Genomic DNA, 72,089 nt, shown 5'->3' on the forward strand with positions numbered 1-72,089 from the left:
GTGATACGGCAACCAGGGGACCCCTAGAAGGACCTGGTCGATACCCTCGGGCATGACGAGGAGGGATATCGCCTCCTGATGAGGAGACACCGAGAGTAACAGTGGAGCAATTTGGTGGGTAATCTGTGAGGGCAGAGTCACGCCGTTCACTACTCTGACGGTGACTGGCTTGGACATCATAACCAGTGGTATTGCGTGCCGTTGAGCGAAGGCAGATGACATAAAATTGCCTTCCGCTATGGAATCCATGCAAACCTCCACCGCCAGAGTGGAAGAACCAAACCCAAGTGTCCCCTTAAAGGACAACTTGGAGGAAAACGCTGTGGATTCTAGCGAGTCGCCTCCTATGGCCACTAGGCGCGAGCGTTTTCCCAGCCGCTGTGGGCATCGGTTGGCAAGGTAACCGGACTGCCGTAAACCATGACAGATCACAGGGGCTCGAGCGGACTGGGGCCTGGATCACTCACGGGAAGCCCACGGACGCCCGATCGGGAGGTTCCAGAGGTTTAACAAAAACTGGGTGCCAGCCTAAAGCTCTGCCTACAATGGGACCGCTCAAACCTTCGCTCGGCAAAGCGAAGGTCTATACGGGTGGAGATGGTGATAAGCTCCTCCAGTGTAGCGGGAATCTCCCTGGTGGCCAGAGCGTCCTTCACATGGTCAGCCAAACCTCTCCAGAATGCCGGAATGAGGACCGTATTTGGCCACGCTAACTCCGAGGCCAGCGTCCAGAACTGGATGGCAAAGTGGCTGACCATGGACAAGCCCTGTGACAATGCCAGCAGCCGGAGCGCGGTGTCATAGGTGACTCGTGGTCCCAGGAAGACCTGCTTCAGAGTGCCCAAGAACTGCGAGGCACTCTGCACCACATGATCACCATGCTCCCACAGCGGTGTGACCCATTCCAAAGCCCTGCCCAACAAGAGGGAAATAATAAATCCCACCTTAGCCCGCTCGGAGGGGAATCGAGCTGCCAGCAGCTCCAGCTCTATAGAGCACTGGCTCACGAAACCCCTACAAGAAGCACTATCGCGCGAGAACTTCTCGGGCAGCGGGAGGCGAGACAAAGTCGGGACAGGGATGTCAGTGGTCACACGGGAGACAGCCTCCGTGGCTGCCTGAACAGCGACCGCAGTAACATCCGCAGCTGAGGCTGAACACTCGAGTGCCGCCAACCTACCCAGCAGCTGCTGGATGTACTGCAGCAGTCGCTGTTCGTCCGCCATTACTAGTCAGACCCTGGCGCTAGTATAATGTTAGGGGCTTGCGGAACACACCGAATAAAAGATGGTATAAGGTGCGTTCGCAGCCCGAGCTCCACCGTGCAGAGATGGTAAACTGCAGCTAGGTAATGGCGGAGCACTAACTGAACACCGGCGGGTTTACCGCTGACCCGGTGTGTACAGGAGCGAACTCTGTTGCTTCACAGAGCCGCTGCAACATAAATGCCGGAGCCTGTTAATGCTCACAGAGCTCGGCAGTATGAGCACTAGTGTATAGTCACAGGACTCTGCCCCTGAGACGCTGGGTTAGAGTCCCTCTAGACACACTAGTGCTCGACACCGCAACTGCAGTGCCAGGGAGAACAACTGAAGTATAAGCTCACAAGGTGCACGCTGCACCGCTCTGGCGGACGCCACTAATCTCCCGGATTAGGGCAAGGAAAGCGCACAGCTTGCGCACGGCGCCGCTACTGGTGATTGCAGCTACTTGTGGCTGTACAAAGGTGCCTTGATCTGGATGGCACAATATGGCGATAAGTAGTGTTATGAGTGGAAGCACTGTGGCACAAAGGCAATGCCAATGATAGGCGCTGACTCTACTACAGTTCCCTAACACATGCGTATCCAAGGGAGGGGATCATAATGAGTCAGTCACCTGTTTCATACATCCATCATCACTCACACATATACCAACAAGAGTCTATACTAGCGCATGGCCGAGTGGCCATGCGGCTCTTTTATAGTGGCGTCCTTCCGGGACCTTCCCATTAGTGGACCAATCCAAGCAAGAACTGTTATGATTGAGTCACCGTAGGAGGCAAAAACAGAAATGCTAGCTAAGTCCAGAAAACCAGAGAAGTTGGCAACTATCAGATTGCAGACCCCTGAACCTATCAACACAACTAGCAGTAGCCGTGGGGGGTTCCTACGATGACCTAGACCCCTCGATCACAGCCGGAGAGATACATAGGCCTAAAGAAGGAAAGGGGAAATCTAACTGCCCCAGAGCAGACCCCAAAGCAATAGGCAGCCCCCCACATATAATGACTGTGAAGCAAGATGAAAACACTTACACAGACAGAAAGACAGGCTGAGCAAAGACGGGGCCCAAAAACTACCTAGATAGGAACGGATAGGAAGGCTGCTGTCTGCAATCTGCCAAAACCCTATCAGAGACAAAAGCCAACAAGCTGATATAAAAATGGCCCTGAAGCAACTAAGCTTCAAAAACTAAATCAGCACTCAGGTACTTTCAGAAGACAGAGCTAACGGAACACTGCACACTCCAGCAGGGAGTGGCAGAATCCAAAAAGCAAGAAAAACAAAAACAAATCTTAAATGCAAAAAGGCAAAAGAGAAAACTTAGCTTTAGGAGAGCAGGAATCAGACTGGTGTCCAAGAGTCCACAGAGAAATCACCCGCAGGGCAGAAAGGGCGTAGGCTGCCTTAAATCCAGTCAGTGACTCCACTCAGCCAATCGACTTCATTAGTCCCAGGTGCCTGATAATCAGGCTCACTACCTTCCTTCACTAGAACAGGGAGTTCACCAGGCCTCAGTGACGGAGGGGAAAATGAACTCACAACAAAGAATGGTACCTGCGCATGTGACCTCCGACCTCCATTGAGAGGTCGTCAAACGGGCATGCTCAGTAGGGGAAAAGCAGGACTTAGTCCTAGGAGCGTCTGCTTGCTGCTGACTCACGCATGATACAATAGCAGAGCCAGGAGAAGCAACCAGACGCCTAGCATCAGGCTGGGCAAGGCGCTGGGACCGATGTCTCTGCTGAGCAGCCTCCTCTCCTGCTGGAGAGGAATGGGAGACGACAGAGGACATGGCTTGAGATTCCCCCTGTGCAGTGGGGGAAACTCGACGCCTAACAGCAACCATGGTGACCGGAAATGGTGTTGCCATACATATACTGCTCTTAGCGGGAATGCACCTCCCGCAGAGCAGTATATGTACGGCGCATGTCGGGAAGGGGTTAAGGACCTTCCACCTCTCTCTAGCTTTGTCAATGGTTCCGATGTGTACCATGACCGCTGTGTTTTCCCCAGCAATCTGTCTATCTGATCCTCAATATGCCGAACCCAAGCACCCGGCAGACAACACACTGTTCGGCATTCACGGTCTTGGCATCAGATGACCGTCTGTCCGGATAATTATAGATTCCCCTACCACCAACATCTCTTTGGCCTTTGCTGCATTCCCATTTCCCTCCTTCTTACAGCAGTCGTTTTCTTGGTTGCTAGGAGCAACGACCTGCTGCAGTGATCCCAATCTTGGGCTTGCATTCCTAATATCAGACAAACAGGCATATTGACTAGGTTGTGCCAGATCAGGACTGAGCTCCCTGGCACTTTTCCCCTACCCCTTCTTGTAACATTTACCCAGTTGCTTACCTCTCTGTCCTGATCTTTCCCACCTCCACCTGCCTCCATATCACTGGCCCAAGCCAGCGCAAGCTCAGTGAACAATGACCTCCTCTCTAGGTTTGCATTGCTCCTGAGTGTTGAAAGCTGCACATTAAGATCCAATACCTGGGCTTCCAAACATGTATCTCGCTGACATCGAGTGCAGACATATTCACATTCCAATGGCTGCTCATGTGAGGTTGTTAAGTCATGTGAGCCCTGCGACCAATCACCGCTGAAATTGATGTCACCACCTTTGAAAAAAATCATACAAAAACAGGAAGTCAGAGAGCAGCCGCAGACTTGGCTTCTTGTTGATTTTCAAACACATCCGAATGTGGGGACAGTGAAACCAGCGCTGATTGGGCGCAGAGTTCGTGTGATGTATAAAGCTCACAAGCCCTGGGAACGCGAGTGCAGATACCTCTGGAATAACGTCGGCACGGAAGGTGAGTCTAAATGTTTTTATTTTAACAAAATAAAACATGAGGAATGACAAGATGTTGTCCTAGCAATGTAAAACCCCTTTAAGAAAATACAATTTTCAGTTAAAAGATTTCAAGCATTCTGAACATGTCCCTTGTGTGACTTCTCTGATATTTTGTAAGAGTTAATTTCCATGTTAAACATTTCCAGCATTAAAAATTGAAAAAGGCTTCTCCCCTGTGTGTTCTCTGGTGCTTAGCAAAATCTGATTTCGGGTTAACCCTAGAATGCATACCTAGGGCCTCGCAGGCCTGCCCTGTTAATTGTTTTCTATTTTCTGCAAGATTACTTTAGTTAGAATTTTGAAACTCTAGGTATTCCTCAGGTATATAGTTGTTTGTCATTTCCAGTTGTTCATTTATTTTTATGTTACAGGCATCTCGGTATAACAACTCTTTTTTGTGAATACCCCATATTCACATACCTGGGGCCTTTTAGGCCCATACTAGGTTTACATGTGATCCTAAGTCTTTTTGTCTTCACTGTTGCTGGGGAAGACTTTGACTCAGTCTTTATGACTCTGCTGTTGCTATGATGAGTGTGAATTCTGCCTGACTACATGGTCATGTGATCTTGAGAAGGAGGCTCCCTCACAACGTCATGCGTCTCTGACATCATCATAGGTCCTGAACACTGTTCATTGTGTGCTACTTGCTGAAGAGACTTTGGAGGAAGGAGTCAACTTTCTTGTTTCTTGAAAAAGAAACTTTCTGAGTTCCAAAAATCCAAAAGCTTCTACTGCACCTAAAAGAAAGTGGTGACCTGCTGAAGGTGAGAGGAGGGGTCTGCACTTTACCCTTAGCACACACGCTAACAAAGAGTGTACAACCCTGATTGTAATCTTTTTTTTTTTTTTTCATTTTAGTTTACTGACTTCTAAGGTTACAATGGCACAGTCTACATCCAGGGGTTTGACTGACCAAGAAATCGAAGCAATCATTTTTGATAGTGATGAAGACAGTGAACTTTCTTTGTCTGATGAAGACTACATGCATTGTCCAGTGATTCTTCAGATGATGAAGAAGTAATGGATCCAGCAGAACGTACAAATAGAACATCCAAAACTACTGTTTTTTGGAACAGTACTGCTGAGGTTCTTGGACGAACCCCATCACATAATATTGCAAGAGTTGCTCAAGGAACTGTAGGAATTCCACAATTCTTGTCCAAAAGAGATATGTTCTGTAAATTTTTTTCAGATGATATTGTAGATTAGGTAGTTTTGTGTACTAACTTAGAAGGAAAACGTATCGCTTCAGGAAGAAAAAAAACATGGAAAAATATAACAAAAGAGGAACTGTATGCTTATATTGGCCTCACTCTTCTGACAGGGAGTACAAAATCATACGATGTTCCTATCAGAGAACTCTTTATGAACCCTTTTTCAGATCCACATTACAAAGCTACAATGTCAGTCAATAGATTTGAGGATATTCGGAGAAGCCTTCGTTTTGATGACAAGAGAACTCGTCCTGTCAGGTTGGAAACAGATAAATTAGCCCCCATTAGCTACATCTGGAATCTTTTTATCAAGAACTGTACTAAGCATTACCATTCTAGTGACAATGTGACAGTGGATGAGCAACTTCTTGCATTTAGGGGACGTTGCACTTTCCTTCAGTATATGCCCAGCAAACCTGCTAAATATGGTATTAAAATTTTCTGGATGTCTGATTCTACAAGCTATTATGGAATGAATGGTCTGATTTACTGTGGCAAAGATGTGACGCTCCAGTCCAGAAAGACCTATGTTCTGACGTAGTAAAAACACTTGCAAAACCAATTTTCTATTCTGGAAAAAATATAACAATGGACAACTACTTGACCAATCTTGAACTGGGCAATTTTTTGCTTCAGAAACAACTTACACTTGTTGGTACAATGAAGCAAAACCGCAGAGAAATTCCTCCAATCATGAAGCACAATCAACATCGACAACTTTATGATAGTGTATTTGGTTTCTGCAATCAAGTGACAATGGTGTCTTATAAAGCTAAGAAAGAAAAATCTGTGATATTACTGAGTACAATGCACCGTGATGGAAGTATAGACACCAATAACAGGAAACAGAAACCCGAAATCATCTTGCATTATAATAAAACCAAAGGAGGAGTGGACAAGATGGACGAAATGATTGGAGAGTATACGTGCAAGAGGCAGACAAAACGTTGGCCTGTAGTTCTTTTTTATAATATGCTAGATGTGTCAGCCCTCAATACCTATATTGTTTAATATTGTTTATAGTGAGACTCATCCAGAATTCCATGCCAACAGAAAGAACAAGAGACGTCTATACTTGACAGAACTTTGCTATGAACTTTTAATGCCTAACATGATGGAGAGAAGCAGAACAAAATGCTTACAAAGGCAAACAACAGAAGCTATGATCCGATGTGGTATACGTTTTCAGGAACATCCAGAGCCAAGAGATAAAAAAAGAAAGCGATGTTATATTTGTCCAGCAAAGAAGGACAGGAAATCCGAGCGTGTCTGTACTACTTGTGGACAAAATGTCTGCAAGGAGCATTCGTCCGAACAGATAACGTGTGAAAGTTGTTGCGGTCATTAGTAAAGTAGAAAAGGAACCTTTGAAAAGAGATATTCCTGCAGCATGTTTACTGCAACTTTTATATAAAAAACTTTTAGACAAAAAAACATTATTATAAAGAGTTATATCGAATGCGTATATTGGGCGTTTTAAGCCCGTTCAGTTAATCTTTTGGTTTTTTTTGCACATAGTAATGTTTTGAATTATTCACATCTTAGGCTGTGTTCCCACTGGCGCTGGGGTCTGCCAGGAGGTGATCCGTAATGGATCTGATCTCTTGGTAACTCCAGTTAAGGCTGCTGGAATGCCGGGATTCCGCCAGCCTTAGCTGGGGTCACCAGGAGGTCAGATCCATTACAGATCTCCTCCTGGCAGACACCAGCGCTAGTGGGAATGCATCCTTATTTTGCAATTTTCAAATAAACTTTGAAAATTATTTTTGTTTGAGTTATTCCATGTTATTTGCACATGGGCCTAAAAGGCCCCAGGTATGTGAAAGTGTACATTTTTATGGTCATGCGTTCTAGGGTTAAAACATTAATCATGTTCTTGAACAGGAAAATGGCTTATTCCCTATGTGAGTTCTCTGGTGTCTAACAAGATCTTATTTCTGGATAAAACACTTCCCACACTTGGAACAAGAAAATCGGCAGTGTAAATTTTTTGATGTTTAAGCAAAGACTTTTCAAGGGGAAACCTGTTTCCATATTCTGAATGTGAAAATGGCTTCTTTGCTTTAGAAGCAGCAAATCAAACAATAAGAGGAATTCAGAGAGCAGCCGCAGCCCAGGCTTCCTGTCAATTTTCAATACATTCGAAGGTGGGGACAGTGAAGCTGGGGCTGATTGGGCAAATGGCTCGTGTGATGTAGCAACCTCTTATGAGCACAGGGAACGAGGGTGCGGACACCGCTGGAACAGCAATGGCGCAGAAGGGGAGTATGCATGTTTTAATTTTTAACAAGGCTAAACATCAGGAATGACAATAGGGCTTTCCTAATAGAGGACAACTCCTTAATGAAAATAGAATTTTCGGATAAAACATTTCCAACATTCCGAACATGAAAAAGGGTTCTCCCCTGTGAGACATCTCTGATGTTTGTTAAGAGATGATTTCCATGTTAAACATTTCCCACATTAAGAACATGAAAAAGGTTTCTCCCCTGAGTGAATTCTTTGGTGACTAAGAAAAGATGATTTCTTCACAAAACATTTTTCACATTCTGAATATTCAAATGGTTTGTCCCCTGTATGAGTTTTTTGATGTCTGATAAAACTTGATTTCACTGTAAAACTTTTTCCACAACTTTTTCTGAACAGGAAAAAGGCTTCTCCTCTGTATGAGTTCTCTGGTGGCTATCAAAAAGTGATTTCCAGTTAAAACATTTCTCACATTCTGAACATGAAAAAGACGTCTCCCCTGTGTGGGTTCCTTCGTGGTTAACAACATCTGATTCCTGTTTAAAACATTTTATCCATTCTGAACAGGAAAAAGGCTTCTCCCCCGTGTGAGTTCTCTGGTGCTTAACAAGATGTGATTTCTGGTTAAAACATTTCCCACATTCTGAACATGAAAAAGGCTTTTCCCCTGTGTGGGTTCTTTGATGTGTAACAAAATTCCATTTCTGGTTAAAACATTTCCCACATTCTGAACATGAAAATGGCTTTTCCCCTGTGTGAGTTGTCTGGTGCTGAATAAAATTTGATTTCTGTGTAAAATATTTCCCACATTCTGAACAGGAAAAAGGCTTCTCCCCTGTGTGAGTTCTCTGGTGCTTAACAAGATGTGATTTCTGGTTAAAACATTTCCCACATTCTGAACAGGAAAAAGGCTTCTCCCCTGTGTGAGTTCTTTGGTGTTCATCCAGATTCGATTTCCGGTTAAAACATTTCCCACATTCTGAACAGGCAAATAGCTTCTCACCTGTGTGAGTTCTCTGGTGCTTAACAAGATTAGATTTCAGATTAAAACATTTCCCACACTTGGAACAAGAAAATATGTTCTGTGCGGTGTGAATATTTTGTTGTTTAAGAAAAGACTTTTCGAGGGGAAAACGATTTCCATATTCTGAACATGAAAATGACTTCTTTGTATTAGGAGCAGTTTGTTTTTTAACGCTGATTTTGTGACTGTGATTTTCCTTAGTAGTCAGTAATGAATCAGAAGATGAGACCTGTTTCATAGGATCGGATGACAGATCTTTGCTGTGAAAGAATGATGGTATATTTGGAGTAATGGCAATTGTATCCCATGGGATCTCAAGATCATCTGCTTTTACAATTGAATATGCCAGCTGTTCCTCTGATCTCCTGGTACAGTCATCTGCCAAAAATAAAAACAATTATTATGTTTGAATAAAATATCCTTGAATTTTATATGTTTGAACATTTCTACTTAAACTGTCTATAGAAGTGGCAAGATATGTAAAAATATTGAATTATTCACCAAGACAATGACAGTTCACAGTCTTATAGAAAACCTCATAAAATGAACCAGTGAGCATGGTGTTCAACTGTTTGGTCATTCTACCTCCCAAATGCGGAATAAAAAGCCGCCAAACAATGTTATGTAGGCAAAAATTATACCAATAAAAACTTCTACTCATCCCGCAAAAAACATGTCCCCACTCAGCTGCATCATCTGTCAATGGAAAAACAGAGGTTTCCACATTATTAGTGGCTCAAAACTTTTGAAAAGCAACATGGATTCTATAAACCCATCCAGTAATATGTGCTCTCCCAAAGTCAAATCTCTATTGCTTCTGAGCCTTGCAGTGTGCCCATTTCACATTTAGCATCCATGTATTTGGCATTACTATAGGAAGAAGAACCCACTTAATTTACAGTTGGTCTCCTGGAGCGCAATTTGGACACTATGTGTTGGGTAATAACATGACATATTTGCAATTTTCACTCTCCAACATGCGTGCTAATTTCAGGAAAGTGCCTGTGGAGTCAAAATAGTAACTACTTCTAAAGATTTATATCCCTCAGTGAATCATTTTCAAAATGCAGTCACTTTATGAAGATTTCTACTGCTTTGGTATGCTGCCATTTTGTCATGTTAGGGCTTATGTGACAACTCTGGTCTAATACGTCCAAGAGTGGACCCTCTGGGTCGTGGATCAGGAGCCCCTGGGCCGAGCGCACCTGGTGAAGACCGACCCCTGTACAGGGATCGTTAGGGGCAGGACCGCAGGGGGCAGAACCGCGACAGCCGGTGCCAGGAGGGACGGCTCGATGGACAGGCAGGCAGAACAAGGATGGCAGGATGGGATAGCGGAAAATACTGGCCAGGAGTCCACAGGAGGAGGATCGGAGAGGGGGAACAGGGCAGAGACAGACAGACGGAAGTGGAGCAGGCCACAGAGCACACAGGGGAAGACAGCAAAAGGATAGGCAGGATTCACTAGAGTAGGTATGGGCCGATGGGTGCAGGAAGTCACACACAATCACCAGGCGCCCTCAGAATAGAGCGGACGCCTGATATATCCAGAACCCGGAAGTACGTCCTACAGACCCGCCCCTCAGCGACGCCCCCTACTAGCAGAAGAGAGCGGGGGAACGCGCGTGCGCGGCCTAAGGCCGGCGCGGTTACCCGCAGCAGAGCGGAGACCAGAGCGGAAGTGCGCGTGGACAGGAGGGCGCAGGTGAGGGGACGCTGCGGCGGGCACCGCCGCAGAAGGGGCATCGGCGGGCACGGCCGCCGATGTCACAGTACCCCCCCCCATATGTCCTCCCCTTCTGAGGTTGGTCAGAAATCTTTTCATGATAAGGGGGGCATCGACATTCTCTCGGGGCTCCCAGGACCTCTCCTCTGGACCAAAACCCTTCCAGTCGATAAGAAAAAGAGTTTTACCCTTGACCCTTTTCATGGCCAAAATGTCCTTTACTTCAAAGACATCGTCCGAACAAATTGGCGAAGGAGGGGACATGTAGGTTGGTTGGAACCGATTCAAAACTACAGGTTTAAGGAGCGAGACATGGAAGGCGTTAGGGACCCGGAGCGATGCCGGCAACCTCAATTTGTAGGCTACTTCGTTAATGCGCCCAAGTATTTCAAAAGGCCCGATGTATCGAGGACTTAACTTGTAAGCAGGGACTTTTAGGCGGATATGTTTGGTAGAAAGCCAGACTTTGTCCCCGGGATGGTATGGGGGTAGATCCCTTCGTCTCTTGTCTGCGTGTTTCTTAATTCGGATGCTGGCTACCTCGAGCGCCTCCCTGGTCTCCCTCCAAATTTGCGAAAATTCCTTGGCGAGAGTATCTGCTGCAGGAACTCCAGACGATGCGGAAAAGGGCAACGGAACCCCAGGATTTAGCCCAGTTACCACAAAGAACGGCGTCTTGGACGTTGATTCGCTGGGATGATTATTATGAGCGAATTCTGCCCAAGGTAGGAGTGAGACCCAATTATCCTGATGGGCGTTAGAAAAGTGGCGTAAGTAGGTAGTCAAAATTTGGTTAATCCGTTCCACTTGGCCATTGGTTTGCGGGTGATACGCTGAGGAGAAGTCGAGAGACGTGCCCAGGAGCCGACAGAGAGCCCTCCAGAATCGGGAGGTAAACTGGACCCCTCGATCGGTCACGATTCGTAGAGGAAGACCATGCAGCCTGAAAACCTGGTGGATAAAGATCTCGGCCAACTTCGGAGCAGATGGCAGTCCGGACAAGGGAATGAAGTGGGCCATCTTGGAGAAGCGGTCTGCGACGACTAAGATGGTAGTACATCCAGCAGAGCGAGGCAGATCAGTCACGAAATCCATGGCGATTTGCTGCCAAGGGGCCTCTGGCACAGGCAATGGATGAAGGAGACCGGAGGGCAGAGTCCTTGGAACCTTGTTCTGAGCACAGGTCCTGCAGGAGGCTACAAAGTCCTTTGCGTCCTGGTGGAGAGAGGGCCACCAGTAATACCGGGAGAGAAGCAAAAGGGTCTTCTTAATCCCAACGTGCCCAGCAACCTTGGAGGAATGCCCCCAGCGCAGCACTTCCAGACGTTTGTTCGAAGGAACGAAGGTCCTGCCAGGCGGAAGAGTAGAGAATCTCACAGGGGCCACGGAGATAACTTTAGCCGGCTCGATAATATATGATGGATCCTCCTCCTTTTCAGGTGGCTGCAAGGACCTGGAAAGCGCATCAGCTTTGATGTTCTTACTGCCGGGCCGGAAGTGGAGCTTAAACTCAAAACGGGAAAAATACAGGGCCCACCTGGCTTGTCTGGAGTTGAGTCTCTGGGCAGATTGCAGGTAGGCCAAGTTCTTGTGGTCCGTGAAGGTAGTAAAGGGATGCACTGCCCCTTCGAGCAGATATCGCCATTCGTCCAGCGCCATCTTAATGGCCAACAATTCCCGGTCCCCAATGGAGTAGTTGCACTCCGCAGGAGAAAAGGATTTGGAGAAGAACCCGCAGGGGACTAGACGTCCGGATGGAGCCTGTTGGGAAAGGACCGCCCCAGCTCCAGTGGAGGAGGCATCAACTTCCAGGATGAAGGGCCTACTGGCCACTGGGCGGTGTAGGATCGGAGCAGAGGCAAAAGAGCGTTTCAGGGCAAGGAAGGCGTCCTCGGCTTCGGAAGACCAGTCGTTAGACTTCGTCCCCTTCCGGGTCAGGACCGTGATGGGCTTGGTGACTGTAGAAAAGTGGGGTACAAACTGTTGGTAATAGTTAGCGAAGCCGAGGAAACGCTGGATGGCCTTTATGCCAACTGGACGAGGCCACTGGAGTACCGCGGACAGCTTCTCCGGATCCATCTTTAGGCCGGAATCCGTGATGATATATCCCAAGAAAGGTAACGCTGTTTGCTCGAAGAGGCACTTCTCAATCTTGGCGTAAAGACGATTTTCTCGAAGGCGCTGCAGGACCATGCGTACACTTCTCCGATGGGAGGAGAGATCGGCCGAGAAAACGAGGATATCATCCAAATACACCACCACGCAGGAATAGAGTAGGTCCCGGAATACCTCATTTACGAATTCCTGAAACACCGCCGGAGCATTGCAGAGACCGAACGGCATGACCAAGTATTCATAATGGCCGTCCCGAGTATTGAAGGCAGTCTTCCACTCGTCCCCCGCTCGGATTCGGATTAAGTTGTAAGCTCCCCGCAGATCCAACTTCGTGAAGATTCTGGCCCCCCTCAGCCGGTCGAAGAGTTCTGGAATCAGCGGGAGCGGGTACCGGTTTTTAACAGTGATGTTGTTCAGGCCCCGGTAATCAATACAGGGTCGCAGGGACCCATCTTTCTTCCGAACGAAGAAGAAACCTGCGCCCGCAGGGGACGAGGATTTCCGGATGAACCCCTTGGCCAGATTCTCCTGTATGTATTCCGTCATAGCCGTGGTCTCTGCTGGGGATAGAGGATAAGTTCTCCCTCTGGGAGGGGTGGCTCCGGGGACCAGGTCGATAGGGCAGTCATAGGAGCGATGAGGTGGTAAGGAGTCCGCCTCCTTTTTGCTGAACACATCAGCATACGTGTGATAGGGTGCGGGAAGACCCGGAAGGTCGGCAGGCTTCGAGCATGGACGGGGACGAGTGAGAGCCCGTAGGCAGTGCTCCTGGCAGGAGTGCCCCCAACGGAGAACTTCCCCAGAGCGCCAGTCAATCACCGGCTCGTGCCGTCTGAGCCAGGGTAGCCCTAGAAGAATAGCATGGGCTAGTTGTGGCAGGACATAAAAGGCTATCCTCTCGAGGTGGAGTGCTCCGATTTGAAGGTCTACTTCGACGGTAACCGTGGTGATGAGTCCGGGTAAAGGTTTACCATCAACGGAGGAAATAGCACGAGGGTTCCTCAATACATTCACCGGCATCCGGAGTTTATCAACCTCCTCCTGGCGGATGAAATTACCAGCAGCACCCGAGTCCACATACGCCTCCACAGATCCACGCTCCCGACCTGCAATTATCAAAGCTGAAAGGGTAAGGGGGAGAGAGGAATTTTGATCACCTAGGGGGTCCTCTCTTACCTGACCTAGGTGGAGGCATTTCCCGACCTCTCTGGCTTCTCCGGACAAGAACGCACAAAATGGTTGGCACCTCCGCAGTACAGGCAGAGTCCCTTGGTCATCCTCTCCCTGCGCCGCTGCTCGGACAGTCTGACACGATCAATCTGCATTGGCTCAGGAGCGGTACTAACAGGAGATGCAGGGAAACGAGGGACAGGAGCCTGGTACAGCCTAAAGGACCTTCTCTCTCCGACCGCCTCTCGAGCGCGCTCCTGAAAGCGTAGATCAATACGAGTGGCCAGCGAAATAAGGTCCTCCAGAGTGGTGGGGGTGTCTCGCCCGGCAAGCTCATCCTTGATCTCACTGGAGAGGCCTCTCCAAAAGGCTCCCACAAGAGCCTCATTGTTCCACCCCAACTCTGAAGAGAGGGTCCGAAAGCGGATGGCGTATTGCCCCACTGTGAGGGAACCCTGGCGGAGGTTAAAAAGGGCCTCCGTGGTGGATGCTAAGCGACCCGGTTCATCGAATACCTTGCGAAAGGTTTCCAAGAAGGTCTGAATGCTCGACACTACGGGGTCATCCCTCTCCCACAAGGGATTCACCCAGGACAGGGCCTCACCCTCGAGATGGGACACAATGAACGCCACCTTGGCGCGGTCAGTAGGATACTGAAGGGGGGCTAGCTCAAAATGTAGCCTGCATTGATTCAGAAAACCACGGCATAACTTAGGGTCTCCGCTGTACCTGGGGGGTTTACCCAGACGGGGAGACGGGGCAGAGACTACGTCTCGGGGGGAAGTTGCTGCGGCTGCAGAGGATTGCAGAGCAAGCAATCGATCATCCACGGATGCCATGTAACTTAAGATGTGGGATTGAGCGTCGCGCTGCTGCGCGAGCTCCTGCTGGAGGCTGACCAGGAGGGGGGCGTGCCCGGGGTCTGAGGTCTGCAGGGCGGATAGCCGGGTGTCCATAGACTTCATAAAGGACATTATCCGGGTCTGATTTTCTCGAAGGAAAAGTAATTCCTTTTGTGTGGCGGCCGCGGCACCGGCGGGATCCATGGCCTGGTGATACTGTGACAACTCTGGTCTAATACGTCCAAGAGTGGACCCTCTGGGTCGTGGATCAGGAGCCCCTGGGCCGAGCGCACCTGGTGAAGACCGACCCCTGTACAGGGATCGTTAGGGGCAGGACCGCAGGGGGCAGAACCGCGACAGCCGGTGCCAGGAGGGACGGCTCGATGGACAGGCAGGCAGGATGGGATAGCGGAAAATACTGGCCAGGAGTCCACAGGAGGAGGATCGGAGAGGGGGAACAGGGCAGAGACAGACAGACGGAAGTGGAGCAGGCCACAGAGCACACAGGGGAAGACAGCAAAAGGATAGGCAGGATTCACTAGAGTAGGTATGGGCCGATGGGTGCAGGAAGTCACACACAATCACCAGGCGCCCTCAGAATAGAGCGGACGCCTGATATATCCAGAACCCGGAAGTACGTCCTACAGACCCGCCCCTCAGCGACGCCCCCTACTAGCAGAAGAGAGCGGGGGAACGCGCGTGCGCGGCCTAAGGCCGGCGCGGTTACCCGCAGCAGAGCGGAGACCAGAGCGGAAGTGCGCGTGGACAGGAGAGCGCAGGTGAGGGGACGCTGCGGCGGGCACCGCCGCAGAAGGGGCATCGGCGGGCACGGCCGCCGATGTCACAGCTTATCTCTGGGATCTGCTCCTGTGACATCTACTTCTGTCACCAGGAGACACCTTATTCATTCTGCACGCAACACTGGTAATGGAGGAGACGTTGGTACCAGAAGCTCTGGGTGGCACAGGCTCTGTCCAGCCACTACCATAGTACCATCCAGTCTGGCATTATGGGTGTGTGTGTTGTCCATATTAAGTAATCTTCTCTCTGCTTCAGCCTATTTGAAAGCACCACACCCTACTAAAGCTGGAAGCATATTGCCGGAAGCTGCCAGATACAGCCTTGTTCTCCACTGGTTCAGCCCTTTGTGCTCAGATCCTGGCTTGTGTATTTGTTTTCGCTTACTGACTACTTTTGCATCTTCTGATGTTGTATTTTCTCTGCTCTCCTTGTCCTGACCCGGCTATCTGACAGTTTTTTTTGCCATCTCGCACCACAGAACAGCAAGTAACACTGCGGCACAAGCCTAGAGGTCTCTGTGTAAGTCCAGATCCATGGAAAGGGGTTAAAGGATGACGAGCAAGACAATCCCTGGGATCTGGAAAATTAAATAGGTAGTGCCAAGCCTGTTTGTGGTCACCTGGCAGCTCAAAAGAAGGCCTCCATGAACACTGCCACCATTGCATTGTGCCTGCAAACTATTCAAGCAAGATCTGCATTCAAATAGGTAAATGGCTCTCCTTCCCTTCTTAATCCTGCCATGGTACCAGACAGGTCCATCTGTTTCCTATTATCTGGGATAATTAATGTATGTGGCTTGGTGGCTCTTGGCCCTTACGCTAGTTGAGATTGTCAATATTTTCTGTCAGATGAGTTTCAAGAAGAAATATTGGACATATAAATTTGTAGATTGTGAGCCCTCGAGGGCATGGTGCGCTCTCCTCCTGTACTAGTCAGTGACTTCTACAGTTTAAGATTACTGTACTCTTATTATATGCACCCCTTTTCACATGTAAAGCGCTGTGGAATAAATTACACTAATAAATAATTCTAATTTAAAGAAAACATTTTATAATATTGCAGAGCTGAAATGTCTTAAATATAGACTCAGAACCTGCTCCAGTCTCCATAGATGTTCGTCGAAGGTGGGGGCAAAGATAATGATGTCATCCAGATAGATCAGGGTAGCTTCAAAGTTCAGGTCCCCTAAACATCTTTCCATGAGACATTGAAACGTTCCTGGGGCATTGGCCAGACCGAATGGCATGCGATTGAACTCATACAATCCCATCGGAAGAATGAAAACCGTCTTGGCTCGGTCTTGCTCGGACATTGGTACCTGCCAATAACCACTGGCCAAGTCAAGTGTAGAAAAGTATCTGGCATTTCTTAACGCAGACAGGGACTCCTCTATTCTCGGCAATGGATACGAATCCTGCACTGTACACGCGTTTAGCCAACGATAGTCCACACAGAAGCGTAAAGTCCCGTCCTTCTTCCGTACCAGGACAATGGGGGCGGCCCACGGACTCTGGCTCACACATATTACACCCTTCTTCAACATTTGTGACAGCATCCCCTTCACCTTCTGGTACATTTGTGGGGGTATCTGATGGTATCTTTCCCTGATAGGCGCCGCATCCCTGATGGGTATCCTGTGTGTTATTGCAGTGGTGTGCCCAAAATCGTCTTCATGTTTTGCAAACACATCCTGGTACTTTCCTAGCAGAGACTCCACCCGGGGAACCTGTTGGTCAGTTTCAAGAGTTCTGCCCGCATGTGTTCCAGTATCCATCGCCCCTTCTTCAGCAATGGGGGTTCGGGGTCATTTCAGCATCTACAGTCACCAACCATGGATCTTCCGGCTTCACAGTCAGCTGTACTGCTTCAAATGGAACTAATTCATCAGGCATGCCTAGGATGTGGGCCACTTCACGCCATCCTCTCCCAAATTTACACAGCGCACAAGGACAGTCCCATTCTGCACCGTAGCCAGTGTCCGTGCGACTAATATTCCCGATGGTAGCTGGTCAGCATTGCTGGGTTCAACTTGTACTTCAACCCCCACCAGAGGGATACCAGCCCGGACAGGCAAGGGAAGCACAGTCTGTTCAGGGGGCAACACTCGGTTGACAGAAGCGGGCACGATTATTTTGCCAAGTAACTTCCCATCACTGTAGGTTTCCTGGGCCTGAGCTGTCCTTATCAGTTGCTGGAAGACCCTCCTTTGAGGGGTATGGATGCTCCATTGCTGCAGGAACTGGTTTGGGGACTCGCTGATGAGAAGGCTCCTGAGATCTTTAAGCACATTCATGCCCAAGGTTACGGTATGGTCTTTGGCCACTTCTCCATCCACCAGCACTACTCCTTTTCTCCCTACATCCTTACCGCAGACCACTATGGGCATCCATACCACCCCTGTGACCGGGATGGGTAAGTGGTTAGCCGCTGTGAGCTTAATCACCAGGCCCCATTCTGGCAGCAGCACCTCCGTGAAGTGTCGGTGGAAATATCCTTCAGGCATGGTCGTTACCTGAGAGCCAGTGTCTACTAGGTAACGTACTACTCGTCCATTCATCTCGGCCCAGACCAAGGGACACGTGGAAACGAGGCTGGTGGGATTTCGATACTCACATTTTCAGGCTCTGGGCAGCGTCCCCCGTGCTCGGAGCCATCTAGTTTAATGGATGACGCTGGGAAGGTCGGCTCCGCCGAGTGCACCACCGAGCAATATGACCGGGTTCTCCGCAGTTGTAACATGTGGGTGGTCCTCTTTGCCGAGTGACACTAGTCTCACGGTGGGGGGCGGTCTCTCTGTCTCGCACAGGTGGACTGGACTCTACAAGCAGGGCTTCTCTTGGATTCAGCCATTTCTTCATGAATCTGCTTAATTTCCTTCAAGTCTTCCACCCATTGGGGGTCAGTGGACATGGTGGCAGCTACCTCCCCGCTCCATACCTTCCCCACCGGCACTATCACTCCCTGCTCCTACTCGTGCGTGCCTCACTCACAACCACGGAGAAAGTCATGCCTGGCTTTACCCGCATGCGCTCTCGCAGGGCCTGCTTCATTATCATGCCACTCAAACCTGTCACCAGCTGGTCTCTGAGCACAACATCAATCGGCCCTACGCCTATGCCACCCTTCCGAACAATGGCAGTATGGAGTTCCTGCAGGGCATTCATAAACTGCGTCATGGTCTCCTCCTCTCTTTGAACCCTGTGAAACAGTCGTATGTGCAGCTCCCCTGTGGGGTCCCCATGCGTCTCCTCAAGTATATGTAGAACTTTATCCAGGGTATCTCTCGTCTGGGGGGGTCTAAGCATAACAGAGTCCCATGCCTCCCCCTCTAGGGCCATCACTGCTATCTCTACCTCCAGGGCCGGTGTCATGGGGTGCATCCACATCATCCCTCGAATGTGCTCCGTCCAACTCCACAACATAAAATTGTTCCCAGAGAATTTTGGCAAATTATTTAACATGGCTCCCAGGGAGATGCTAGACCTGGGGCCTCCCCCAACTGCTTGGTCTGCGCCGATGTGTGACATCCTGACGACTACATCACTTGTAATAAACTGCAGGTACTGAGGATGTCGCCACGTATCTGAGACAGACCAAGAGTTAAAGGATTATTTACAGGGATTTTTCTCTCCATGCAGGGAGGAGCAGTAGGGGGTTAAATGTGACAGTGTAAAACAGTAAAGCAGCACAATGAAACTGGAGCATGCAATAAAACAATTATGCAGCGTTGAAACGGTTAAACTCAGATAATTATAACTTATCAGTCCGGGGAAAGCTTGATTGAAGAGTCTACTTCTCCCACGTTGGCACCAACAGCGGCGCCTGCAGTTTCTAAAGTCTCTACTCTGAATGAAGTTGGGACCTCTAGGGGTTAAAGCAAGGAGCAGGGAGACGATGCGAACCTGAGTCTCCCCTGCTCTGAGTCTCTGTATGATACCCCGTCTGTCTCTCCACAGGAACAATGCTGCGCACACTATGAAATCTCTTTACCACACTCAGGGGCTCCGGCTTGTCATTGCGGTCCTCGGGACTGCGTGCTTGTGTCAGTCTCTGCACTGTCAGGGGGAAGTCTCCTCTAGTCACGGAGGCTACCGAGTCCACGTAGTCACATACGGCACTCTCAACGCCTTGTCCTTCAGTCTCAGTCCTTTGACGGGGAGTTCTCTCTCTCTGTGTGCGCAGTGCTGCAGCCTGCTCTTTGTCCCGCGCGCTCTGCTCTGTCTCTCGCGTGCTCTGCTTTCACGCCCTCACCCTGCACAGCTTCCTGTCCAACACCCCTTTCCTTTGGTCACTGCCCCCCACTGTCACATGGTTCAGTTTCCCCCGGCAACCCTGCTGTCTGGCTAGGTGGTTCCGGACACAGAGCAGGAGAGGTAACCCCTTTTAGGTTCTTTTTCCTCTTCACCCCCTTACAGTATCATATTGATTGAACCTGTAAAAATACATTAAAAAAATTAAACAACATGTTCCACCTCCAACAACAATGTATGTTTGAGGGGAGAGCTCCAACTGGAGCTGAGCTCATTTATGGTGGTCCATTGGAGCTAATATGAGTCCTGACCAGAAGAGTAGAGAAAGTATTAGTGACCCCATTTCAGGAGAGATTGTGCAGTAATCCGAATCCTTTAGAACTGAAAACATTATGTCATTTCTGACGTGGAGTGAATATATGAAATCAGAGCTCGAGCCATGCCAACACATCTCCTGCAGGTGTGACTAAATGTATATTACAGCCAACAGCCATGCACAATACTGCACCCACACACACAAATGATACACCATTTGAGAGGTAAACTTGCCCCCTTCAGTAAGAAAACAGCCAAACAAACCAAATATCCACGATTTGATCACAAAATACAGTTTAAACTTAATTTTCATAAACCTGCAGTAAGGAAAAATGACCTGCAGGTGGCACCACAGTACCCCAAAGCACCTACCAACACATTTGTATACATGCACTGCACACACATGATACACACATGTATATTACAGCCAACAGCCTCGCACACAAATGATACACCACTTGAAAGGTAAACTTGCCCCCTTCAGCAAGAAAACAGCCAAACAAACCACACATCCACGATTTTATCACTAAATACAGTTTAAACATTGATTTTCATAAACCTGCAGAAAGACACAATGACCTGCAGGTGGCACCTCAACCGGAAAACATTTTTTGGCCTCTACAAAACAATTTATTGTATTACCAGTCTACACATATAAATACCTGTCTGTGTTCATCAGCTCATGAAATACATTTACATTTGACCAGCTTGCTTTTTCTGAAATTGCCTGCGCCCCCGACGACCAAAGTGTGAAAATTTCGCACAGGCCAAGCTAGTAAATGTATATTACAACCAGCAGCCACGCACAACTTAGAGATCTATCATGGCACAGGTGAAATGTTTTATATGTAGTTTATCACAATCCTGTATGAAGTTAGTTGGTTTTAAAAGAAACTGAAAAGTCAGGATAAAGGGAAACTCTGTTGTTATTGTACAGAAATTCACACTTGGCCTCACTGCTCATTTAATGTTGTCAATCATGAAAGTGAAGTTTGACCACAAAGCCTGGACCTAGTCTTGTAGGGACCATATGAGGACATTCAGCAGCACAGAAGGGAGAGAAGGGAGATTCATCCAATAAGATATCAGGGCTCTAGGAAGCCAACAGCATCATTACCCTCCACTTTCTCTTAAAGGACCATCATATTTTTTTTCAAATGATTTTCTAACTTGTCAGCACATTCTATGTACACTGTCATTTGGCTTTGTAGTTTACAGATCTGGGTAGGTAAGGGTCAGCGTCTTCTACTCCCAGGGGCTAGGTGGATCTTCCATTTTGTAAATTTTACAGAAAAAAAGCTATCAATGCACAAACAATTTTGAACAATTTTTGGTGGAGAATGTTGTGGTCTAGAGGCAAAATGATAATCACATGATTGTGATATGCGCAGACTACACCTCCAATAAAGTAACCATAGTAAGTGAGAATAATCTGTGACTTCTCTGTTCTTAGTGTTTACTACTCACCTAGGTAGTCATATGTAGGAATCTCCTCTTTACACCGCTCATTGCCCCTCACATATGGCACTGTAGTATTAATATGGGTCAGATCTTCACCCTGAAAGAAATATTGTAAAAGTCACAGACAGATGGAGAAGTCACATCTATGATCAGATCTAATCCTGCCATCTCCACCGTTCTCATTACACAAGTATAAAACATATAATACTGGTGGATAAAACAAGACTGAGCACAAGACCTTCACAGCCGTCTACACATCATAGGGGAGATCTCCTGACACCTTCTCTCCAACTACCTGATGATACTGAGGAACATTGGGATCTTCTTGTTTACAGTCCTGTGGAAGAAGAGGACGGGGACATCTCTCTGGTGTTGTCCTCTTACTGGATAGATCTGGAGGAAACACATACAGGGACTGAATTCATTCTTTACATACAGATATTAGGCTGTTTGTATTTAGTCCTGTCTATTACCTGGTGATGTGAGGGGCTGGGGAAACTCCATCATGACGTCCTTGTACAGATCTTTGTGTCCTTCTAAATACTCCCACTCCTCCATGGAGAAATAGACGGCGACATCCTGACACCTTATAGGAACCTGACACATACAATGATACCGTCATCCCCCCGATCCCTTCATAGCATTACTGTATAATATCCCAGCATTCCCTGCAGTGTCACCTCTCCAGTTAGCAGCTCAATCATCTTGTAGGTGAGTTCTAGGATCTTCTGGTCATTGATGTCCTCATGCATCAGGGGGTGAGGTGTAGGCCCCGTGATTTGGCTCAGGGGTCTTCCCCATCCCTCAGACACAGGGTCCTGACAGCGCTCACTAGTGGTCTTCTTCACTACTGTGTATTCCTGGATATTGAGAGACACATTAATAAATCTTACTACAGAGATTTCCAGAGTCCTCACCTCTCCAGTTCTGTCCTTCTGTTAGTTCCATTGATGAGAATGATGTAATGTGATGTCATCAGAATCTCTCACCTCTCCAGTAAGCCGGAAGAGGATCTCTAGGGTGAGGTGTAATATCTTTTCCACCATCTTGTCTCTGTCCATATCCATCTTTGATGGGTAAATCAGGAAAATTCTCTTCTATAGAAGATCTTCACTGAGAGGATCCGATATTGTAGAGACCTGAATGAGAAGATGAGCCGAGGGAACATCATAAAAATCCTGTGTAATAATACAATTACTGGAGATAATAAAGGAAACATATGTGGAGATTTATTATTTTACAGTATTTAGTTTCCGTCTTTACATCTACTAATAAAACCTATATATTTAGGCCACAGACAACAAGCAGTTTCTCCCCCGGAGTCGGCAGCTGAATACGTTCCTCATAGACTCATCTTCCATAATGCTAATTCTCGTCTCATTTCCCAACACTGAAATCGGCATTAACAATACTGCAGGAGATATTCATTACACGTGACAGGAGAAATAACTACTTCATGATGAGGACGACATCTTCATCTTCTCCTACGGCTCTAGAAACATATTTGGCCAGAGTCCGTCACTGACTCCATCACCACCGGCCGTCTATATGAAGGTCTCCCGTCTTCCCCGCACTGTAATCTTCTATCACGTTAGATCTCAGGTCTGAGTCACACACAGAAGTTTGAGGCTTTTATAAAAGATTTTTTGTTTGCACAAACACCGGAGACAGAAATTATGTGATCCCAAAGTCTCAATGTATAGTGTTTTATGGGGTTTATTTCTGGCCTTAGACTTTCCTATATTACAGGAAAAACTCCAGAAAAAAAGCAGATATTAAAATGCCCTCTGCCCCCAAGTACTCGATGTAAGCATGCCTAATAACGATGTCTGGGCCTGCAATGTATGAAGGTCTATTAGGCCGGGCCAGAGGCAGCGTCCAATAAGATACCTTTTAACGCCCCCATACGCATTAGACTAAAGGTACATGAAAGCATGATTTCGGGGGGTTTGGTCGACTATATAATGTATTTGGGGGCCTCCCGACAAATGATGTCAGGGCAGAGAAGGATCTGGCATCCTGAATTTCAGAGGCTAAACCGTTTGTTCTTCCTGTAGATAATCCTCCTCTGGAGGCGACTCTCTCATACAGACCACAGAAAAGCTGGAATATTTGTGTGTATGGGGGAGTTGGGAGAGATAGCCGTCTGCCAAATAATAATACAGGGTGGGCCATTTATAAAGTTGCAATTCAAAATGGCGGCCATGGTCACCACCCATTTTGAAACTTTTCCCCCTCCTATATACTAATGTGCCACAAACAGGAAGTTGATATCACCAACCATTCCCATTAAATTTAGGTTTATCCATATAAATGGCCCACCCAGATGTATCCATATAAATGGCCCACCCTGTACAAAAAGAGAAACTCACATATTACATATAGTCATTACAAACAGAGTGATCTATTTCAAGTGTTTATTTCTGTTAATGTCGATGATTATGGCTTACAGCCAACGAAAACCCAAAAGTCATTATCTCAGTAAATTAGAATTCTTTATAACACCAGCTTGAAAAATTATTTTAAAATCAAAATTGTTGGCCTACTGAAATGTATGTACTTGGCTGGGGCTCCTTTTGCATCATTTACTGCATCAATGTAGTGTGGCATCAGCCTGTGGCACTGCTGAGGTGTTATGAAAGCCCAGGTTGCTTTGATAGCAGCCTTCAGCTCGTCTGCATTGTTGGGTCTGGTGTCTCTCCTCTTCCTCTTGACAATACCCCATAGATTCTCTATGGGGATAAGGTCAGGCGGGTTTGCTGGCGAATCAAGCACAGTGATACGGTTGTTTTTAAACCAGGTATTGGTACTTTTGGCAATGTTGACAGGGGCCAAGTCCTGCTGGACAATGAAATTTTCATCTCTAAAAAGCTTTTCGGCAGAGGGAAGCATGAAGTGTTCTAAAATTTCCTGGTAGATGGCTGCGCTGACTTTGGTCTTGATAAAACACAGTGGACCTATACCAGCAGAAGACATGGCTCCCCAAACCATCACTGATTGTGGAAACTTCAGACTAGACCTCAAGCAGCTTGGATTGTGGCCTCTCTGCTCTTCCTCCAGACTCTGGGATCTTGATTTCATCTGAAAAAAAGACCTTGAACCAATGAGCAACAGTCCAGTTCTTTTTCTCCTCGGCCCTGGTAAGACGCTTCTGGCGTAGTCTATTGGTCGTGACTGGCTTGAAACAAGGAATGCGACACTTGTAGCCCATGTCCCGGATACGTCTGTGTGTGGTGGCTCTTGAAGCAATGACTCCAGCAGCAGTCCACTCCTTGTGAATCTCCCCCAAATTTTTGAATGGCCTTTTCTTAACAATCCTTTCAAGGCTGTGGTTATCCCGGTTGCTTGTGCACCTTTTTCTACCACACTTTTTCCTTCCACTCAACTTTCCATTAATATGCTTGGATTCAGCACTCTGTGAACAGCCAGCTTCTTTAGCAATGACCTTTTGTGGCTTACCCTCCTTGTGGAGTGTGACAGTGACTGCCTTCAGGACATCTGTCAAGTCAGCAGTCTTCCCCATGATTGTGGAGCCTACTAAAACAGTCTAAGGGACCTTTTTAAATGCTTAGGAAGCCTTTGCAGGTGTTTTTTTTGTTAATTATTCGAATTTACTGAGATAATGACTTTTTGGTTTTCATAGGCTATAAGCCATAATCATCAACATTAACAGAAATAAACACTTGAAATAGATCACTCTGTTTGTAATGACTCAATATAATATATGAGTTTCACTTTTTGTATTGCAGAACTGCAACTTTTAATTTTGTTAGAAGCACCTGTACATTAGATAGAAGGAACAACACTTGATGAGTGCTTCTTCTGCATTATGCAGAGCCAGGAACTTTCCAGTTACATGTGATGGTATATATATATATTTTGTTAAAAGGTTCAACAGTCAGAAAACCATTATGAAAAGGCCCATCATCTCCTGTGGGGACCATACGGGTTGAGATGTGTCGCTTCGGCCCTTCAGAGCTACTCTCAGCTCCCATTTGATTTTTGAGGACCTCATTGGCTGAGGTGCATCGGTACGACTGCTCACTAGTACTCTCAAAGTCCATGCTATGAGGGCCACACACTCCTTGCTGTCGCACTGCATATTTAGCTCTCTGTAGAACTCCTTTCCCAGTTTGGTGACACTGTGGTCTCCTCTCTGGTATAGACAATTGTTTGCTTAAATCCTGTTTGTCTAAGATATGGAATTCTACCTTAACTTAATCACCTTTAATTAAGCCTTCTGCCCCCTTTCCCCAAGGAAAAGAGAGCGAGAGAGAGAATATTCCGCCAGAACGGTATTTGGGGTTAAATTTCTTTCAATGAAATCCTTCCGGGCATGCTCAGTGTAAAAATCCTTCTGGGCATGGTCATTGTAAAAAAAAAAAAAAAGCGGATCCATTAACGGATCCGCCGCCCATAGGCGACCATTATAAAGAATGGCGGATAGCGGCGGATCCGTTGCTTTCCGCTGTTTTTACGCAGCCAAAAAACGTTTCATTGTCCGTCCACTGGACACAGCGGACGCCAGAAATTATGGCGGATCCGTCAAAAAACGGATCCAACGGATGACCATCCGTCAAAATCCACCGCTAATGCAAGTCAATGGGAAAAAAAAGGATCCGTCAAAAAAAATGGCGGATCCGTTTTTTTTGCAAAACGGCGAATTTTGACTGATGGCAACAAACGGAAATGTGAAACAGGCCTTAAAGACACCATCCTGCTGCTCTCAGTGAAGTTTTATCCTTTTAACCCCTTCTCGACATGAAAAGACCACAAAAACGGCGCAGAGTATGCTCCAATAGGGGAATCCGAAAGGACACAATTTACCATTGTGAAACCTGCCCTGAGAAACCTGGTGTTTGAAGTAAGGATTGCTTCAAAGCGTACCACATGTCCACAAATTAATAAAATTAGGTTTTACCCGTTTGACACAACACACTTTTATAATCTGATCTACTCCACATATCTTACGCATAACACCACATTATAAATTCATACACCAGTAAAACCAAAAGCATTATAATCCTTACTATAAAACTATGCCTCTAGATAAATTCCTTGAGGGGTGTAGTTCCCAAAATGGGTCACTTGTGGGGAATTTCCACTGTACACAACATGACTCCCGCAGACCATTCCATCAAAGTCTGAATTGCAAAACATCACACCTTCCCTTCCGAGCCCCAACGTGCACCCAAACAATGGTACTCACCCCAGGCCTCGCTTACACTGTGTTCCAAATTATTATGCAAAAAATATTTCCTCACATTTTCTCTAAATTACCTATATGAATTGCAGTCATTGTTATTTTCCAGTCATCTAATATTCTAGTATAATTGCAATGTTTTGGAACAAACTGCCTATGAAAACAGTATATTTTTAAAAATAAGAAACACTCAAAATGCATGTTCCAAATTATTATGCACAGCAGAGTTTTCAACCTTTTTTATTTTTATTTTGAACAAAAAAATGGTCAATTGTGAAGTTATAAGCATTATCAGCTTATTACAAAATGAAATCAAACAGTTTTCAAGTCAAAACTTTATTCTAGGTGATGTTACATTTGCACATAGGACCCCTTGTTGGAAAGAAGCTTCTGAACTCTCTCGTCCATTTAATTTGTCAGTTTTGGATGGTTTGTGCTTCAATTGTTTTGCATGTGGACAGAATACCCTCCCAGAGCTGTTGCTTAGATGTGAACTGCCTCCCACCATCATAGACACTCCTTTTGATGATGCGCCAGAGATTCTCAATGGGGTTGAGGTCAGGGGAAGATGGTGGCCACACCATAAGTTTGTCCTCCCATAGCAGCCAGAGATGCAGATGTGTTATTTGCAGCATGAGGCGGTGCATTATCATGCATGAAAATGATCTTGCTGCGGAAAGCACGGTTCTTCCTCTTGAACCATGGCAGGAAGTGCTGTTTTAGAAACTCCACATAGATTATGGAGTTCATCTTTACCCCTTCAGGGATCCTAAAGGGGCCGACAATCTCTCTCCCCATGATTCCAGCCCAAAACATTACTCCACCTCCTCCTTGTTGGCGCCTTAGCCGTGTTTTCATGGGGTGTCCATCAACCAGCCATCCTCCACTCCATCCATCTGCACCATTGAGCGTTGCACGGCACTCATCGGTGAACAAAACAGTTTGGAAGTCAGTCTTCATGTATCGTTTGGCCCACTGGAGCGGTTTCTGCTTGTGTGCAGTGGATAGAGGTGGTCGACAGGATGGCTTACGCACAGCTGCAACCCTCTGAAGGACCCTGCATCTTGTTGTTCGGGGGACGTTGGAGGAACCAGCAGCTTCAAAAACTTGTCTGCTGCTATGACAAGGCATTTTTGCAGCTGCTCTTTTAACCTGACGCAATTGCCTGTTGGAAAGAGTCCTCAATTTTTCCTTATCAGCACGCACACGTGTGTGCTGGGAATCAGCGACATACTTCTTGATTGTGCGATGATCACGATGAAGTGTCTTGGCAATGCTGATTGTAGTCATGCCTTGACCTAAATTCTCCACAATTTGTTGCTTCTCAGCAGCCGACACATCCTTTTTCTTTCCCATTTTGGCAAAAAATGCAGGCTGCATAATAATGTGGAACAGCCTTCTAAGGCTGTGTGCACACGCTGCGGATTAGGTGCGGATTCATCCGCGCGGATTTTGTAAAATTGGCAGGTGAAACCGCAGGTCAAAATACCTGCGGTTTTACCTGCGGATTGCTCTGCGGTTTTTCATCTCCTCAATGGAGGAGATGGCAAACCGAGGGGAATCCGCAGAAAGAATTGACATGTCAATTCTTTCTGTGGATTGAAAACCGCAGATAATCCGCGCGGAAAATTCTGCACCGTCTGCATTGCGGTTTTTGATTCCCATAGGGAATCATGGTACTGTACACCGCAGCAAAAACTGCTGCGGGTCCGCAGCGGCCAAAACCACTGCGGAACCGCAGCAAAATCCGCAGCATGTGCACACAGCCTTAAGTAGTCTTGCCTTTATTTGGACACACCTGCCAAACTAATTTGCACAGGTATCTGCAATTGCTTTCAGTGATATAAAGAGCCCTGACACACATCACCATCAATGAATTTAAATGACAAACAAAAAAATGATAACCATATCACTCCTAAACTCTTTTTGCATAATAATTTGGAACACAGTTTAAAGGGATCTCCGGTATGGAAGTTAGGGCAAATCCCTCAGTGCTCTGATTCTGATCCCAGGCTTCTATTAAAGGGATCATTGGTATGGAAGTCAGGGCAAATCCCTCAGTGCTCTGATTCTGACCCAGGCTTCTATTAAAGCATAGCTCTCAACCGTCCGATTCTTGTGGGACAGTCCCATTTTTGACACCCCCCAACCCCGTCCCGCCCGGGACCCTATTTTTCCCGCATTGCCCCCCCATGCACCGACCCCATCCTCGCCCTCCCAGAGACCCACCGCAGCCTGCAATGATGTGGCTAAGCAGTTCTGTGGCTGTGCAGTGTGCGCACAGGATCTATGATGAGGTCACAGAAGGGGAGGAGTCAGGGGTCACATGATCAGGGGCATCCGTGTCTGCAGGACTCTGCTGTGCTGGTTGTCATGGTGCTGGATGGGGTAAGTTTCTGTGTGGGGTCAGGAGGGGTTTACAGTGTGGATGTAGCAGAGCTGTGTGCGTTTGAGGTGTACGGAGCGGAGCCAAGCGTGTACGAGGTGGATGGAGCGGAGCTGTGTGTGTAAGAGGTGTACTGAGCAGATCCGCGTGTGTACGGAGCCGCATGTGTACGAGGTGTACGGAGCCACGTGTGTACAAGGCGAAGCCACGTGTGTACGGGGCGTACGGAGCGGAGTCGCATGTGTACTGAGCAGAGCCACGCGTGTAAGAGGTGTACGGAGCGGAGCCACGCGTGTACGAGGTGTATGGAGCGGAGCCGCGCGTGTACGGAGCCACGTGTGTATGAGGTGTACGAAGTGGAGCTGCGTGTGTACGGAGCGGAGCCGCATGTGACGTGGTGTACTGAGCGGAGCCGCGTGTGTACGAGGTGTACGGAGCCACGTGTGTATGACGTGTACGGGGCGTATCGAGCGGAGCCACGTGTGTACAGGGCGTACGGCGCGGAGTCGCGTGTGTACAGAGTGGAGCCGCGCGTGTACGAGGTGTACGGAGCCACGTGTGGACGGGGCATACGGAGCGGAGCCGTGCGTGTACGGAGCGGAGCCGCACGTGTACGGAGTGGAGTCACGTGTGTGTGAGGTGTACGAAGCGGAGCCGCGTGTGTACGAGGTGTGCGGAGCCGTGTGTACGAGGTGTGCGGAGCGGAGCCGCGTGTGTACGAGGTGTACAGAGCGGAGTCACGTGTGTACGAGGTGTACGGAGCGGAGCCGCGCGTGTAAGAGGTGTACGGAGCTGCAGGTGTACAGAGCGGAGCCGCGCGTGTATAAGGCGTACAGAGCGGAATCATGTGTGTACCTGGTGTACGGAGCGGAGCCGCGTGTGTATAGGGTATGCGGAGCGGAGCCGTGTGTGTACGGAGTGGAGCCATATGTGTACGGGGTGTACGGAGCGGAGCCAAGTGTGTACAAGGCATACAAAGCGGGCTTTTCCCAAAGACACAAAAGAGTACACGGTGGAGCCCTGAGGAGCACTTTAAAACTCGCACATGACGGTCCACCGGAAGTGACATGCTAGAAGCTGACCGGAAATAAGCCACTTTCATGAGGAGTTTGTGACGGAACCAGGAATGCTTCAGATCCATCACCATGTCCTCCTCAGACAGCGCGGACAGCAGGATCGCCTTGGAATCGGGGATGCCAGCCACGTGAGCGGATCATGATATGTCCTGCACCGGGAGGCTCAGGTGGGCATTACAATGGGAGCCGGGCTGCTATAGTATCTTTATAGAATCTCTTTCTTTCTGTTTCTTTCTTTCTCATTCTCTGTTCTGTCTTTCCCTCTCTTTTTCTTTCTCTCTCTCTGTTCTTTCTTTCCCCTCTTTCTTCCTCTTTCTTTCTATACTTCTTTCTCTCTCTGTTCTATTTTTCTGTCCCCTCTTTCTTTCTCGCTCTGTTCTTCCTTTCCTCTGTTTCTCTCTCTCTGTTCTTTCTTTTTTTCTTTCCTCGCTTTCTTTCTTTCCCCTTTCTTTCTCTGTTCTTTCTTTCCCCTCTTTCTTTCTCTCTGTTCTTTTTTCTGTCCCCTTTCTTTCTTTCTCTCTCTGTTCTCTCTTTCTTTCCCCTCTCTCTCTGTTCTTTCTTTCCCCTCTTTCTTTCGCTCTCCCTCTGTTTTTTTTCTGTCCCCTCTTTCTTTCTCTGTTCTTTCTTTCTCCTCTTTCTTTCGCTCTCCCTCTGTTCTTTTTTCTGTCCCCTCTTTCTTTCTCTCTGTTCTTTCTTTTCCCTCTTTCTTTCATTCCCTTTTTCTCTCTCTCTGTTCTTCCTTTCTCTTTCTCCCTCTGTTCCTTCTTTCTTTCTTTCCTTCTCACTCTCCTTTCTTTCTCTGTTTTCTTTCTTTCTTTTCCTTAGTACCAGCCAGTTTGCCCACAGCACCAGCAAGTGTGCCCACAATACCAGCCACTGTGCCATCAGTACCAGTTCGTGTGATCAGCAATGCTAAATGGGTGTGGTTGGGCGTGGACATGGGTGTGACTAGTTGTGAAATGGGTGTGGTTGGGGCATGGCCTAAATTGTGCAGCGCCGCGCTGCGCGCGTCGCTACCTTTTTCCTTCTTTCTCTTCAAAAGTTGGGAGGTATGATTAAAGGGATCATTGGTATGGAAGTCAGGGCAAAGCCTTCCAGCACTTTGGTTCTGACACCAGGCCTCTCTTAAAGGGATCCCCAGTATGGAAGTTAGGGCAATTTCACTCAGCGTTCTGGTTCTGACCCCAGGCCTCTCTTAAAGGGATCCCCGGTATGGAAGTCAGGGCAATTGCCTTCAAATGCCCTGGTACTGACCCCAGACTCTCTTAAAGGGATCTCCTGTATGGAAGTTAGGGAAAATCCCTCAGCGCTCTGATTCTGACCCCAGGATTCTATTAAAGGGATCATTGGTATGCAAGTCAGGGCAAATCGACTCAGCGCTGTGTTATGAATGAGTCACCGTAGGAGGCAAAAGCAGAAAAACAAGCTAAGTCCAGAAAACCAGAGAAGTTGGCAACTATCAGATTGCAGACCCCTGAACCTATCAACACAACTAGCAGTAGCCGTGGGTGGTTCCTAAGATGCCCTAGACCCCTCGATCACAGCCGGAGAAATACATAGGCCTAAAGAAAGAAAGGGGAAATCTAAACTGCCCCAGAGCAGACCCCAAAGCAATAGGCAGCCCCCAACATATAATGACGGTGAAGCAAGATGAAAATACTAACACAGACAGAAAGATAGACTGAGCAAAGACGGGGCCTCAAAACTACCTAGATAGGAACGGACAGGAAGGCTGCTGTCTGCAATCTGCCAAAACCCTATCAAAGACATAAGCCAACCAGCTGATATAAAGAAGGCCCTGAAGCAGCTAGGCTTCAAAAACTGAATCAGCACTCAGGTATTTTCAGAAGACAGAGCTAAATGAATTCAGCACACCCCAGCAGGGAATGGCAGAAATCCAGAAAAACAAAGCAAAAACAAAGTCAAAGTACAAAAGCAAAAGGCCGAGCAGCAAACTTAGCTTTGGAGGAGCAGGAATTCAGACTGGTCTCCAAGGATCCCACAGAGAAATCACCCGCAGGGCAGAAGGGCGTCGGCAGCATTATATCCAGTCCGTAACTCCACTCAGCCAGTCACAATCATCAGCCTCAGGTGTTTGACAATCAGGCTCACTACCTTTCTTTACCAGAAGAGGGAGTTCCTCGGGCCTCAGTAATGAAGGGGAAAATGAACTCACAACAGTACCTCCCCCTTGAGGATGGGTCACCGAACCCTCAACTATGCCACCAGGGCGATCAGGGTGAGCCCGATGAAAGGCACGCACCAATCTTTTGGCATGAATATCAGAGGCAGAGACCCAGGAACTATCCTCCTGACCATAACCCTTCCACTTAACCAAATACTGGAGTCTCCATCTAGCCAGATGGGAATCCAGTACTTTCTCTACCTCATACTCCATTTTACTTTCAACCAATACAGGGTCTGGAGGTGCCACCCCCGGAACAACAGGTTCAACAAACCTCTTCAACAAAGATTTATGGAACACATTATGGATTTTAAATGTGACCGGAAGAGCCAAACGAAAAGAGACCGGATTAATAATCTCCACAATCTTGTAAGGTCCAATAAATCTAGGCTTAAACTTAGGAGAAGCCACCTTCATAGCAATATTTTTTGATGATAACCACACCATATCACCAACCTTAAACTGGGGACCAATGGTCCTATGTCGGTTGGAAAACCGCTGGGCCTTCTCCTGGGAGAGAGATAACTTATCCAACACTTGGTCCCAGATCTGGTGCACTCTCTCCACCACAGTGTCAACACCTGGGCAGGCAGAGGGCTCCACCTGCCCTGAAGAAAATTGAGGATGAAACCCAAAGTTACAAAAAAAAGGTGACATCAAAGTGGCAGAACTAGCTCTATTATTCAAAGCAAATTAGGCCAAGGGCAAAAATGAAACCCAATCATCCTGATCAGCAGAAACAAAACATCTCAGATATGACTCCAAGGTCTGGTTTGTTCTCTCTGTCTGCCCATTGGTCTGAGGGTGAAAAGCAGAGGAGAAGGACAACTGAATTCCCAGCCTGGAACAGAAAGTTCTCCAAAATCTAGACACAAACTGCACTCCTCTGTCAGATACAATGTTCTCAGGAATCCCGTGCAAACGAACCACCTGTTGTAAAAACAGGGGCACCACCTCAGAGGAAGACGGCAACTTAGGGAGTGGTACAAGATGAACCATCTTAGAGAACCTATCACAAATCACCCAAATAACAGTCATCCTCTGAGAGACAGGCATATCAGAGATGAAATCCATTGAAATATGGGTCCATGGCCTCTTGGGGACAGGCAAAGGCATCAACAACCCACTAGAGCGAGAACACGATTTAGACCGGGAGCACGTCCCACAGGACTGCACAAAATTCCTGACATCACGAGAAAAGGAGGGCCACCAAAAAAAACAACTCACCAGATCTCTAGTACCAAAAATACCTGGATGACCAGCCAAAGCAGAGCAATGAACTTCAGACATCACTCTCTTCTTCCACTGGTCAGGAACATACAACTTTCCACTGGGACAACGCTCAGGTTTGTCCTCCTGGAACTCTTCCAGAGCACGTCTCAAATCGGGCGAGATGGCAGAAAGAACTACCCCTTCGCCTAAGATGGTAGCAGGCTTGGTCACCACAGGAGAATCAGCAAGGAAGCTCCTAGAGAGGGTGTCTGCCTTGACATTCTTTGTTCCAGGAAGAAAAGAAACCACAAAATCAAAACGTGTAAAAAACAAGGCCCACCTAGCCTGTCTAGGGTTCAAGCGCTTAGCCGACTCTAGGTAAATCAAATTCTTGTGGTCAGTGAGGACCACGACTTGATGCTTAGCTCCCTCCAACCAATGTCTCCACTCCTCAAATGCCCATTTCATGGCCAACAGTTCCCTATTCCCCACATCATAGTTACGTTCAGATGGAGAGAACTTTCGGGAAAAGAAAGCACAGGGATTCATTTTAGATGTTACAGGATCCTTTTGGGACAAAACAGCTCCTGCACCAATCTCAGAAGCATCCACCTCTACCTGGAATGGAAGTGAGACATCAGGTTGCCGCAAAACCGGGGCGGAGGTAAATCTTCGCTTCAACTCCTGAAAGGAAGCAACCGCCTACGGAGACCAATTTAACACATCAGCACCCTTTTTAGTCAATTCAGTCAATGGCTTGGCAATACTAGAAAATGTTGCTATAAATGTCCGATAAAAATTAGCAAAACCCAAAAACTTCTGGAGGGCCTTCAAAGAAGTGGGCTGAACCCAATCGTGAATGGCCTGTACCTTGGCCGGGTCCATTTCAATAGTTGACGGGGACAAAATAAATCCCAAAAAAGAAATCCTCTGTACTCCAAAAAGGCATTTAGATCCCTTGACATACAGGGAATTCTCCCTCAAGATCTGGAACACAGTCCGAATATGTTCCACATGAGAATCCCAATCCTTGGAGAAGATCAAAATATCATCCAGATAGATAATCAAAAATTTATCGACAAAATCTCGGAAAATATCGTTCATGAAGCACTGGAAGACAGAAGGGGCATTAGTGAGCCCAAAAGGTATCACCAGGTACTCAAAATGTCCCTCCGGAGTATTAAACGCCGTCTTCCATTCATCCCCATGCTTAATGCGAATAAGATTATACGCCCCCCTGAGGTCAAGCTTGGTAAACCAGCAAGCACCTTTAACTCTGGAGAATAGATCAGAAATCAGGGGTAACGGATACTGATATTTAACAGTAATTTTGTTGAGGGCACGATAATCAATACAAGGTCTTAATGATCCATCCTTTTTGGCTACAAAAAAAAAACCGGCACCCAAGGGTGACGAGGATGGTCTAATATGACCCTTCTCCAACGCCTCCTTAATATAGGATCGCATAGCCTCGTGCTCGAGTACAGATAAATTGAAGAGCCGACCCTTGGGAAATTTACACCCCGGGCTCAGTTCAATTGCACAGTCATAACTCCTATGAGGAGGCAGAGACGCAGACTCATTCTCACTAAATACATCATAAAAGTCCGCCAAATAATCAGGAACATCATGCGACTGAGGAGAGGTGGAAAACACCGGAGCCTCACTAAAGGCACACCGACAACCCCAACTCACCACAGACACAGATTTCCAATCCAAAACTGGATTATGAATCTGTAACCAGGGAAACCACAGAACAACAGTATCATGCAGATTATGTAACACCAGAAATCTGCAATTTTCTTGATGGTCTGGGGCGACCCGCATTACCACCTGGGTCCAAAACTGGGGTTTATTTTTAGCCAAAGGAGTAGCATCAATTCCCCTCAAAGGGATAGGCGTCTGCAGAGGTGTCATCAGAAATCCACAACGTTTAGCAAAATCCAAGTCCATTAGGTTTAGGGCTGCTCCCGAATCCACAAACGCCTTGGCGGAAAATGTGGACAGGGAGCAGATCAGAGTAATAGCCAGAAGAAACTTAGGTTGAACACCCCCAACAGAAAACGTGTGCAAAGCATTTCTCTCGTTTGGGACAGACAGAAATAATATGCGAGGCATCTCCACAGAAAAAACACAACTTATTACGCCTTCTGAACTCCTGACGCTGCTCTCTGGAAAAAACTATTACATTGCATAGGTTCAGACATTTGTTCAACAGGTGGCAACACCTCTCGTGCAGCTTTGCATTCGCGCAAACGTTGATCAACCTGAATGGCTAATGACATAGAATCGTCAAGACCAGAGGGAACAGGAAATCCCACCATAGTATCTTAGCTTCTGACAACCCCTTCCGAAAGAGAGCAGCCAAGGCATTATCATTCCAGGTAGTAAGTACCGCCCACTTTCGGAATTTTTGACAGTACAATTCTGCAGAATCACGACCCTGGCTCAATGCCAGCAGGGTCTTTTCAGCCTGATCAATGGCATTAGGTTCGTCATACAACAACCCCAAAGCATGAAAGAATGCGTTCACATTAGTCAGAATAGGATCATCTGGTTTCAAAGAAAACGACCAATCCTGGGGATCGCCACGCAGCAAAGAGATGACAATTTTAACCTGCTGCGCGGAGCTCCCTGACGAGTTAGGCTTCAAGGCAAAAAATAACTTACAATTATTTTTGAAATTCAAAAATTTAGGCTGGTTTCACATTTGCGTTTTTTTTCGCGGTAATTTAGCGCTAAATAGCGCATGCGTTTTTTTCTCCTATACTTTGCATGGGATGCGCTTATGTGCGCATACACATGCGTTTGTATGCGTTTTACCGCGCATGCGTTTTTTTGCGGTATGCGCTCGGGCGCACAAAATGCAACTTGTTGCATTTTTTGTGCGTCCGATTTGCCTAAAAAAAACGCATGCGCGCGCAATGCGTTTTTTTACAGCAAGACACCCATTATAAGTCTATGGTGAGCATATGTGCGCATTGGCATGCTTATGTATGCGTTTTTTTGCACATGCGTTTTTTTTTTTACCATTAGTTTAGACAATGGAATTTAGGGGTTTGGGTAAAGTTAGGGTTAGTTAAGGGGGTTTAGGGTTAGGGTCAGGGTTAGGGTTAAGTATGGTTTGGTTAAGGGTTAGGGTCAGGGTTAGGGTTAGGGTCAGGGTTAAGTATGGTTTGGTTAAGGGTTAGGGTCAGGGTTAGGGTTAAGTATGGTTTGGTTAAGGGTTAGGGTCAGGGTTAGGGTCAGGGTTAGGGTCAGGGTTAGGGTTAAGTATGGTTTGGTTAAGGGTTAGGGTCAGGGTTAGGGTTAGGGTCAGGGTCAGGGTTAGGGTCAGGGTTAGGGTTAACTATGGTTTGGTTAAGGGTTAGGGTCAGGGTTAGGGTCAGGGTTAGGGTTAAGGTTAAGTATGGTTTGGTTAAGGGTTAGGGTCAGGGTTAGGGTCAGGGTTAAGTATGGTTTGGTTAAGGGTTAAGGTCAGGGTTAGGGTCAGGGTTTGGGTTAGGGTTAAGGTTAGTTAGGGTTTGGGTTAGGGTTAAGTATGGTTTGGTTAAGGGTTAGGGTTAGGGTTAAGTATGGTTTGGGTTAGGGTTAGGGTCAGGGTTAGGGTTAGTAAAGTCATGGTTTGGGTTAGTGTGAGGGGCCACCTAATGTTGGAAAAAAACGCAAACGCGGTAAAAACGCACTAAAAAGTAAAAACGCATACAAACGCATAAAAACGCTGCGTTTTTTTCATGCATGCTCATAAAAATGCTTGAAAAAAACGCAGCAGTTGTATGCTTTTGTATGCGTTTTTCAATGCGTTTTTTTGCGGGAAAAACGCGCTGCAAAAAAAAGCAAGTGTGAAACAGGCCTTAGACCGATCCCCAAAAAATACATCAGGTGTAGGAATCTTTGGTTCAGCAGCATGTGAATGAGCAAGGTAGGCGGAAATTCCCCGTACTTCCGCAGCGAGCTGCTCCACACGATCAGACAATTGCTTTATCTCCATTGAGAGAAAAAAAAATTCCCCCTACGGCCTCAGAGATATAGAGGAAAAAATATACACACCTTTTTTTTTTTTTTTTTTTACAACTCTTTCCTGCTATTGAGTACCTTAGAATCTGCGGTATGGTGGGTGATTCTGTTATGAATGAGTCACCGTAGGAGGCAAAAGCAGAAATACAAGCTAAGTCCAGAAAACCAGAGAAGTTGGCAACTATCAGATTGCAGACCCCTGAACCTATCAACACAACTAGCAGTAGCCGTGGGTGGTTCCTACGATGCCCTAGACCCCTCGATCACAGCCGGAGAAATACATAGGCCGAAAGAAAGAAAGGGGAAATCTAAACTGCCCCAGAGCAGAACCCAAAGCAATAGGCAGCCCCCAACATATAATGACGGTGAAGCAAGATGAAAATACTAACACAGACAGAAAGATAGACTGAGCAAAGACGGGGCCCCAAAACTACCTAGATAGGAAAGGACAGGAAGGCTGCTGTCTGCAATCTGCCAAAACCCTATCAAAGACATAAGCCAACCAGCTGATATAAAAAAGCCCTGAAGCAGCTAGGCTTCAAAAACTGAATTAGCACTCAGGTATTTTCAGAAGACAGAGCTAAATGAATTCAGCACACCCCAGCAGGGAATGGCAGAAATCCAGAAAAACAAAGCAAAAACAAAGTCAAAGCACAAAAGCAAAAGGCCGAGCAGCAAACTTAGCTTTGGAGGAGCAGGGATTCAGACTGGTCTCCAAGGATCCCACAGAGAAATCACCCGCAGGGCAGAAGGGCGTCGGCAGCATTATATCCAGTCCGTAACTCCACTCAGCCAGTCACTGAGGTGTAACTATATTCACAAATACCTGTGTGAGTTGCTGAATTGTAAGTTGCTGAGTGCTTTCTACCTGTTCAATTTTTGCGGGGCTTTGGGGGCTTGTTTAACCTATATTTTCTATCTTCAGGGTTAATCTCTGATTTTACTATCTGTGTTTTTAAGGGTAAACTATATTGCATTTAAATCTTGAGGTGTAACTATATTCACAAGGGGTTAATTAAGGGTGGGAGTTCATACAGTAATTAAGGGTTTATAAGGGGCAGCTGGTTGGGGCTCAACTCCTTTTGGAAGTGCATTGAGCAGCAAGGTGGTGTGCTGGTGAAAGGGGAAAAAAAAAAAAAAAAAACTCTTTTAAATCTTCTTCCTGAGCGAGTGTGAACGAGCTGAGTGTGACCTGAGTGTAAGTGCGAACTGTGGTAAGTGTGTGACTTGAGATTCTGTGACTTTGGATTCAGGGAGTTTCCAAGGGAGGTCTTACTGAATTGCTGTTATATTAATACTTTTCTTTTTTTTTTTTTTTTTTTTTTTTTATTTATTTTTGCTTATCTTATTGTCTGGTGCAATCCCCATTAGGATGTGCTCCACTATTGCCAATGCCATCCAGTGTACGTCTTGCCGCATGTATGAAATCCTTGAACAGCCGGTCGAGGGTGCATACTGCTGTGCAAGATGTGAGCACGTTGTGCATTTGGAAGCCCAGATACTGGATCTAAATGTGCAGCTGGCAACACTGAGATCCATAGACAATATGGAAAGGAGTCTTCTGCTCACTGAGCAGACGCTCAATGGGATAGATGAGGGGGGGGGGATGCTAGGTTGGAGCTGCAGGACAATGAAGCAGCTAGCTGGGTGACAGTTAGAAGGCGGGGTAGAGGGAAGAGCACCAGGGAGGCTAGTCCTGATCTGGCACACCCCAATAAGTTAAGTTGGCAGATGAGGGGAGTGTTAGTGCAAGAGTAGCTCTGCTGCAGCAAGGCATGTCCTCTGAAAGCCAGAGGAGTGTCTGCTCCAGTAAGGGGGGAAATAGGAGAGCAGGGCAGGCCAGACAGGTTCTGGTAGTGGGAGACTCAATTATTAGGGGAACAGATAGGGCAATCTGTCACAAAGACAGGGATCGTCGAACGGTGTGCTGCCTACCTGGCGCTCGAGTCCGACACATCGCTGATCGGGTTGACAGATTACTGGGAGGGGCTGGAGAGGATCCAGCGGTCATGGTGCACATTGGCACAAATGACAAAGTTAGAGGTAGGTGGAAGGTCCTTAAAGATGATTTCAGGGAATTAGGCTGTAAGCTTAAAGCAAGGACCTCCAAGGTGGTATTTTCGGAAATACTTCCTGTACCACGTGCCACGCCAGAGAGGCAACGGGAGATTAGGGAGGTTAATAAGTGGCTCAGGAATTGGTGTAGGAAGGAGGGGTTTGGGTTCCTGCAGAACTGGGCCGACTTCTCAGTTGGCTACAGGTTCTACGCTAGGGACGGGCTGCACCTCAATGGGGAGGGTTCAGCTGTGCTGGGGGAGAAAATGGCTAGAAGGTTGGAGGAGTGTTTAAACTAGGGACGGGGGGGGAGGGTATTCCTTTTATAGGAGGGGAAGACAGTGCAGATAGAGACCTGGGCACAAATAATGAAATTGGGGGTGGGGGTGGCATGGGGGGTGGGGTTAGAACAGTTAATAATTTAAGAAAGAATAGAGGTACAGAGAGATACATAAAGTGCATGTATACTAATGCCAGAAGTCTCGCCAACAAAATGGAGGAATTGGAGTTAATGTTGTTGGAACATAATTATGACATGGTGGGGATATCTGAGACATGGCTGGATGAGAGCCACGACTGGGCGGTTAATTTACAGGGCTATAGTCTGTTCAGAAATGACCGTACAAATAAGCGAGGGGGAGGCGTGTGTTTATATGTAAAATCATCCTTAAAACCCATCCTTCGTGATAATATATATGAATCTAATGAAAATGTAGAGTCCCTGTGGGTAGAGATAAGGGGAGGGGGGAAAAATAATAAATTACTGATAGAGGTTTGTTATAAATCTCCAAAAATAATGGAAGCTACAGAGAATATCCTCATAAAGCAAATAGATGAAGCAGCGACTCAAGGAGAAGTCATTATTATGGGGGACTTCAACTACCCTGAAATACATTGGGGAACCGAAACCTGCAGTTCCAGCAAAGGTAATAGGTTTCTGACAACGTTGAGAGACAATTACCTTTCACAACTGGTTCAGGACCCAACAAGAGGGGGGGCACTGCTAGACCTAATATTAACCAACAGGCCAGACCGCAGATCAAATGTAAGGGTTGAGGGTCACTTGGGTAATAGTGATCACAAATTAATAAGTTTTCATGTATCCTTTAATAAGATGTGTAGTAGAGGGGTTACAAGGACACTAAACTTCAGGAAGGCAAATTTCCAACGGATGAGAGATGATCTTGGTGCAATTAACTGGGACGATATCCTGAGACATAAAAATACACAAAGAAAATGGGAGACGTTTATTAGCATCCTGAATAGGACCTGTGCACAATATATACCGTATGGGAATAAACATGCTAGAAATAGGAGGAAACCACTATGGCTAAATAGAACTGTAAGGGGCGCAATAAGAGATAAAAATAAAGCATTTAGAGAATTAAAGCAAGTAGGTAGTGATGAGGCATTAAATAAATACAGAAGATTAAATAAATTCTGTAAAAAGCAAATCAAGACAGCAAAGATTGAGACAGAGAGACTCATTGCCAGAGAAAGTAAAAATAATCCCAAAATATTCTTTAACTACATAAATAGTAAGAAGCTAAAAAATGATAGTGTTGGTCCCCTTAAAAATAGTCTGGGTGAAATGGTGGATGAGGATGAGGAAAAAGCCAATATGCTAAATGACTTTTTTTCAACAGAATTTACACAAGAAAATCCCATGACGGATAACATGATCAGGGATAAAAAATTCTCCATTAAATGTCACCTGCTTAACCCAGCAGGAAGTACGGCGGCGTCTACAAATCACTAAAATTGACAAATCCCCGGGCCCGGATGGGATACACCCCCGAGTACTGCAGGAATTGAGCACAGTCATAGATAGACCACTATTTTTAATCTTTAAAGATTCCATAATAACAGGGTCTGTACCACAGGACTGGCGTATAGCAAATGTGGTGCCAATATTCAAAAAGGGGACAAAAACTGAACTTGGAAATTATAGGCCAGTAAGTTTAACCTCAACTGTGGGTAAAATCCTGGAGGGTTTTCTAAGAGATACTATACTGGAGTATCTGGAGAAGAATAACCTTATGACCCAATATCAACATGGGTTTACAAGAGACCGTTCCTGTCAGACTAATCTGATAAGCTTTTATGAAGAGGTAAGTTCCGGACTGGACCAAGGGAATGCAGTGGATGTGGTGTACATGGACTTTTCAAAAGCTTTTGATACGGTGCCACACAAAAGGTTGATACATAAAATGAGAACAATGGGGATAGGGGAAAATATGTGTAGGTGGGTTAAGAGCTGGCTCAGGGATAGGAAACAAAGGGTGGTTATTAATGGAGCACACTCGGACTGGGTCACGGTTAGCAGTGGGGTACCACAGGGGTCAGTTTTGGGCCCGCTTCTTTTTAACATATTTATTAATGACCTTGTAGGGGGCATAGAGAGTAGAATTTCAATATTTGCAGATGACACTAAACTCTGCAGGGTAATCAATACAGAGGAGGACAATTTTATATTACAGGAGGATTTATGTAAACTAGAAGCTTGGGCTGATAAATGGCAAATGAGCTTTAATGGGGATAAATGTAAGGTCATGCACTTGGGTAGAACGAACAAGTTGTATAATTATGTGCTTAATTGTAAAACACTGGGCAAAACAGTCACTGAAAAAGACCTGGGTGTATGGGTGGACGACAAACTCACATTTAGTGGCCAGAGTCAAGCAGCTGCTGCAAAGGCAAATAAAATAATGGGATGCATTAAAAGAGGCATAGATGCTCATGAGGAGAACATAATTTTACCTCTATATAAGTCACTAGTGCGACCACACTTAGAATACTGTGTACAGTTCTGGTCTCCGGTGTATAAGAAAGACATAGCTGAACTGGAGCGGGTGCAGAGAAGAGCGACCAAGGTTATTAGGGAACTGGGGGGTCTGCAATACCAAGACAGGTTATTACACTTGGGGTTATTTAGTTTGGAGAATCGAAGGCTTAGGGGTGATCTTATTACAATGTATAAATATATGTGGGGACAATACAAAGACCTTTCTAATGATCTTTTTACTCTTAGACCTGTGACGGGGACAAGGGGGCATCCTCTACGTCTGGAGGAAAGAAGGTTTAAGCATAATCACAGACGCGGATTCTTTACTGTAAGAGCAGTGAGACTATGGAACTCTCTGCCATATGAGGTTGTAATGAGTGATTAACTACTAAAATTTAAGAAGGGACTGGACGCCTTTCTTGAAAAGTATAATATTACAGGGTATATACACTAGTCTCCTTAATATTGCGTTGATCCAGGGAGCTAGTCTGATTGCCGTATGTGGAGACGGGAAGGAATTTTTTTCCCCAATGTGAAGCTTACTGTTGCCACATGGGTTTTTTTTGCCTTCCTCTGGATCAACATGTTAGGGCAAGTTAGGATAGGATATGGGTTGAACTAGATGGACTTAAAGTCTCCCTTCAACCTTAATTACTATGTTACTATGTTACTATGTTACAATCATCAGCCTCAGGTGTTTGACAATCAGGCTCACTACCTTTCTTTACCAGAAGAGGGAGTTCCTCGGGCCTCAGTAATGAAGGGGAAAATGAACTCACAACAGCTCTGGTTCTGATCCCAGGCTCTCTTAAAGGGAACCCTGGTATGGAAGTGAGAGCAAATCCCTTAGCGCTTTAGTTCTGACCCCAGTCTCTGTTAAAGGGATCATTGGTATGGAAGATAGGACAATTCCACTCAACGCTCTAGTTCTGACCCCAGTCTCACTTAAAGGGATCATTAGTATGGAAGTTAGGGCAATTCCACTCAGCGCTCTGGTTCTGACCCCAGGTCCCTCTTAAAGGGATCCCCAGTATGGAAGTTAGGGTAAATCCCTCAGTGCTCTGATTCCCACCCCAGGCTTCTATTAAAGGGATCATTGGTATGGAAGTCAGGGCAAATCCACTCAGTGCTCTGGTTCTGACGCCAGGCCTCTCTTAAAGGGATCCCCGGTATGGAAGTTAAGACCGTTCCACTCAGCGCTCTGGTTCTGACCCCAGGCTGACGGGATGATGTGGGATATTAGGGGTAGTAGTCCGGTAGCTCTGGCTGACGGGATGATGTGGGATATTAGGGGTAGTAGTCCGGTGGCTTTGACCGGATGATGTGGGATATTAGGGGTAGTAGTCCAGTGGCTCTGACGGGACGATGTGGGATATTAGGGGTAGTAGTCCAGTGGCTCTGACGGGACGATGTGGGATATTAGGGGTAGTAGTCCGGTAGCTCTGGCTGACGGGATGATGTGGGATATTATAGTGAATGTGGCTATGCGGAGTGGGCGGGGCTCTACACTCAGCTATATATATATATATATAATCATAATTTGTTATACCTAACCGTAGTTGGTTACTATGCCCAGGCAACGCCGGGCTCTTCAGCTAGTATCTAAATAAATTCCTTGATGTGTCTAGTTCCAAAAGTGGGTCACTTGTGGGGGATTCCACTATTTAGGCACATCAGGGGCTCTGCAAACGTGACATGACATCCGCACACCATTCCATGAAAGTCTGAATTCCAAATCGTCACTCCTTCCCTTCTGATCCCTGACATGTGCCCAAACTGTGGTTTTCCTCCACATATGGGGTATTGGCATACTCAGGAGAAATTGCACAACAGCTTTTGAAGTCCATTTTCTCCTGTTTCCCTTGTGAAAATTAAAAAAGATGGGGCTAAAAGATCTTTTTTTTCCATAAAAATGGTCGATTTTTTTTTCACGGCTCTAAGTTATAAACTTCTGTGAAGCACATGGAGGTTCAAAGTGCTCAACACACATATAGATAAGTTCTTTGAGGGGTCTAGTTTCCAAAATGGTGTCACTTGTGGGGGGTTTCCACTGTTTCAGCACATCAGGGGCTGTGTTAACTTGACATGAAGCCCGAAGATCATTCCATAAAATTCCAAATCACACCTTCCCTTCCGAGCCCCAACGTGCACCCAAACAGTGGTTTTTCTCCACATGTGAAGCATTATTGTACTTAGCAGAAATTGCACAACAACTTTTAGGGTGCCCTTTCTCCTGTTACCCTTGTGAAAATAAAAAAATGGGGCTAAAAGATAATTTTTCTGGAAAAAACATGTTTTTATTTTCACGATTCAACGTTATAATTTTTTGTGAGGCACTTGGAAGTTCACGGTGCTCACCACATAGCTAAATAAATTTCTTGACAATTTAATTTCCAAAATGGGGTCACTTGTGGGGGGTTTCCACAGTTTAGGCACATCAGGGGCTCTCCAAAGGCAACATGACACCCGCAGACCATTCCATCAAAGTCTGCATTCCAAAACGTCACTACTTCACTTCTGAGCCCCGACGTGTGCCCAAATAGTGGTTGTCCTGATTTAAAGGCATAAAAATTAAAAATTTTAAACTTTCAAAATTTTCTAAATGTTCGTCTAATTTTCATTTTTTTCACAAATAAACGTAAGTCATATAAAAAAAATTACCATTATCATAAGGTACAATAAGTCATGAAAAAAAAACCAGTCTCAGAATCACTGGGATCCATTGAAGCGTCCAGAGTTATTACCTCATAATGGACAGTGGTCAGAAATGAAAATATTGGCCCGGTCAGGAAGGTGAAAACAGGGTTCGGGGTGAAGGGGTTAAATACTCCCTACAGGGCCACATGGAAGACACTAAAGGATACAACTTTATAATACTTAGGGGGCTGACAATAATCTAAGGGCTCCCTCCTATAACCACTGTCCCTGAGCGGCCTCCTGAGGACGGTGTGCCGAGCATCGCGACACTGGGTCTTCTATAAACCCGATAACGTGATGAGGCCGGACAGTCACAGTATGTCAGGAACCAACATGGCCCCAGCATCACCGTGTATGGGGGCAATCCCCGCATGGCTATTGGCTGGGCACTCGAGCACGGCGCTCCATCACCTGTGGTAATCGAGTAACAAGCTTGTCCGCGCTCCCGGTGCCTGATGGAGTAGTGGAGAGCGGCTCCCTCATCACTAGTGTCTACATTACTGTGCTGGAGCGGAGCGAGGAGAGAAAGAATCACATTGTGGGAGAAACTTCTCTGGGCTTCTGTCCTCTCATCCTGCAGTTGTCTGAATGGGTCTAATGTGGAGCCGGGAACCGGCGAAGCCGCATTCTGTCCACAGCTGTTACGTCACTGTTCACACCACACAGAGACTTCAAAAGCGTCTCCTCAGTGCTGAAGGGGTTAATGTCCCCCGCGCCCAGTAATGGGAAATCTCCAGCACCTACCTCCTCCCGCAGAGCCGCACTCCACATATATGGCTGCTCTGTGCGCACAGGACCTGGGATGAGGTCACAGGAGGGGAGGAGTCAGGGGGTCACATGATCAGGGGCCTCAGTGTATGCAGGACTCTGCTGTGCTGGTTGTCATGGTGCTGGATGAGGGGAAGTTTCTGTGTGGGGTCAGGAGGGGTTTACAGGGGGGATGTAGCAGAGCCGTGTGTGTGTATGAGGTGTACGGAGCGGAGCCATGTGTGTACGAGGTGTACGGAGCGGAGCCGCGTGTGTACGAGGTGTACGGAGCGGAGCCGCGTGTGTATGAGGTGTACGGAGCGGAGCCATGTGTGTACGAGGTGTACGGAGCGGAGCCGCGTGTGTACGAGGCGTACGGAGCGGAGCCACGTGTGTACGAGGTGTACGGAGCGGAGCCGCGTGTGTACGAGGTGTATGGAGCGGAGCCGTGTGTGTGTGCGTATGAGGTGTACGGAGCAGAGCCGTGTGTGTACGAGGTGTACGGAGCAGAGCCATGTGTGTACGAGGTGTACAGAGCGGAGCCGCGTGTGTACGAGGTGTACGGAGCGGAGCCACGTGTGTACGAGGTGTACGGAGCGGAGCCACGTGTGTACGAGGTGTACGGAGCGGAGCCGCGTGTGTACGAGGTGTACGGAGCGGAGCCACGTGTGTACGAGGTGTACGGAGCGGAGCCACGTGTGTACGAGGTGTATGGAGCGGAGCCGTGTGTGTGTGCGTATGAGGTGTACGGAGCAGAGCCGTGTGTGTACGAGGTGTACGGAGCAGAGCCATGTGTGTACGAGGTGTACAGAGCGGAGCCGTGTGTGTGTGTGTACGAGGTGTACGGAGCAGAGCCGTGTGTGTACGAGGTGTACGGAGCAGAGCCATGTGTGTACGAGGTGTACAGAGCGGAGCCGCGTGTGTACGAGGTGTACGGAGCGGAGCCGTGTGTGTATGAGGTGTATGGAGCGGAGCCGTGTGTGTACGAGGTGTATGGAGCAGAGCCGCGTGTGTACGAGGTGTACGGAGCAGAGCCGTGTGTGTACGGAGCAGAGCCGTGTGTGTGCGAGGTGTACAGAGCAGAGCCGTGTGTGTACGAGGTGTACGGAGCAGAGCCATGTGTGTACGAGGTGTATGGAGCGGAGCCGCATGTGTACGGGGTGTACGGAGCGGAGCCGCATGTGTACGGGGTGTACGGAGCGGAGCCGCGTGTGTACGAGGTGTACGGAGCGGAGCCGCGTGTGTACGAGGTGTACGGAGCGGAGCCGCGTGTGTACGAGGTGTACGGAGCGGAGCCGCGTGTGTACGAGGTGTACGGAGCGGAGCCGTGTGTGTACGAGTTGTACGGAGCAGAGCCGTGTGTATACGAGGTGTACGGAGCAGAGCCGCGTGTGTACGAGGTGTACGGAGCGGAGCCGTGTGTGTATGAGGTGTATGGAGCGGAGCCATGTGTGTACGAGGTGTATGGAGCAGAGCCGCGTGTGTACGAGGTGTACGGAGCAGAGCCGTGTGTGTACGGAGCGGAGCCGTGTGTGTGCGAGGTGTACGGAGCGGAGCCGTGTGTGTACGAGGTGTACGGAGCAGAGCCGTGTGTGTGCGAGGTGTACGGAGTGGAGCCGTGTGTGTAAGAGGTGTACGGAGCGGAGCCGCGTGTGTACGAGGTGTACGAAGCAGAGCCGTGTGTGTACGAGGTGTACGGAGCGGAGCCGCGTGTGTACGAGGTGTACGGAGCGGAGCCGCGTGTGTACGAGGTGTACGGAGTGGAGCCGTGTGTGTAAGAGGTGTACGGAGCGGAGCCGCGTGTGTACGAGGTGTACGAAGCAGAGCCGTGTGTGTGCGAGGTGTACGGAGCGGAGCCGTGTGTGTACGAGGTGTACGGAGCGGAGCCGCGTGTGTACGAGGTGTACGAAGCAGAGCCGTGTGTGTACGAGGTGTACGGAGCAGAGCCGCGTTGTACGAGGTGTACGGAGCGGAGCGCGTGTGTACGGAGCGGAGCCATGTGTGTACGAGGTGTACGGAGCGGAGTCGCGTGTGTACGAGGTGCACGGAGCGGAGCCGCGTGTGTACGAGGTGTACGGAGCGGAGCCGCGTGTGTACGAGGTGTACGGAGCGGAGCCGTGTGTGTACGAGGTGTACGGAGCGGAGCCGTGTGTGTGCGAGGTGTACAGAGCGGAGCCGTGTGTGTGCGAGGTGTACCGAGCTGAGTTGTTTGTGTATGGACCCCTCTGTGTGCGGACCCCTCTGTGTATGCTGTATACACCTGTATACCACTAGCTTTGGTCACAGACCCTGCGGCTCTTTATGACATTGTAGAATTGCTGTGCTGACAGGTATTCATCTCATCTGCTGGTGTTACCCTCCTAAGAACAGGTAACGGCAGAAGTCACCTGCAGAAAGTAGAACAATTACCCTCATAAGGCAATTGGATCCCCCCACATCTTTCAAAGATCTTATTGATATTACAGATGTGAGTTTCCAAAAGTGGTAGATTCAAAGACAATCCTAGTGCTGAATGAGCGCTGCAGCCTTGTCTGATTGCCCCCAGTTCATCAGGGATTTATTATAACCCACTTTCCAGTTCCAGTTTGGAGGCTTGGAACTTGCACTCTCTGGCACCCCCCCCCTACCCTCTTACCCTCAGGTCAGTCAGGGAACTACACCTAGGATAAGTAGTCACCTGGTTGTGTACTGGCCATTGGTCACTCTGCAGGGAGGGCGGTATGTATGTCCCCAGTCTCAGGCGGGTAATGCACCCATAAAACCTCTGTTCTGTCACCAGCAGAGTCTCCCCAAATCCCCAGAACACTCGCTGCCACCAGCTCCTAGTTCTATATTAATATCAATATCAGGTCAGGAGCCAACCCACTAAGTAGCATGAATTTAGCACAGAGACACACTGACCTTGAGAAAGACACATTTTAGTGTCGATACGCGTGGGTCCTAGGTTCCACAAAACCCGACTGGGTGCTTCCACTTGGGGTCCGCCTGGTATCATGGTTGCAGGCAGGGGAGATTTTTGTCTATGCCTCCAGGGCTCCTGTGCTGGTAATATGCTCTGATTATCTGCTATGAGCTAATATTGGCTGCAGCAATTTGAATGTCCCAGGGTGTATGGTAATAGAGCTTGAAGTACCATTAATAATATTTGCTGATGGTTCCCTGTGTACAGTCATGGCCAAAAGTTTTGAGAATGACACAAATATTAATTTTTACAAAGTCTACTGCTTCATTTTTTCTAATGGCAATTTGCATATACTCCAGAATGTTATAAAGAGTGATCAGCTTAACAGCAATTACTTGCAAAGTCAATATTTGCCTAGAAAATTAACTTTATCCCCAAAACACGTTTCAACATCATTGCAGCCCTGCCTTAAAAGGACCAGCTAACATCGTTTCAGTGATTGCTCCATTAACACAGGTGTGGGTGTTGATGAGGACAGGGCTGGAGATCAATCTGTCATGATTAAGTAAGAATGACACCACTGGACACTTTAAAAGGAGGCTGGTGCTTGGCATCATTGTTTCTCTTCTGTTAACCATGGTTATCTCTAAAGAAACACGTGCAGTCATCATTGCACTGCACAAAAATGGCCTAACAGGGAAGAGTATCGCTGCTAGAAAGATTGCACCTCAGTCAACAATCTATCGCATCATCAAGAACTTCAAGGAGAGAGGTTCCCTTGTTGCCAAAAAGGCTCCAGGGCGCCCAAGAAAGACCAGCAAACGCCAGGACCATCTCTTAAAAGTGTTTCAGCTGCGGGATCGGGCTACCAGCAGTGCAGAGCTTGCTCAGGAATGGCAGCAGGCAGGTGTGAGTGCATCTGCACGCACTGTGAGGCAGAGGCTCTTGGAGCAAGGCCTGGTCTCAAGGAGGGCAGCAAAGAAGCCACTTCTCTCCAGAAAAAACATCATGGACAGACTGATATTCTGCAAGAGGTACAGGGAGTGGACTGCTGAGGACTGGGGTAAAGTCATTTTCTCTGATGAATCCCCTTTTCGATTGGGACATCTGGAAAACGGCTTATTCGGAGAAGACCAGGTGAGCGCTACCACCAGTCTTGTCTCATGCCAACTGTCAAGCATCCTGAAACCATTCATGTGTGGGGTTGCATCTCAGCCAAGGGAATGGGCTCTCTCTCAGTCTTGCCTAAAAACACAGCCATGAATAAAGAATGGTACCAGAATGTCCTCCAAGAGCAACTTCTCCCAACCGTCCAAGAGCAGTTTGGCGATCAACAATGACTTTTTCAACATGATGGAGCACCTTGCCATAAAGCAAAGGTGATAACTAAATGGCTCAGGGAACAAAACATAGAGATTTTGGGACCATGGCCTGGAAACTCCCCAGATCTTAATCCCATTGAGAACTTGTGGTCAATCATCAAGAGACGGGTGGACAAACAAAAACCTTCAAATTCAGACAAAATAAAAGCATTGATTTTGCAAGAATGGACTGCTATCAGTCAGGATTTGATCCAGAAGTTGATTGAGAGCATGCCAGGGAGAATTGCTGAGGTCCTGAAGAAGAAGGGTCAACATTGCAAATATTGACTTGCTGCATTAACTCATTCTAACTGTCAATATAACCTTTTGTTACTCATAATATGATTGCAATTATATTTCTGTATGTGATAAAAACATCTGACAAACACACATAAAAACCAGAGGGCAGCAGATCATGTGAAAATATAATATTTGTGTCATTCTCAAAACTTTTGGCCATGACTGTAAGCATGCGTCTAGCACATTTTGTATGTCTATGACAGTATTTATTTGTAAACAGCATGCATACAGGTATCAGTACTTGAAATATTGAAATATAATAATATATATAATATTTATCTCTATGCAGTGGGACTTCATTAATTAAAGAGCATTTGCACTTTTGCATTGTGTCTGGGGTTTTGGAACCTTAAATATTGAATTGTGATTATGACCCAATTTTCTTTGTTCACTTTCTAATGTCTGTTTTTGCACAGACTTTTAAATTGTTTTTAACCATGTGTTTATATGTAGTGTCTGGTGGAATTAAATAAAATATATATTTTTGCATTATAAATATTGGTGGTGATCCCTATGGTTGTTGCATATACTTTTTCTTGGTCTGCTTCAATTTAGCACGGAGACGTAGCGATAAGTTTGTAGAGCAAGGAAAACGGAACTAGTAAATGTTATAGATTTTACTTCAAAAAGAATAGGCAGTGTTTACAAAAGTATAAAAGATGTTACAAATAGAGACAGATACAATACATACAGGCAATTACAAAATAAAGGTGGATTAAGATATGAAATTTACAGTTTTCAGTCAATGGCACGCCATGTGGAGGTGGGGGAGGGGAAACGTCCCAAATCATCAGATCAAAATGCACGGCCTCTCATAGCTGATTCCCCGGGCAGAAGACAATTTCCTAATTGGGCTTCATCACATTATACTCTCTGTCCCATGACCTCATTGGGTGGGCAGAGCTAAGAAATGCACTCCCTTTTGGAATTTACTAGAAAACGTATAAGTACCAGAACTCTGTAGAGTGGCGGCAGGGCTATCATCTTTCTTATTATGAAGCTAGCTTTCTATTGCTACCAAACACGATCTATCTGCTGGCTAGGGGAAAGCAGGAACACCTTTCTCGGCTCCTGATGCACGCATAAGTCAGAAAATGCCACTGTGGAGAGCTTTCATGATGCAGATTCCAAAAATAAATTTGCCCTACTTCCCTGCCTTATTAATTTTGATCTGAAATGAACAAGAGCTATTGGATTGCCATGTTCTTGAGACAGACCGGATTTATCTGATTAGGGCAATAAAATTGCCTAGCTGCTGGTCTCACATTACATCTTAACATTACATAAAGCTGTAGCAGCCAGAGGGAGGGGAGAATAGGAGGGGGGCTGCAGCTTCGCGATGGCGAATGTTTGTGAGATGTACCTGGTTGTCATTCCCAAATCAAGGAGATGCAGCAGAGCTCTGCATGTGTGACTAGAACAATAAACCAAGTATGTCATATTCTGTGACACCTCCCCCTTTTGGACTGAGCTACAGAGGCAGGACCTCTCGGTAGTCCTCCATGCGCACCTCGGCAAGCTTACCCAACTGGGACAACCCATGTGCATTGCCATGCTCGCTGCCTTTTTATGTTTAACGGTAAAGTCGTACTGTTGGAGGGCAAGGCTCCAGCGTAGCAACCTTCCGTTAGTACCAGACACGGTCTGCAGCCAGCTCAGGGGGTTATGGTCGGTCACCACTGTGAAGGTGCATCCGTACAGGTAGGGCAAAAGATGCAGGGCCCAAACCATGGCCAGGCACTCCTTCACTATGGTGGAATAGGCCACTTCCCTCGGCAGAAGCTTCCGGCTCAGGTACAACACGGGGTGCTTTTGGTTCCCCAAGTCGACCTGGCTAAGCACAGCACCGAGGCCAAACTTGCTGGCGTCGGTCTGTACCAAGAACAGCCGACTGCTGTCAACTGCCTTTAGCACGGGGGAGCTGCTCGGGGCTGTTTTCAAAGCCCTGAAAGCTGCCTCACAGCCGTCTGTCCAGTGATCTGCTTGGGGTAGCTCCTTCCTGGTCAGGTCCGTCAAGAGCTTTGCAAGGCTACTATATTTTTGTACAAAGTGCCTATAGTACCTTGCAGTGCCTAGGAAGGACATCACCTGCTTCTTGGTCCTAAGGGTGGGCCAGGACACGATAGCGTCCACTTTCCCAGGCTCTGGCCTCATAGAACCTCCGCCTAACCGGTGCCCCATGTAGTGAACATCGCTCATGCCCATCTGGCACTTTCCTGGCTTGATGGTGAGACCTGCTTGGTGGATGCGCCCGAGCACCTCCTGGAGATGCTGCATGTGTCCCTCCCAGGTGGAGCTGAAGACAGCAATGTCATCCAGGTACACCACTGCGTACCTCTCCAGTTCCTGAAGGAGGTGGTTGACCATCCGCTGGAATGTGGCAGGTGCATAGTTCATGCCTAAAGGCATGACCGTGGACTCGTAGTCCAAAGGGGGTGATAAAGGCGGACTTCTACTGGGCCTTGGGGCTCAGGGGAATCTGTCAATATCCCCGACTCAAATCCATAATAAATATAGTGCGCGCCAGCTAACCGCTTAAGCAGCTCCTTGATGCGTGGCATTGGGTGCGCATCAGAGGTGGTGAGGGTATTGAGCCTCCTGTAGTCCACACAGAACCGGGTGGTCCAATCCTTCTTTAGCATCCTGACTACCGGTGAGGCTCACGTGCTCTTCTACCATTGGATCACCCCCAGTTGCAACATGTCATCCATCTCCTGGCGCATGATGTGCTGCACCTCCTAAGAGATCCGATAGGGTGTCCGCCGTAGGGGGGCATGATTTCCGGTTTCCACTGCATGGACCGCTATCTCAGTCCTTCTGGGTCAGTTGGTTAACACAGCCCGGAAGGGTTCCAGCATGGCTCGCAACTGTGACCGCTCGTGTGCAGATACCAAGGCACTTATGTCCATGTCCACTATGGACTCACCGGGCTTAGCTTGGGCCACCATGTCCAGGAAGGGGTCTTCCTCCCCATCCTCGGGCAGGTTGCACATCGGTAGTGTGACGAGGTCAGCTTACGCTGAGTGGACTTTTTCTTTAGAGTGGACCCTCTGGGTCGTGGCACCCACCTACCTAGGGTGAGCTGACCTTGTGAGGAACCACCCCCTATACAGGGAGTGTCAGGGGCAAGACCAAGGGGGTGAGCCACCACGACTGCTGGCACCAGACGGCCAGCTCAGGTAGACACTAGGTACGAGTCTCTGACAACAAAGGACGTGCAGGAAACGACAAGACATAAGTTCAAGGCATCTTCATTAAGACAAATTTAGGATAACATTCAGTTCAAAACGTGATAACAAGCAAACACGGCAAGGTGCTTGCGTGGCACACCAAGGTCCATGGAATAGTACGTGCTAGAAGGCAAGCCTGGTTACCGGGAAGGACATGATGGCATCAGGCTCCGGGCAGCAGGCAGGGATCAGGGCATCAAGGCTGTAGACTTCATGCTTACGATCTCTGGCAGGGATGGCAGATCTCCAGGCATGGTGCGTTTTAGGGAACACACCGAGGTCCAAGGCAGGATTACAGGCAGGGTGCGTGCTAGGGGCACACCAGGGTCCAGGGCAAGGTGCGTGTGTAGGGAACACACCAGGTTCAATGTGCAAAGTACGGTGCGTGTGTAGGGGACACGCCAGGGTTCAAAGTTCAACATACAAGACAGGATGCGTGTGTAGAGACACGCCAAGGGACAAGGCAGAGTCCTGCGCGTGCAGAAGGCATGCAAGGGTCATAGTTCAAGGCAGAGTCCTGCGCGTGCAGAGGGGCACGCCAGGGTCAGGGTTCAAGGCAGAGTCCTGCGCGTGCAGAGGACACGCCAGGGTCAGGTTCAAGGCAGAGTCCTGCGCGTGCAGAGGGCACGCCAGGGACAGAGTACAGGCTAGGACCTGTGCGTGCAAGAGGGTACGACAGGGTACATGGCAAGGCCTGCGCGTACTTTTACAGAAGCACGGGGAGGTATGCCACGGGGCAGGCGAGGTCCTGCGCATGCTAAGAGAGGAGCACGCAAACACAGTGCAGAGGCAGCGTGGGTGCAAGGAAGCACAGAGAGCACGGCTGGGGCACTGGCTAGCTGGACGGGCTGCAGCACAAACAGGCGGGTAAGACTCCAGCGATCCCGGCTGGGGCATAGCAGGCGACACAGCTGTCACTGACAGCTGAGGCACAAGCAGGCGGGCACGGCTAGGGCGGGCACGGCTGAGGCACAAGCAGGAGGCTAGGAAGGCCAGGCGCATGCAAAGGGTACACGAAGAAACAAGGCAAGGCAAAGCAAGAAACAAGGCTAGGCAGGGTACGGAACAATGAGCGGAACGTAGGCAGAAACACAGAGCCAGGTCAGAGCGAGAACAGAGCTAGCAGCGGAGCGTAGGCCGAAGCCCAGAGCCGGGTCAAGGGAGAACCTTGAGACTAGTGTGGAAATGTGCAAGAGAGCACCAGAGGTAAGAGAGGAGGAATGGTGCGTGTGCCAGGAGGCACTACAGAGCACCATAGGTAAGAGCAAGGAAGAACAAGCAAATACAGAGAACGTAGGAAGGACCACAAGGCAAAGCATAGATGTGGATGGCCAGTGGTCTCTCAATGTCCATTGCGATCCTGTGGAAAGGCTCCTCTATCACCGTTAAAGGGATCAGGGGAGCCTTCTGAACAGGACCTGACTTCCCCACTCTGACAGGTGATACAGGAGCGGCAGTAGTTTGTCACATCTGTCCCCATCTTGGGTCAATAGAAGTCTTGAGACAGCCGGTCCTTAGTTTTGCTGATCCTCAAGTGCCCAGCGAGCGGGATCTCATGGGCAATCCACAACAACTCACCCCTAAGTTGGTACAGGACGACAATCTGTCTTTCCCTCAACCATTCCTTTTGGGATTTACTGTGAACTGTCTCCCGGTGCAACCTCACTCATTCCCAGAACACCCTCTCCTTATCCATCTCGTAGGTGGGCATCTCAGCGAGGTGTCTCAAGGTCTCCAGTCTCGCATCTGAGTGCAGAGCAGCCTGGAACTCCCGGCTGGAGGCAGCCAGAACTAACATAGTAACATAGTTTTGAAGGCTGAAGGAAGACCTTATGTCCATCTAGTTCAGCCTATTTTTAGTTCAGCTGTTCTGCATTGTTGATCCTGGGGAAGGCAAAAAACCCACAGAGTAGAAGCCAATTTTCTCCATAGGGAAAAAAATTCCTTCCCATAAACTGGGTCAACCATCTACCTATTGTCACGCTCGCGCCTTGGCTGAATGGCGTGAGCCGGGGGGTTGTGGCCCCACTGTGCCACAAACCAGACTACCCTGGAAGGGGCGTAACTACTGCAGCTACCTTGGTCTTCACTGGAGCCTCTGATGGTGAGGTCAGGCTTGTGCGGCAGGTAGCTGCCGGGTGCCACTCCAGGGTGCGAGCGACAAAAAGGCTAGACAGGCAGGCAGGTAGACACGACAGGCACGGCTGAGACACAGGACAGGCGGGCACGGCTTGGAGATGCAGGACAGGCGGGCACGGCTTGGAGACGCAGGACAGGCGGGCACGGCTTGGAGACGCAGGACAGGCGGGCACGGCTTGGAGACGCAGGACAGGCGGGCACGGCTTGGAGACGCAGGACAGGCGGGCACGGCTTGGAGACGCAGGACAGATTGGCGTGGTATGAGAAGGGGCAGGTAGGGACCTGTTCACACAGCAGGTGTAGGCAGGAGGGAGTGGTGTATGAGAGAACAGGTTTGGACCTGTTCACACAAGAGGTGCAGGTATGGATATAGGCAGGAAGGAGTGGAATATGAAGGAACAGGTTTGGACCTGTTCACAAAGGAGGTGCAGGTAGGCAGAGCCGCAGGAGTGCGGGGCAGGCAGAGCCGCAGGAGTGCGGGGCAGGCAGAGCCGCAGGAGTGCGGAGCAGGCAGACAGAGCGGCTAGAGTGCAGATGCACAGATAAAGCGGCTAGAGTGCAGATGCACAGATAAAGCTGCGAGGGTGCAGATGCACAGATAAAGCTGCGAGGGTGCAGATGCACAGATAAAGCTGCGAGGGTGCAGATGCACAGATAAAGCTGCGAGGGTGCAGATGCACAGATAAAGCTGCGAGGACACAAGGAAAGACACGGCAGAGAAGGAACCACAAACAAGGAGACTGACAGACAGACAGAGGTAAGACTGAGTTCAGACAGAGACACCGGGACAAAGACACAGGGACCAGGATATTCTGCCTTCTGGCAGGCGGACAGAGAACAGACAAGGCACTGGGAAACAAGACTCAAGGACCAGGATATTCTGCCTCCTGGCAGGCGGACAAGGTACAAAGCAAGACTAGGAGAAAACCTCCAGAGAAGGAGATACACAGAACAGGGCCTGGCTACCTCAGCAGCAAGATACTAACTGAGATTAGACATTGCTCAGGCAATGTTTCAGTGGGTGTGTCGGAGCTAAATAGCCAAGTTGATTGTTCAGGGACAGATTACACAGGTGCACCCTGACTGCATAAGAACCAGAGAGTTCTGGTGCCGCCCCCCCTATACACACATAGCCAGGAAACATACAGAAGAGCAGAGGCACAGAGTACGGAACACAGGGCTGGCAACAGACAGAATTCACAGCATGAACCGGAGCAGTGAGTAAGTTGATGTGCGGCGGGGGATGGGAGGCCATGCAGTGACGCCAGCAGGGTTGTTACAGTACCCCCCCTTTACGGCCCCTCTTCCTCAAGCCTGCCAGAATGACCTGAAGGAGTATGGGACCACACACAGTCCAGATTGACACAACATCTTTCAGGTAGGGTGGAATATGTGTGCCATCAGGAATCCCAGGGTGCCAGGCTTCTTGGTGCCCGATGGATTCAGCTTCCAGCAAAGAGGGTATGAGGACTTGGATTTCTTCCTCCTGAGTGGCAGAAAACAGGGACCTGGAGGCCTCAGACTTGACCCCTACCTTTAGGCGGCCAGCTGGAAACAGAAGAGACCTTCACTGAGTCCAACTTCAGCCCGATATCCCAAGAAAATTGGACCTAGTCCTCCAGATGGGCAAAAGACGGAGATACATAGGCTACTGTTCTCACCTCTTCATCCACCTGCCATATGGAAGCTGGAGGCATACATACGGGGAGCCACTTCCGCCTGTTACCCGGAAAAAACTGGGCCACTTCTTTCAAGTTGGCGAATGAGTAATGCTTAATCTTGGGGCCTTCACCCACTGGCCATAGAGGAGCTGAGGGCACCCACTCAGGATCCATCCTCTGCCTATTATCCTGGGGAAGACAATCAAGCGACAGGGATGTTCCTGGGGACTGGTCACCGGAGGTGTGCGGAGAGGGCGCCACTGCTTTCTTTTCTTCAGTGACGTCAGTACACCGTGGCTTAATAGCTAGCAGATCAGGTGGAAAAGGTGACGATACAGAAGACTGACCTTGCAGAAATGGAACTAGACACCTCTGTTGGCTAGGCAGTTCCAAATGCAGCACCACACTGGGTCTTTGGACCAGAAGGGGCAGTAGAGTACCCGTCTCCGAACGACCGGTGGGCAAACTGGACAGCAGGTGGAAAACAAGTGTCTTTGTGTATAACGCTCCAAATAGGAGTTGTAGTTGACCCCTCAGTACTGGACTGTTCAGAAGTAGGGCTCGGCCATCACCAAACACCCTCAAAAGGATTCTGGAACTGTGGAGCAGGAACCACGCACAGACTCCATCTGGCTTGCAGCCTACATACATCTGGAGGGCCGAAACTCCCACAAGGCACCGGAACAGTCACAGATTTCAGTGGAGAGGAGGTACTCTCACCAAGGGCAGTCTCTCCTACTGACCCAAGGTTCTAGAGCTTTGGCTTCACAGGGCAGAGACCGTCAGGATGTTCCTTCTCAGGATTGGACTCTGGCGACAACGTAGCCAGCCCCTTTTTCTTAGATCTCTTGGATCTTGCACGGGGGGCTGTCTTGGCGGGTTGTGGAACCGGTGGGTCATGGACGGTCATAGACGGAAGAGATGAATTAGCCTCGGGTTCTCTTCGTCTGGTCCATTTCTGGAAGCTTGGGGGGGGGAAGACTCTTCAGGAGACACTGTATTTGGCTTGTCAAAGGCTTTGCAGAAGGCCACCAGGAAGGCCGGTAAGCTCAAGGTGATGGGATCCCCCGCTTCCCAAAGGGGGTTAAGCCACTGCAATGCATCTCCTGTTAGGCAGAACATTAGTAATCCTACCTTTACCCGATCGCTGACAAAGTAGGGAGCATGCCATTGAAAATAGCGTAGGCACTGCTCCATAAAGGCACGACACTGCTTAGGGTCCCCATCATATCTTGGAGGGTCCGAGGGAGGTTCAACTTTAGGTATGCCAGCCTCTAGTTGAGCAAACAGTCTATTGGAGGGCCTGGCTACCTCAGCAGCAAGATACTAACTGAGATTAGACATTGCTCAGGCAATGTTTCAGTGGGTGTGTCGGAGCTAAATAGCCAAGGTGATTGTTCAGGGACAGATTACACAGGTGCACCCTGACTGCATAAGAACCAGAGAGTTCTGGCGCCGCCCCCCCTATACACACATAGCCAGGAAACATACAGAAGAGCAGAGGCACAGAGTACGGAACACAGGGCTGGCAACAGACAGAATTCACAGCATGAACCGGAGCAGTAAGTTGATGTGCGGCGGGGGATGGGAGGCCATGCAGTGACGCCAGCAGGGTTGTTACACCTATGATATTATGTTATTCGCAACCTTTTATACTGTTACTCACAAGAAAAGCATCCATTCCTTTCTCAAATTCATTCAGTGAGTTGGCCATCACCACTTCCTCAGGAAGAGAATTTCAGAGCCTCACTGCTCTTACCGTGAAGAACCCTCTTCTATGCTGGTGCAGAAATTGTCTTTCCTCCAAACGAAGAGAATGCCCCCTTGTTCTTGTCACAGTCCTTGGTACAAACAGTTCATTGGAGAGATCTCTGTATTGCCCTCTGATATACTTGTACATATATATTAAGTCTCCCCTAAGTCTTCTCTTTTCTAGAGTAAATAGACCTAATTTTGATAACCTTTCTGGGTATTGTAGTGAACCAACTCCATTTATCATTTTAGTAGCCCGCCTTTGAACCCTTTCAAGTTCAGTAATGTCTTTCTTGAGCACTGGCGTCCAAAATTGCACACAATACTCCAAGTGTGGTCTGACGAGTGATTTGTACAGAGGGAGAATTATGTTTTCATCTCGTGTCCCCAGACTTCTTCTAATGCATCCCATGACCCTATTTGCTTTGGTGGCAGCTGCCTGACACTGGGCACTCCAATTTAGCTTCTTATTGACTAAGATGCCTAAGTCTTTTTCCATGTCTGATTTCCCCAGCAGTTTCCCATTTAGTAAGTAATTATAGCATGTTTTTCCTTCCCATGTGCATAACCTTACACTTATCTGTGTTAAACCTCATTTGCCATTTTTCAGCCCAATTCTCCAATTTACTCAAATCTGTCTGTAGTTGCAAACTGTCCTCCTTTGTGTTAACTACCTTACATAGTTTTGTTTCATCTGCAAATACTGATATTTTACTGTGTAAGCCATCCACTAGATCATTAATAAATATATTAAATAGTAGGGGGCCCAATACAGAACCCTGTGGTACCCCACTAGTTAACCTGGCCCAATCTGAGTATGCACCATTAATAACCACTCTTTGTTTTCTATCACTAAGCCAGCTACCTCCCCATCTACACACATTTTCCCCTAGCCCAAGCTTTCTCATCTTGCTTACCAATCTTTTATGTGGGACAGTGTCAAATGCTTTAGCGAAGTCGAGATAAATGACATTCAATGATTCTCCTTGGTCCATTTGGGAGCTTACATCCTCATAGAAGCTGATCAGGTTAGTTTGACAGGAGCGATCCTTCATAAATCCATGTTGATATGGAGTTAAACATTTATTAACATTGAAATATTCCATAATGGTATCCCTTAGAAACCCTTCAAAAATTTTACCCACAACAGATGTTAAGCTTACCGGCCTATAGTTTCCAGGTTCCCTTTTACACCCCTTTTTGAATATTGGTACCACATTTGCTTGCCGCCAATCAAAAGGAACAGACCCTGTTTCTATAGAGTCTTTAAATATAAGGAATAGAGGCCTGTCTATCACATTACTTAACTCCCTTAATACCCGAGGGAGAATGCCATCAGGGCCTGGTGATTTGTCAATTTTAATCTTACTAAGGCGGTTCTGCACTTCTTCCTGGGTTAGGCAGGTAATACTTAATGGGGAGTTTACATTATCTCTCTGCATTTCCCCTGGCAAATCCTTTTCCTCTGTGAAAACTGTTGAGAAAAAAGTATTTAAAACATTTGCTTTTCCCACATCGCTCTCTATGATTTCACCCTCATTGTTTTTTAAAGGGCCGACACTATCAATTTTAATCATTTTACTGTTTATATAATTAAAGAATAGTTTGGGGTTTGTTTTACTTTCCTTAGCAATGAGTCTCTCAGTTTCCACTTTTGCTAAATGTATTTGTTTTTTTACACATTTTATTTTTTTCTCTATAACTTTTTAATGCTTCTTCATTGCCTTCTTGTTTTAGCTTCTTAAATGCCTTGTTCTTGTTATTTATTGCCCTTTTTACATCCTTATTTAGCCACATTGGTGTTCTCCTGTTCCTAGCCCTTTTAGTGATGTCAAGGTTCCTCACGGGAACCCTCTGGGACCTGCTCTGGGTCCATCTCTGGTTCAGTCAACCCTTGGACTGAAGAGGGTCCAGAAGGCAGGGCGTTACCTACATTCTGGGCACTCTGACTACGGGTGGCAGTGGCTACGTAGGTTGTCTCCCTGGGGATTTCCACAGACCAATCAGCCGGTGCTGCTATGGGTTCTACCTCCCCATCCACCCCCATTACCTCAGGAGCAGTGCTATATATGGGGAAGTTACCTTCCTCTGTTGTACTGGTCATTTGCATGGCATCCCCTTCCTCATGATTCCTGTGCATTACCCCATTTCCCTTAGCACTGTCACTTGCTCCTGTTAGGGGTTCCTCAGCCAATTCACCCCGCAGTGTGAAGTGACTGAGTACTCCTGCACCTGTATACACATCATCATTTTCTGATAAAAATTATTGTCAGGTAAAGCATTATCAGGTAAATCTTTGTCAGGTAAAGCATGCATATTCACATCATTATCATTAGCATTACCCTCGGTATCAGATTGGGGAGGGGTGTCAGGAACATAATACGCAAACATTCTCCCCAAATCGGTCCCCAACAAAGTGTCGGTGGGCAAGTTTTCGGACAACCCCACTTCCTTCACCCTGCTCCCGGCACCCCAATCTATAAAACCCCGGGCCATCGACAAGGGACATCGGACGCCCCCAATCCCAGTGACAGCCAGGGTTTTCCCCAGATAATCTCTTCAGGACCCATTAGTTCGAGTTGGATGAGGGTTCGTTCAGCCACAGTGTCCTTGAGGCCTGTAATGACCTGGCTCACCACGGCAACGTGCTGCAAATTTTCATAGACCCTCTGGATCAGACCACCCGGTTCTGTGTGGACTACAGGGGGCACAACGCCATCAATGCCTCTGACGCGCACCCGATGCCACACATCGATGAGCTGCTTGAGCGGTTAGCTGGCACATACTATCTATCCAGCATGTATTTGAGTCGGGATATTGGCAGATTCCCTTGAGCCCAGAGGCACAGGAGAGTCTAGTCTGACTCTAGAAAGCCTCCTTTCCCGGAGAAAAAACTGTGTGAGTAATAAATCTACTCACTTACCAGGGATCTGGTTTTCTGTTCAGGAGTTAGGTAGTCAATTGTTTAGTCTGAAATAAAAATTGAAGGGGAATATTATATCCCGCTGAAGGCCTACAAGTTGTTAGAGGAGGGATTTCTAGTCCTTTTCAGGCTTTTTTCTGACTTAGGTACCCAAGCTATGACAGCGAGACACTCTTCTGTTGTCTATCTGAATAACCTCTCTTTATTTTTGGATATGGTGATCTTTTATAGTACAAGATCAAAGGAAAATGAGGCAGTACACAGTAATCTGGCAGAAATACAATGGGTTGTCAAACACATCCTGGGATATGAGATAAATTACATGAGAAAATGTGGGGGTACTTCCCTTATGTCAATGTGTTCTAATTCAAGAGTTCAAGTTCTCAAGAGAATTTGGGCGGAATCAATAGAATTTTGGGCGATTACAGACTTTATCGCTTAAACTTGGAAACAGCAACATGTCCTTGATAATTTCTGGGAATTGAAGGGACTAACCACTAACCATAAAAAAATCCACACATAGACAGATAATAACTGTGAGCATAAGCCATTCTTCCATAATACTATTTCCTTGCATTTTATTCAGAACAGAAATTAACCATTTCTTTCACAGTTTTGTACAATTTGCCAATAACATATAGAGTTTCTCCTAGTATGAGTTATTTTTGATGGTCAACAAAATATAATTTTTCAGCAATTCATTTTTCACACTCTAGGTATGATTATGACTTCTGTGTGGGATTTTTGATGTTTAAAAGGGTTGTCCATTACTTGAACAACTCTTTCTCTTTTCTCATGTTTGGTGCTATTAAAATAAAAACAATTATACAAACCTCTCATGATGGCGCAGTTCAACTGGTGTTGGCACTTGCATTCCTGATGCTCATGTGAGGTTGTTAAATCTTGTGAGCTGTGCATCAAATCAGCACTGGAGTCACAGTCCCCACCTATGGACAAATCAAACATCACAAGGAAATTAGAGCACAGCCACAGCTCTGGGTTCCTGTTAATGTTCAAGACATCCAAAGGTGGGGACAGTGAAGCTGGGGCTGATTGGGCGCAGGGCTTGTGATGTAACAACCTCACGTGAGCCCCAGGAATGGCGCCAGAATTGGATCTGAATATGAGCGTTTTTTATTTTAAGGAGGCCAAACATGAGGAATGACAGGTTTTCCTAGTAGTTGACAACCCCTTAAAGAAGATACAATTTTTGGTTAAAACATTTTTAACATACTGAACATGAAAAAGGCTTCTTACCTGTGTGACTTCTCTGATGTTTATTAACCCCTTAACGACCGCCAATACGCCTTTTAACGGCGGTAGTTAAGGGTACTTAAACCACAGCGTCGTTAATTAAACGGCTGTGGAAAAAGGGTATAGCGCCCCCCAGAGTCGAATTTTCTCCGGGGTCTCGGCTGCCCCAGAGAACATGATTCGGGTCGGTTTTTACCAACGCCGGGCTTGCGATCGCCATTATTAACTGTATAACGGTGATCGCATAAAAAAACAAAAGTCCGGTTTTGCTTTTAATTTCTCTCTCCTCTGATGTGATTGCACATCAGAGCGGAGAGAAATAAGGTCCCCCGAGCCCCCCACGGTACCTTATGTACTGGATAAGCTGTCCCCCAGTCCACATCCCCCCTCGTTTCTCCGGTATAAAGAAAATGGCAGTGCGTTAGCCAAGATCTGCTGGCCGGCACCCGGCAACCAATGAGAATTTTCTCATTGAGAGTAGACCCTATCAAAGTGATCAAAACCCCCAATATTTGATAAATATGGCAGCACTTGTCCTGTACCTCTCTCTTCTCTCTTTATAGTTGTTCTGGGAGAGAAGAGAGATAGACTACAGTTGAAGTGTTGCCCTGTCAGAGTCATAAAACATTTCTGTGTCCGCAAGCATCCTGTTTACCCACCCCTGTTCTCCGTAATCCCTGCATCATTCATCAGATGATTATTGAAAAAAAAAATTTTATTTATAATTTTTTAAAATAATTTCTTAGGGTTAAGGTTACATATATTAGGGTTACACATATTAGGGTTAGGGTTACACATATTAGGGTTAGAGTTAGCAGGAAAAAAAATACTAGAGTTAGATTAGGGTTAGTTTTTCGTTAGGCAGGGAAATAAATAAAATTGCCTGCAGAACCTTCAGTGCTTTGCTCCAGCAGCTCTGTCAGTGAAACAGAATCTGCCCCTGAAGCTGAGCAGCTTTCAGACAGTGACGACGACTCTTCCTCCATGGGATCTCTCAGCCCGATGGTAGCTGAGTCGGTCTTCACTGCTGAAGCTGCAGAGGCAGGGCCAAGTACCACAGTCCCCCCACCGCTGTGGTATAATGACACCTCATTTTACCCTTAAATTCCCCCTTTTTCTGTAGTCCCTAGAATAAGTACATGTCGCCAATTTTACCCCCATTGATTTTTTCATTAGCCCCGAAGTCCTAGAATTAATCTTCCACCAAACAAACCTACACTCACTGGCCACTTTATTAGGTACACCTGTCCAACTGTGTGTTAAGACTTAATTTCTAATCAGCCAATCACATGGCGGCAACTCAGTGCATTTAGGCATGTAGACATGGTCAAGACAATCTCCTGCAGTTCAAACCGAGCATCAGTATGGGGAAGAAAGGTGATTTGAGTGCCTTTGAACGTGGCATGATTGTTGGTGCCAGAAGGGCTGGTCTGAGTATTTCAGAAACTGCTGATCTACTGGGATTTTCACGCACAACCATCTCTAGGGTTTACAGAGAATGGTCCGAAAAATAAAAAAAATCCAGTGAGCGGCAGTTCTGTGGCCGGAAATGCCTTGTTGATGCCAGAGGTCAGAGGAGAATGGGCAGACTGGTTCGAGCTGATAGAAAGGCAACAGTGACTCAAATTGCTACCCGTTACAACCAAGGTAGGCAGAAGAGCATCTCTGAACGCACAGTGCGTCGAACTTTGAGGCAGATGGGCTACAGCAGCAGAAGACCACACTGGGTACCACTCCTCTCAGCTAAGAACAGGAAACTGAGGCTACAATTTGCACAAGCTCATCGAAATTGGACAGTAGAAGATTGGAAAAACGTTGCCTGGTCTGATGAGTCTCGATTTCTGCTGCGACATTCGGATGGTAGGGTCAGAATTTGGCGTAAACAACATGAAAGCATGGATCCATCCTGCCTTGTATCAACGGTTCAGGCTGGTGGTGGTGGTGTCATGGTGTGGGGAATTTTTTCTTGGCACTCTTTGGGCCCCTTGGTACCAATTGAGCATCGTTGCAACGCCACAGCCTACCTGAGTATTGTTGCTGACCATGTCCATCCCTTTATGACCACAATGTACCCAACATCTGATGGCTACTTTCAGCAGGATAATGCGCCATGTCATAAAGCTCGAATCATCTCAGATTGGTTTCTTGAACATGACAATGAGTTCACTGTACTCAAATGGCCTCCTCAGTCACCAGATCTCAATCCAATAGAGCATCTTTGGGATGTGGTGGAACGGGAGATTCGCATCAGGGATGTGCAGCCGACAAATCTGCGCCAACTGTGTGATGCCATCATGTCAATATGGTCCAAAATCTCTGAGGAATGCTTCCAGCACCTTGTTGAATCTCTGCCACGAAGAATTGAGGCAGTTCTGAAGGCAAAAGGGGGTCCAACCCGTTACTAGCATGGTGTACCTAATAAAGTGGCCAGTGAGTGTATATGCCTGACAATATATTTCCCAAAAATCCACTGCCTTTCATTCCCATTCCTGGATCCCCACAAATGTCCCCGAAATAAAAAAAATTTTTAGGCCTTACCCTGAATATGGGTTTAGTAAAAAAAAAAAAAATCACACCCCGCTCTTACTGGGCAACAAAAGCTGTCCACAACACCCCTGTATTTGCAGCCATCATGTCCCAAATCCGTTACGAAGCCCTGATGAGATTCCTCCACTTCAGTGACATTTTCCAAGCCCCCCCAAGAACTGACCCCAACTATGATAGGCTAAATTGAGACCCCTAATTTCCCTCCTACAAACTTCTTTTCTAAATTCCTATACCCCAGAGAAAAATGTGGCAGTCGACGAGTCCTTGATGAGCTACAAGGATCGTCTGTCATTCCGCCAATTTATCCCCTCCAAGCTTGCCAAATACGGAATCAAATTATACAAAGCTTGTGAGAGCTCATCAGGGTACACTTCCACCTTCCTATTTTATGAAGTTAGGGACTTCCAAATAAATCTCCCAAACTGCCCCCAGACAATTGACATCCGAGGCAAAATTGTCTGGGAGCTAAGGATGCCCTTTATCCATCAAGGGTAACATGTGTATATGGACAACTATTACATATGCATCCCCCTATATAAATCGCTCCACGCTGCAAATACAGGGGCTTGTGGGATAGTCAGGAAAAAGTGAGTGGGGTTTCCGTCACAGTTGGTTTCCAGATGTTTGGCGAGGGGGGACGTCATTCTCACTTGCAAGTGACAAACTTCTTGCAGTGAATTGGAATGACAGGAAGGACGTCTACATGCTGACCACACTGCATGCGGACACCACTGTGATGGTCAGAGAGAGGGGTGCAATCAGGGACAAGGAAAAACCGGTCTGCGTCACAGACTATAACAAATATATGGGAGGCGTTGATTTGTTATGTGGCGCCCCCAGGAGTATGTCCGCCACAGTGGCTTTGCCTTCCTCCAGGGAGGGTAATGCCAGGCTTGGAGGCAGTGAAGGATCTCTCTCGCAGTTAACCTATACATGCAACACAGTTCCACTCCAGGCCAGCAGGGGGGACTCTGAACCGGAATTGAAGGGAGGAGTGCTCTCTGAGGGCCAAGAGGAAGGAGTGGTCAGTAAGTGTGAGGAGGGTGAAGTGTGCAGACGTGAGGAAGAACCGTGGAGATCGAGCGGAGAGGAAAGGCTCATCTCCAGTGAGAGCGCATGAACTGGAGCCTGGTCTCCACGGTTGTACGGATACTAATGGTCCTGCAACAGACACCAGAGGAGGAGGCTGTAAATGCCCTACCCCCATCTAAAACTCGGAGGCACAACAGCACGGAGTGAGCCAAGAGAGGAATAGCGGCTACAGCTGTCTGCCATACGAGGAGTGCTAGTAGAAGAGAATTAGGAGGAACTTCAGTGTAACTCAGTACTAGGAGTACTTCATACAAATAAGCGCTAGGGAAGGAGACTGCACAGCCCATCTGCTGAGAGAGAATCCCTGAGCTGCTTCCAGGCTTGCCTGCTCCGGTACCATTTGTAATCAGGACCCTGGACTGCATTTATCAAGTAAAGGTACAGAAATTGCACCCCGCGTGTCTTTGTCTGCTTCCTACTCTTCCGGCACTGCTACATCCCCGTGCCAACCACATCTACACTGCCCTGGGACTACAGCTTCACCTGTGGGGTGCTTTTACATCTTTGCTGAACCATACCATCAGTCCCAGTGGATCTGCATGCAGCGTCGGCTTAACACCTCACTTGCTGAACACCACAGGTGGCGTCACGAACTATTCATTTAATCAATTACATTCCACCATTTCAATTCCCCCATTACTTGGGCGCCCAGGGCCATGGACCGGCAAACCGCTGCTGTGACACATCCCACTGACACCAGCCCGGTACCGAGTACCCCACAGCGCTGGGAGGGCGACCCAACTTGGCGTCATGAACAGGATTACGGAGCCCGGTACCCCCCTGGTCCTGTGTGCCATAGACTGTGTTTGTGTAAATAACTGTGTTGGCGAAAATTGCCGCCATTGCCACGCTGCTTGGCGCCCGTGGGAACCAAAAGAGGCGGGCCTTCGTGGGCGGAGCCTGCCGCAGAGCGCGAAGTGAAGTGCCGCGCGGGAAGAGAGGATAGCGCGTGAGAAGTGGGAGGAGCTGAGGCCTACAGCCCGGAGGATCGGGCCTGCGAAGCGGCCGCCGGTAAGCTCACTCAACCTCCGGCCCTGGCTAACGTTAACTAGGGGGGGAAGAGAATGTCTGTGCCACGCGGCAATGCAGCGGCGGACGCCGCCGCCAACCCATCAGCGCCGCAAGGAGTAGCGACCGCCGCAGCGGTCCCCATAATGCCGCTGTCTATGCCCTACCTTCCGGGAGCAGCCTGGCTACCGCAGTACTCGGGTGAGTCACATACGCTGAGTGAATTTAATGAGAGACTGTGCAGTTTGTTTAAAGTATACCCTCTGTCTGAAAGCCAGAAAGTGAACATCCTTATTGGACAGCTAACAGGTGCAGCACAGAGAGTGGTGAAAGCCTGGCAGGACACTGACAAAGAGACTGTTAAAAAGATTCTAGCCAAGCTGAGAAGCACCTTTGACACTCGCCCTGCAGCTGAAATCAAGATGCGATTCTTTGGATGTAAGCAGAGAACGCAGGACAGTATAGGGGACTATGCTCTTAACCTGCAGGAGGCGCTGCGAGCAGTTAAGAAAGTTGATCCTGACAGTGTGAAGGAGGAAGATAAACTGTTAAAGGAGCAGCTCATTGAAGGACTCCTATCCAGTACCCACAGAGGACAGTTGCGCATCATAACCCTGCAAAACCCTGATCTGGACTTTGCTGATTTTAAGGACAGGGCTATTCGGGTCCTGCAGGAATCAACTGACAGTCGTCCTGCGCCCCCTAGGCACCCAGCGATCACCTACCATCAGGAAGCAACATCTTTTCCTTCCATCCCTGTGGAGGCTGATGCACAGACTCTGGATAAAGATCCGACTGAAGAGCTGTGTCTTCAGGTCCAGGAGTTGACCAAAGGGATGGCTGCACTTACTAAAACTGTGAAGTCCCTGCAGGTGTCCTCCAAAGAGAAGATCCAACTTGCTTCCAGTCCAGAGGATGTCCCGTGGCTCCGGAAGAGCAGAGCTCCGCCACTCCGAGGGAGGAACAATGACCGCTATGACCAGGACGGACGTCCCATCTGTCGTCCCTGCTTCAAGGCAGGTCATCTTGCAAGATTCTGTCCTTTAAACGAGCAACCCCTGGGGCAGAGGGCCAACCCCCAGGAGTAGGACCACAAGGCCCAAGGAACTGGCGAGCCAAGTATGTTTGAGGGAGACCGATCCTTCCAGTGGTGATTGACGGCATCCCCATGAACGCTTTGCTGGACACTGGCTCCCAGGTGACCACTATGCCCTATATCCTTTATAAGAGGTATTGGGCTGACTCTGAACTCACCCGTGGCCCAACTGATGAACTAACAGTAGGTGCAAGTAATGGTCAGTCTTTACCACAAGTGGGATGTAAAGAAATTACTGTTTAAGTGGGGAGGGTGGAGTTGAAATCTCAAGGTCAAATAGTTGTGGATATTGATCGACGAGAATTTAATCCCATGATTAGAGTTGAGCGAAACGGGTTGAAAAAATTCAAAAGTCGCCGACTTTTGGCAAAGTCGGGTTTCATGAAACGAAACCCGACCCTAGGATGAGGTCGGCCACGAGGTCGGCGACTTACGCGCCAAAGTCGCGTTTCAAAAGTTTGTTTTGCGCTCTTTTTCAGCCAATCAGGATCCACGGACACTGTGGGCAACGTGATGACATAGAAACGGGTCACCACCATCTTTCAGAAGGGCATGCAAGTGATTGGCTTGCTTTGGTGGGCGTCACAGGGGGTATAAAAGGGCGTGCACGCCGACCGCCATCTTACTTCTGCCGATCTTAGCATAGGGAGAGGTTGCTGCTGATTCTGTAGGGAGAGCGTTAGGCAGGGAAGAAGACCAAAAAACTGCTTCTGCTGCTAGCGATTTGGCCTGCACAACACACCAGTCACTGTGTGTGCAGTGCAAGGGGAGGCTATATAGTGGTGTATCAGTGGTGTTGGTTGTTGGGCTGCCTTCTAAGGCTTCCTGACAGGCTGGCATTGCTGTTTACCCACTGCTCCGCAAACTGCTTTTTTAAAAGCAATCCAATCTCACTTATCCTCTAGTCACTTAGGTCACAGCTGTGCCATCGAGCTTGTCACATAGCGCTCAGATATTCATTGGGCCTCACACAATCCAAAAGTGTCCAGTGTCCAAAAGTGTGTGCAGAGATTCAAACTCTCACTTATCCTCTAGTCACTTAGGTCACAGCTGTGCCATCGAGCTTGTCACATAGCGCTCAGATATTCATTGGGCCTCACACAATCCAAAAGTGTCCAGTGTCCAAAAGTGTGTGCAGAGATTCAAACTCTCACTTATCCTCTAGTCACTTAGGTCACAGCTGTGCCATCGAGCCTGTCACATAGCGCTCAGATATTCATAGGGCCTCACACAATCCAAAAGTGTCCAGTGTCCAAAAGTGTGTGCAGACATTCAAACTCTCACTTATCCTCTAGTCACTTAGGTCACAGCTGTGCCATCGAGCTTGTCACATAGCGCTCAGATATTCATTGGGCCTCACACAATCCAAAAGTGTCCAGTGTCCAAAAGTGTGTGCAGAGATTCAAGCTCTCACTTATCCTCTAGTCACTTAGGTCACAGCTGTGCCATCGAGCCTGTCACATAGCGCTCAGATATTCATTGGGCCTCACACAATCCAAAAGTGTCCAGTGTCCAAAAGTGTGTGCAGAGATTCAAACTCTCACTTATCCTCTAGTCACTTAGGTCACAGCTGTGGCATCGAGCTTGTCACATAGCGCTCAGATATTCATTGGGCCTCACACAATCCAAAAGTGTCCAGTGTCCAAAAGTGTGTGCAGAGATTCAAACTCTCACTTATCCTCTAGTCACTTAGGTCACAGCTGTGCCATCGAGCTTGTCACATAGCGCTCAGATATCAGTGGGCCTCACACAATCAAAAAGTGTCCAGTGTCCAAAAGTGTGTGCAGAGATTCAAAATCTCACTTATTCTCTAGTCACTTAGGTCACAGCTGTGCCATCGAGCCTGTCACATAGCGCTCAGATATCAGTGGGCCTCACACAATCCAAAAGTGTCCAGTGTCCAAAAGTGTGTGCAGAGATTCAAAATCTCACTTATTCTCTAGTCACTTAGGTCACAGCTGTGCCATCGAGCTTGTCACATAGCGCTCAGATATTCATTGGGCCTCACACAATCCAAAAGTGTCCAGTGTCCAAAAGTGTGTGCAGACATTCAAACTCTCACTTATCCTCTAGTCACTTAGGTCACAGCTGTGCCATCAAGCTTGTCACATAGCGCTCAGATATTCATTGGGCCTCACACAATCCAAAAGTGTCCAGTGTCCAAAAGTGTGTGCAGAGATTCAAAATCTCACTTATTCTCTAGTCACTTAGGTCACAGCTGTGCCATCGAGCCTGTCACATAGCGCTCAGATATCAGTGGGCCTCACACAATCCAAAAGTGTCCAGTGTCCAAAAGTGTGTGCAGAGATTCAAAATCTCACTTATTCTCTAGTCACTTAGGTCACAGCTGTGCCATCGAGCCTGTCACATAGCGCTCAGATATCAGTGGGCCTCACACAATCCAAAAGTGTCCAGTGTCCAAAAGTGTGTGCAGAAATTCAAAATCTCCCCTGTCCTATAGACACCTTGTTTTACATACTATATAGTTTGTTGGATTTTGTCTACATTTCTACCAAAAATGAGGAAGGCTGGTGGAAGAGGCCGTGGAATTGGGCGGGGGTTGGCAGCTGGTAATGATGGTGTTGGTGGTGGATCTGATGGTAGTGGCAAGAGCAAAATAGGACCGAATGCAGGAGGTGTTGAGCCTGCGTCATCGTCTGGCTACATAAGGCCTCGAACGCTTAGTTTTCTAGGAGTTGGCAAACCGCTTTTAAAGCCAGAGCATCAGGAAAAAGTTTTGTCTTACATTGCTGACTCAGCCTCCAGCTCTATCGCCTCCTCTTCTTCAGTTGTAAAAAGTAAAAGCACTGAGTCGTCATTGGAGGCTCATGTTCATGAACCACACCTTTCCTTGTGTCCTTCACCCCAACCAAGATTGAAGGATGACGCAGGCCATACTACTGATTACTCCATGGAGCTGTTTTCACATACCATGCCTGGATTATCAAGTGAAATGGTGAATTACCTAGGCCAAGATGAATCTGACATGGAGTGCACTGATGCACAGCCGCTGATGGATGATTCTGCTGGTACATTCACTCAGAGCACTACATTGTCCTCGCAGTGTACAGAGCCAGATTCTGACCCTGATGAGACTCAGGTGCCCCTTCCCGCACACTATACCACCATACACGGTGACACAGAGGAAGGTGCACATGACATAGAAGA

At 47.7% G+C, this 72,089-nt stretch overlaps 1 protein-coding gene across 1 annotated transcript; it reads right to left on the reverse strand.

Annotated features, from left to right (window-relative positions):
- Positions 1–6,996: 6,996 nt before the first annotated feature.
- Positions 6,997–45,639, reverse strand: LOC141055902 (uncharacterized). The gene is made up of 7 exons (XM_073552618.1): positions 45,321–45,639; positions 22,283–22,432; positions 21,974–22,153; positions 21,767–21,890; positions 21,589–21,686; positions 21,300–21,390; positions 6,997–8,991 (listed from the first exon to the last, which is right to left on the reverse strand). The coding sequence occupies exons 2-7, from the start codon at positions 22,358–22,360 to the stop codon at positions 7,952–7,954; spliced, it is 1,611 nt and encodes a 536-aa protein (XP_073408719.1). The 5' UTR covers positions 22,361–22,432; positions 45,321–45,639; the 3' UTR covers positions 6,997–7,951.
- Positions 45,640–72,089: the final 26,450 nt, after the last annotated feature.

Source organism: Dendrobates tinctorius, unplaced genomic scaffold (assembly GCF_039654945.1).
Source record: "Dendrobates tinctorius isolate UK_male_01 unplaced genomic scaffold, ASM3965494v1 ptg000192l, whole genome shotgun sequence".
NCBI classification, from domain to species: domain Eukaryota; kingdom Metazoa; phylum Chordata; class Amphibia; order Anura; family Dendrobatidae; genus Dendrobates; species Dendrobates tinctorius.

Bases quoted from the DNA above. Each gene is read 5' to 3' on its own strand.
- LOC141055902 (XM_073552618.1), bottom strand. From the start codon at position 22,360: ATGGATATGGACAGAGACAAGATGGTGGAAAAGATATTACACCTCACC. The intron at 22,154-22,282 runs GTGAGAGATTCT...CTCAATATCCAG, and splicing joins TCTTCCGGCTTACTGGAGAG to GAATACACAGTAGTGAAGAA. The intron at 21,687-21,766 runs GTAATAGACAGG...TGTTTCCTCCAG, and splicing joins CCAGCCCCTCACATCACCAG to ATCTATCCAGTAAGAGGACA.